Here is a 72,089-nt window from a genome sequence, read left to right as displayed (position 1 = left end):
GTGTGAATTATAGTACCATCAATAGGGTTTCAAATTCTGCTAACTTGCAGAAAAGAGAAGCAGTTGGTAAGAGTCCTAATGAAAAAAGTAGAAAACATACTCAGAAAATATGAGTCATGTAAGTAGAAAGATAGAAACTGTAAGAAAGGTTCAATAAAATATGCTAGAAATAAAAAACACTGTAACAGAAATGAAGATTGTCTTTTGTGTGTATATTAGTATACTGGAGTTGGACAAGAAAACGATCATGGAGCTTAAAGGCATGTCAATAGAAATTAAAAAAAACTAAAATGCAAATAAAAATTTAAAGTGAGAAAGAATAACTAATAACTGCAGAGAAATTTAAAAAGGTGTCAAATATATATAATTGGAATACCAGAGAAGAAAAGAGAAAAATAAAGGAGCAGAAAAATAAAAATGAAGTAATAAAGCTGAGAATTTTCCAAAATTAGTGACAAATAATAAACTGCAGATCCAGAAAGGTCATAAAATGCCAATCAGGATAAATACATTAAATATATGTACCTAAGCATATAATAACAAATTGATAAAAACTAAAGACAGGGGAAATCTTGGAAAATACAACAAGGAAAAATAAAAGCTGTTGACCTCTAGGTCAAATAAAGGAACTACATCAGATTTTTCACCAGAAATTATGCAATTATGAAGAGAGTATGGTGGAATATTTACAGTGTTGAAAGAATAAAACACACACATAAAATTCTCTATCCAGTAAAATTTTCCTCCAAATGTGAAGGACAAGTACTTTTCTCAGAAAAAGAAAAACGAAGGTAATGTATCACCAGTAAATATGCCCTGCAAGAAATGTTAAAGGAAGTCTCTCAAATAACAAGAAAATGACATAGGTCAAAACTCAGATCAATATAAAGAATATAATTGATGAATAACTAAATGAAATATAAAACATTTTTTAAATTTATGTTATAGATAACTATATGTTCAAAGTAATAAGAGTAACAAGGTATTAAGTTATTCTAATATATGAATATGTGAAATGAATGACAATAATCTTATAAAGGAAATGAGAAATAATGTAGGGAGATTCTCTTAAAAGTTAGTTGTACTACTTGTGAAGTGGCATAGTAATTGTTTAAAGCACATAGCTTAGTGAGAAATGTGTTTTATGAGCTCTTGACAATCTCCAGAATAATTTAAAATAAAATAAAACTGATATGCCAAAAGTGGAGAGAAATAAAATATAAAAGTATAAATAAAACAAGAAAATGCACAGAAGGGGGGAGATAAAAAAGAGAATGTGTGCAATTAATACAAAAATACCAGGCTACTATGAACACATTTACTTGTATAATCTAGGAAACCTAGAGGAGATGGATACATTTCTGGAAATATACAACACTCCTAGATTAAACCAGGAAGAAATAGAAACTCTCAACACACCAATAACAAGCAGCAAGATTAAAATGGTAATTAAAATATTACTAACAAAAAATGTTCACTACCAGATGGATTCGCAGATGAATTTTATCAGGCATTCAAAGAAGAATTGGTACCAATACTATGGACACTATTCCACAAGATTGAGAAAGAGGGACTCCTTTCTAAGTAATTCTATGAATCCAGTAACATAAAATAAAACTACAGAACAATATTCCTGAAGAACATATGCAAAAATCCTCAACAAATTACTAGCTAACTGAATCCAATAGCACATCAAAAAGATAATCTGCCATGATCAAGTGTGTTAGAGACCAGGAATGAAGGAATGGTTTAACATATGCAAGTCAATAAATGTGGTACACCTCACAGACAGAAGTAAAAACAAAAATCACATGATCATCTCGATAGACTCAGAAAAAGCATCTGACAAAATCCAGCATCCCTTTACGATTAAAACCCTCAGCAAAATTGGCATAGAAGGGACATACCTTAAGGTAATAAAAGCCAACTATGACAAACACACAGACGTCATTATACTGAACTGGGAAAAGTTGAAAGCATTACCCCTGAGAACTGGAGGAAGACAAAAATGCACATTTTAACCATTTCTCTTCAACATAGTACTGGAAGCCCTAGCCTGAGCAATCAGATAAGAGAATGATATAAAGGCATCCAAATCGGTAAAGAGGAAGTTAAACTGTTCCTCTTTGTTGATGACATGATCATATACCTAGAAAACCATAAAGATTATCATAAAAGCTCCTAGAAGTAATAAATGAATTCAGCAAACTTTCAGGATACAAACTTAATGTACATAAATCAGTAGCCCTGCTATACACCAATAGCAACCAAGCTGCGAATCAAATCAAAAACACAACCCCTTTTACAATAGCTGTGAAAAAATAAAATATTTGGGTATATACTTGACCTCTACAAGAGAAACTACAAAACACTGCTGAAAGAAACCACAGAGGACACAGACAAATGGAAACACATCCCATACACATGGATGGGTAGAATCAATATTGTGAAAACGATCATGCTGCCAAAAGCTATCTACAAATTCAATGCAATTCCCATCAAGATACCACCATCATTCTTCAAGAAACTAAAAAAATTCTGATATTCATATAGAACCAAAAAAGTGCCCCACATAGCTAAAGCAAAACTAAGCAAATAGAACAAATCTGGAGGCATTACGTTGACAGACTTCAAACTATTCTATAAGACCATGGTCACTGAAACAGCATGTTACTGATATAAAAACAGGTGTATAGACTAATGGAACAGAATTAATAGCCCAGAAATAAAGCCAAATACTTAGAGTCAACCAATCTTCGACAAAGCAAACAAAAACATAAAATGGGAAAAGGACACCCTATTCAACAAATGGTGCTGTAATAATTGGCAAGCCACAAGTAGACAAATGAATCTGGATCCTCATCTCTCACCATATACAAAAATCTACTCAAGATGGATCAAAGACTTAAATCTAAGACCTGAAACCATAAAAGTTTTAGTAGATAACGTTGGAAAAACCCTTCTAGACATTGGCTTAGGCCAAGGCTTCATGACCAGGAACCCAAAAGCAAACACAAGAAAAACAAATATAAATAGATGGGACTTAATTAAACTAAAAAGCTTCTGCACAGAAGAAAAAGTAAGCAGAGAAATCAGACAACCCACAGAGTGGGAGAAAATCTTCGCAATCTATATATCTGACAAAGTACTAATATCCAGAATCTACAAGGAGCTCAAATAGATAAGCAAGAAAAACACACAAACAAACAATCCCATCAAAAAGTGGACTAAGGACATGAATATACAAGTCTCTAAAGAAGATATACAAATGGCCTACAAACATGAAAAAGATGTTCAACATCACTAATGATCAGGGAACTGCAAATTAAAGCCACAATGCAATACCACTTTACTTCTGCAATAATGGCCATAATCAAAAAATTAAAAAAAAATAGATGTTGGCATGGATGTGGTGAAAAGGAAACAATTGTACACTGTTGGTGGAAATGTAAACTAGTAAAACCACTATGGAAAACAGTGTGGAGATTCCTTAAATAACTAAAACTAGGTCTGCCATTTGATCCAGCAATCCCACTCCTGGGTATCTACCCAGAGGAAAATAAGTTATTTTATGAAAAAGATACTTGCACACACATGTTTATAGCATCACCATTCACAATTACAAAAACATGGAACCACCCGGATCCAGACGCCCATCAATCAATGAGTGGATAAAGAAAATGTAAGATATACATACTCAGCCATGAAAAGGAAAAAAATAATGGCATTTGCAGCAATCTGGATGGAATTGGAGACCATTATTCTGGGTGAAGTCACTTGGAAATGGAAAACCAAACGTTGTATGTCCTCATTCAAATGTGGTAGCTAAACTATGAGGAAGCAAAGGCATAAGAATGATACAACAGACTTTGGGTACTCAGGAGAAAGGGTGAGAAGGGGATGAGGGATAAGACTGCACATTGGATACAGAGTACACTGCTTGGGTGATGAGTACACTGCTTGGGTGATGGGTACACTAAAATCTCAGAAATCACCACTAACAAACTTATCCACGCAACCAAACACCACCTGTTCCCCAAAAATCTGTGGAAATAATAATAATAATGCAAATTAAAAAAAAAAACAGCCATGGTAGACATTAATCCAAATATATCAATAATCACTTTAAATATGAAATGGTCCAAATAGATTAAATCAAAGACAGAGACTGGCAAAGTAGATGAAAATAAAAAGCAAAAAAGGACCCAACATTAAAAAGTAAAGAAATAGAGAAAGATATGTCATGCTGACAATAAGAAAGAGAGAGAAAGGGTAGCTATATTAATTTCAGAGCAAACCAGAGAAAAGAAAATTATAAAGGATAAAAACAGGTATAAATAATTATAAAAGAGTTTTTCAACAAGACATAGCAATCATTAACATGTATGCACTTAATAATAGAGAGTTAAAATGTATGTAGAAAAAAATAGTAAAATGGCAAGGAGAAATAGATGAATCCATGATTAGAGTTGGAGACTTCAACACACACAATCTTCTTTCAGTAGATAATAAATGCAGCAGGCAGAAAATTAGTAATGACATTTTCAACCTTATTATAACCATTTATTGCCTGGATCTAAATGGAACTTAAAAATATATTACAGAATGCTGCATAATATATCAGGTCAAAAATATCATTACTAATTTTCTGCCTGATGCATTTATTATCTACTATAAAAACACATGCACGCATGTGTTTATTCCAGCATTGTTCACAACAGCAAAGACTTGGAACCAATCCAAATGCCCATCAATGATAGACTGGATAAAAAAAATGTGGCACATATTCAGCATGGAATATATGCAGCCATAAAAAAGGATGAGTTCATGTCCTTTGCAGGCACATGGATGAAGCTGGAAACCATCATTCTCAGCAAACTAACATGGGAAGAGAAAACCAAATACTGCATGTTCTCACTCATAAGTGGGAGTTGAACAATGAGAACACATGAACACAGGGAGAGGAACATCACACACTGGGGCCTGTTGTGGGGGAGGTTAGGGGAGGGATAACATTAGGAGAACACCTAGTGTAGATGATGGGTTCAGGGGTGTAGCAAGCCACCATAGCATGTGTATACCTATGTAACAAACCTGCATGTTCTGCACACGTATCCCAGAAATTAAAGTTATATAAATATATATATATATATTCCAATGGAATGAGAAGACACATTTTTCTCAAGCTCACATGGAACATTTACTAAGATAAAGCACATTCTGTGCTACAAAACACGTTAACATTTTTAAAAGAACAGAAATAAAACAAGGTATGTTCTCAGACTACTGTGAAATTAATATAGAAATCAATAACAGAAAAACAGCTTTAAAATTCTCCAAGTAGGTGGAGATCTGTACACGTATCCAAATAATACATGAAGCAAAAAAAATCTAAATAAAATTTAAATATTTCAAACTAATTTAGAATGAAAATACAACTTATCAAATTGGTAGGGTGCAATAAAATCTGTGCTTAGACATCATTGAATGTATATATTAGAAAAGAACAAAGATCTAAAATCAGTAACTTAAGTTTCCTTTTAATAAAAGTAGAGAAAAAAGAGTTATTTACATATAAAGCAATTACCAAAAGTTTAAGAATTAGAACAGAAAGTAATAAAACTGAAAACAGAAAGTTGAGAAAAATAAACAAAATTAAAATCTGTTACTTTGAAAATATTAATAAAACTGATAAACGTCTATCCAAGATAATCATGATGAAAAGAGAGATTAATACCAGAAATGAGAGAGTTGTCATCACTACTGATCCCATGGACATTAAAATAATAATGAATAAGTTTAAAAACTATATGCTCAAAAATTTGATAACTTTTATGAAATGTTCCAATAAGTCGATGGACACAAACTTCCAAAAGCCTACACAAAGAAAAACAAAAAATGGTACCAAATCTCTCAATGTCTTCCGTAAAAGACTTACATATTATGTAAAATCTGCAATAACAGGAACAGGGCCAGAATGTCCCCTTTCAGAACTCATACCGGAAGTCCTCACTAAACCAATGAGACTACATTGGGACAGCTTCTAGTTTCTCAAAATTAAGTTTGATATTACATGTTGGCTTTTTGTAGATTTTCTTTATCATGTTGAGGAAGTTCCTTTTTATTTCTAGACTGCAGAGAGGTTTTAAAAAGATATATGATGAATAAGTTTTGGACTTTAAAGCAGCCTTGCATACTTGAAGGAAATCTTACTTGGACATAATATGTAATTCTTTTTAAATATTGTTTGATTAAATGTTGTAATATTTTGTTGAGAATTTTACCTCCATGTTTATAAAAGATAATTGGTCTGTAGTTTTTTTTTTTTTCATGGTATCCTTGTCTAGTTTTGGTAGCAAGACAATACTGGCCTTCTAGAACAAATTAGGAACCATTGTTTCTGCTTCTGTTTTCTGGAAGACATTGCAGAGATTTGGTACCATTGTTTTCTTAAATGCTTGGTAGAAATTACCAGTGGAAAGTATTTGGCCAAGGTGCTTTATTATGTGACATTATTAATTATGGATTTGATATATTGAATAGTGATAGGCCTATTCAGATTATTTGTTTTTCCTTTGTGTAGGCTTTTGGAAGTTTGTGTCCATCAACATATTGGAACATTTCATAAAAGTTATCGAAGATGGCTGAATAGGAACAGCTCTGGTCTGCAGCTCCTAGCATGATTGACACAGAAGATGGTGATTTCTGCATTTCCGACTGAGGTACCTGGTTCATCTCATTGGGACTGGCTGGACAGTGGGTGCAGCCCATGGAGGGAGAGCTGAAGCAAGGTGGGGCATTGCCTCACTCTGGAAGCACAAGGGGTTGGGGGATTTCCCTTACCTAGCCAAGGGAAGCCGTGACAGAAGGCACCTGAAAAATTGGGACACTCCCACCCAAATACTGCACTTTTCCAAAGGTCTTAGCAAAGGGCACACAAGGAGATTATATCCCATGCCTGACTTGAAGGGTCACACACCCATGGAGCCGTGCTCACTGCTAATGCAGCAGTCTGAGATCAACCAGCGAGGCAGCAGCCTAGCAGGGGAAGGGATGTCTGCCATTGCTGAGGCTTGAATAGGTAAACAAAGCAGCTGGGGAAGCTCAAACTGGGTGGAGCCCACCACAGCTCTGCAAGGCAGGCTGCCTCTGTAGACCCCACCTCTGGGGGCAGGGCATAGCTGAACAAAAGGCAGCAGAAACTTCTGCAGACTTAATCGTCCCTGTCTGACAGCTCTGAAGAGAGCATGGTGTATGAGCTCTGAGAACGAACAGACTGCCTCCTCAAGTGGGTTCCGGACACCCCATGTAGCCTAATTGGGAGACACCTCCCAGTAGGGGCCAACTGACACCTCATACAGGCAGGTGCCCCTCTGGGAAGAAGCTTCCAGAGGAAGGATCAGGCAGTAATATTTCCTGTTCTGCAATATTTGCTGTTCTGCAGCCTCAATTGGTGATACCCAGGCAAACAGGGTCTGGAGTGGACCTACAGCAAACTCCAACAGCCCTGCAGCTGAGGGACCTGACTGTTAGCAGCAAAACTAACAACCAGAAAGGAATAGCATCAACATCAACAAAAAGGACATACACATCAAAATGCCATCTGTAAGTCACCAGCACCAAAGACCAAAGGTAGATAAAACCACAAAGATGGGGAGAAACCAGGGCAGAAAAGCTGAAAATTCTAAAAGCCAGAGCACCACTTCTCCTCCAAAGGATCACAGCTCCTCACCAGCAACAGCACAAAGCTGGATGGAGAATGACTTTGACAAGCTGACAGAAGTAGGCTTCAGAAGGTCGGTAATAAGAAACTTCTCCCAGCTAAAGAAGGATGCAAGCAAGCTAAAAACCTTGAAAAAGACTAGACGAATGGCTAGCTAGAAAAAACAGTGTAGAGAAGACCTTAAATGACCTGATGGAGCTGAAAACCATGGCAAGAGAACTACGTGACACATGCACAAGCTTCAATAGCTGATTCGATCAAGTAGAAGAAAGGGTATCACTGATTGAAGAGCAAATTAATGAAATAAAATGAGAAGAGAAGTTTAGAGAAAAAAGAGTAAAAAGAAATGAACAAAGCCTCCAAGAAATATGGGACTATGTGAAAAGACCAAATCTACGTTTGATTGGTGACAGGGGCAGTACCTAAAAGTGAGAGGGAGAATGGAACCAAGTAGGAAAACATTCTGCAGGATATTATCCAGGAGAACTTCCCCAACCTAGAAAGTCAGGTCAACATTCAAATTCAGGAAATACAGAGAACACCACAAAGATACTCCTCAAGAAAAGCAACCCCAAGACATATAATTGTCAGATTCACCAAGTTGGAAATGAAGGAAAAAATGTTGAGGGTAGCCAGAGAGAAAGGTCGGGTTACCCACAAAAGGAAGCCCATCAGACTAACAGCAGATCTCTCGACAGAAACCCTACAAACAAGAAGAGAGTGGGGTCCAATATTCGACATTCTTAAAGAAAATAATTTTCAATCCAGAATTTCATATCCAGCCAAACTAAGCTTCATAAGTGAAGGAGAAATAAAATCCTTCACAGACAAGCAAATGCTAAGAGATACTGTCACCACCAGGCCTGCCTTACAAGAGCTCCTGAAGGAAGCACTAAACATGGAAAGGAATAACCGGTACCAGCCACTACAAAAACATGCCAAACTTAAAGACTATCAATGCTAGGAAGAAACTGCATTAACTAATGGGCAAAATAACCAGCTAACATCATAATGACAGGATCAAATTCACACATAACAATACTAACCTTAAATGTAAATGGGCTAAATGACCCAATTAAAAGACACAGACTGGCAAATTGGATAAAGAGTCAAGACCCATCAGTGTGCTGTATTCAGGAGGACCATCTCATGTGCAGAGACACACATAGGCTCAAAACAAAGGGATGGAGGAAGATCTACCAAGCAAATGGAAAGCCAAAAAAAAAAAAAAAACCAGGGTTTGCAATCCTAGTCTCTGATAAACCAGACTTTAAATCAACAAAGATCAAAAGAGACAAAAAAGGCCATTAAATAATGGTAAAAGGATCAATTCAACAAGAGCTAACTATCCTAAATAAAAATGCTCCCAATATAGAAGCACCCAGATTCATAAAGCAAGTCCTGAGTGACCTACAAAGAGACTTACATTCCCACACAATAATAATTTGAGACTTTAACACCCCACTCTCAATATTAGACAGATCAACGAGACAGAAGGTTAACAAGGATATCCAGGACTTGAACTCAGCTCTGCACCAAGTGGACCTAATATAAATCTGTAGAACTCTCCACCCCAAATCAACAGAATATAAATTCTCCTCAGCACCACATTGCACTTATTCCAAAATTGACCACATAGTTGGAAGTAAAGCACTCCTCAGCATATGTAAAAGAACAGAAATCACAACAAACTGTCTCTCAGACCACAGTGCAATCAAATTAGAAATCAGGATTAAGAAACTCACTCAAAACCGCACAACTACATGGAAACTGAGCAACCCGCTCCTGAGTGACTACTGGGTAAACAATGAAATGAAGGCAGAAATAGAGATGTTCTTTGAAACCAAAGAGAACAGACACAATGTACCAGAATCTCTGGGACACATTTAAAGCAGTGTGTAGAGGGAAATTTATAGCACTAAATGCCCACAAGAGAAAGCAGGAAAGATCTAAAATCAACACCCTAACAACACAATTAAAAGAACTAGAGAAGCAAGAGCAAACACATTCAAAAGCTAGCAGAAGGCAAGAAATAACTAAGATCAGAGCAGAACTGAAGGAGCTAGAGACACAAAATCCCTTCAAAAAAATCAATGAATCCAGGAGTGAGCTGGTTTTTTGAAAAGATCAACAAAATTGATAGACCACTAGCAAGTCTAATAAAGAAGAAAAGATAGAAAAATCAAATACATGCAATAAAAAATGATAAAGGGGATATCACCCCTGATCCCACAGAAATACAAACTACCTTCAGAGAATACTATAAACACCTCTGTGCAAATAAGCAAGAAAATCTAGAAGAAACGGACACATTCCTGGACACACACACTCTCCCAAGACTAAACCAGGAAGAAATTGAATCTCTGAATAGACCAATAACAGGCTCTGAAATTGAGGCAATAATTAATAGCTTTCCAATCAAAAAAAGTCCTGGACCAGATGGATTCACAGCAGAATTCTACCAGAGGTACAAAGAGGAGCTGGTACCATTCCTTCTGAAACTATTCCAATCAATAGAGAAAAAAAGAGAATCCTCCCTAACTCATTTTATGAGGCCAGCATCATCCTGATACCAAAACCTGGAAGAGACACAACAAAAAAAGAGAATTTTAGACCAATATCCCTGATAAACAACGATGCAAAAATCCTCAATAAAATACTGGCAAAACAATCCAGCAGCACATCAAAATGTTTATCCACCACAATCAAGTCGGCTTCATCCCTGGGATGCAAGGCTGTTTCAACATACACAAATCAACAAACATAATCCATCACAGAAACGGAACCAATGACAAAAACCACACGATTATCTCAATAGATGCAGAAAAGGCCTTTGACAAAATCCAACAGCACTTCATGCTAAAAACTGAATAAAGTAGGTATTGATGGAACGTATCTCAAAGTAATAAGAGCTATTTATGACAACTCCAAAGCCAATATCATACTGAATGGGCAAAAACTGGAAGCATTCCCTTTGAAAACTGACACAAGACAAGGATGCCCTCTCTCACCACTCCTATTCAACATAGTGTTGGAAGTTCTGGCCATGGCAATCAGGCAGGAGAAAGAACTAAAGGGTATTCAATTAGGAAAAGAGGAAGTCAAATTGTCCCTGTTTGCAGATGACATGATTGTATATTTAGAAAACGCCATCATCTCAGCCCAAAATCTCCTTAAGCTGATAAGCAACTTCAGCAAAGTCTCAGGATACAAAATCAACGTGCAAAAATCAGAAGCATTCTTATACACCAATAACAGACAAACAGAGAGCCAAACATGAGTGAACTCCCATTAACAATTAATACAAAGAGAATAAAATACCTAGGAATCCAACTTACAAGGGATGTGAAGGACCTCTTCAAGGAGAATTACAAAGTACTTCTCAACAAATTAAAAGAGGACACAAACAAATGGAAGAACATTCCCTGCTCACGGATAGGAAGAACCAATATCGTGAAAGTGACCATTCTGCCCGAGATAATTTCAATGCCATCACCATCAAGCTACCAATGACTTTCTTCACAGAATTGGAAAAAAACTACTTTAAAGTTCATATGGAACCAAAAAAGATCCCAGAATTATAAATCATGCTACTATAAAGACACAGGAATACATGTGTTTATTGTGGCACTATTCACAATAGCAAAAAGTTGGAACCAACCCAAATGTCCATCAATGATAGACTGGATTAAGAAAATGTGGCACGTATATACCATGGAATACTATGAAGGCATAAAAAAGGATGAGTTCATGTCCTTTGTAGGGACATGGATGAAGCTGGAAACCATCATTCAGAGCAAACTATCACAAGGACAAAAAACCAAACACTGTATGTTCTCACTCATAAGTGGGAATTGAACAATGAGAACATATGGACACAGGGCAGGGAACATCACACACTGGGGCCTGTCGTGGGGTGGGGGGCAGGTGGAGGGCTAGCATTACGAGAAATACCTACTGTAAATGATGAGTTAATGGATGGAGCAAACCAACATGGCACATGTATAGCTATGTAACAAACCGGCATGTTGTGCACATGTACCCTAGAACTTAAAGTATATAGAAAAAAAAGTTATCAAATTTTTGAGCATACAGTTTTTTAACTTATTCATTATTATTTTAATGTCCATGGAATCAGTAGTGATGACAACTCTCTCATTTCTGGTATTAATCTTTCTCTCTTTTTATCATGATTAGCTTGGATAGATGTTTATCAGTTTTATTAATATTTTCAAAGTAACAGATTTTATTTTTGTTGATTTTTCTCAATTTTCTGTTTTCAGTTTTATTACTTTCTGTTCTAATTCTTAAAATTTTGGTAATTGCTTTAGGTGTAAATAACCTTTTTTCTCTACTTTTATTCAAAGGAAACTTAGGTTACTGATTTTAGATTTTTGTTCTTTCCTAATATATGTATATACAGACTATATATATATATATATATATACACACACACACATATAGTCTGTATATATATATACTCTGCATATATGTATATATACATATAGTCTCTCTATATATGTTTAAATATATAAATCTGTATATATACAGATTTAAGAGAGAGAAATAAAGTTTTCTTAGTTTTAGATGGCATGATTGTTTATGGAGAACATTTAAAAAAACAGATCCAAACAAAGAAAGGAACTAAAAACTCCAGGATGTAATAAGCAATTCTACATAGTAAGGTTATTAGATATAGAGTTTACGTATAAAATTCAACTTTTTTTTTACTGCAGCAATGAACAATTAAAAGTTGAAATTATATACATGGATAAAGCTGGAAACCATTATTCTTAGCAAACTAACACAGAAATAGAAAACCAAACACCGCATGTTCTCACTCATAAGTGGAGGATGAACAATGAGAACACATGGACACAGGGAGTGGAAGGAATATCACACACCTGAGCCTGTCAGGGGGTGGGGGACAAGGAGAGAGAGAGCATTAGGACAAATACCTAATGCATGCATGGCTTAAAACCTAGATGATGGGTTGATGGGTGCAGCAAAACATGATGGCACACGTATACCTATGCAACAAACCTGCAAGTTCTGCACTTGTATTCTAGAACTTAAAGAAAAAACAAAACAAAACAAACAAAAAACCTAACCCTCAAGGAAAAAAAAAACCCACAAAATCATTTACGCTAGCAAAAAATAAAATACTTAGATTAAAAACTAACAAATTAAGCCCATTATCCACTTTTGGAAAACCAAAAAACTGATAAAATAAACAATACGTTTAATTAAATAAAGACCATTACCTTCCCATTTAGGGTACAAACTTTCACTTATGATCCCCATAAGTTTTGGGGATCTAATGTGCAACACAGTGACTATAGTTAGTTAAAAATATAATATATACCTGTAACTTGTTAAGATAGTAGATTTTAGATGTTCTCATTATTTAGAAAAGATAACTACGTGAGGTGATGAATGTTAAACCGTTGGTTTGTGGCGAGTATTTCACAATGTATATGTATACCAATAGAACACACTGTATACACTATGTATATGTTGTATATGTACCGTATATAATACATATTTATAAAATATTCAATTTTTATTTGTCAGTTAAATATGAATAAGGCTTAAAACAATTTTAAAAACATAAAATGAATTAATAAATGAATAAACAGATGTACCCTGTATTAGAAGACTAAATATTGTTGTTCATACTCTCCAATTTGATCCATATATCTAAGACAATCCTAATCCTAAAAATAGCGTGCTAATCTTTAGTATGCTCTTTTGTGAATATCAGCAAATATATTCTTAAATTTATATAGAAAGGCAAAGCAGCCAGGATCGTCAACAAAACACTGAAAAATAGCAAAGTTGGAACACTGACATGATACAACTGTAAGACTTCATAAAAAGCTACAGTGATCCAGACAGTATGGTACTGATAAAAATAATAGACACGTTATGAATGGAACTGGAGAGGCCAGAAATAGATGATAGTATGAAAACAGATGAAAATAGCCAACTGATCTCTGACAAAAAAAGCAAAGGCAATTCAATGAAGAAAAAATGTTATTCTTTCCAACAAATACTGCTAAAAATTGAATGCCGATTTGCAAAAAGTTAATCTAGACAATGATGCTACACCTTTAACAAATATTAACTAAAAATGGTTCACAGACTTAAACAGAAAACAAAATGAATACTAAACCTTCTGAGAAATAACACAAGAGAAAATCTCAATGATCTTGGATTTGGCAATGAGTTTTTAGAAGCAACACTTAAAGCATAATTCATGAAAGAAAAATGTGACATTTGACTTTATTAAAATAAAAAAACTTGTCCTCTGTGAAATAAATTATTAAGAGAATGAAAAGACTCGTAGAAAATATTAGCAAACATATATCTGATAAAAGACTTATATATAAAATATACAAAAATCTCCTAAAACAACAATAAGAAATAGCCATGTCTTTTTTAAAAAAGATTGGCAAAAATTTTAAATGGATACCTCACCAAAGTACATATACAAATGCAAATAAGCATGCGTAAAGGTGCTACTACCATATATAATTAGGGAATTGTAAATTAAAACAACAGTGAAACACCTCTACATACATATTGGAATTACTAAAATCCAAAATACTGGTTTATCAAATACTTGCACATATGTTGAGCAATATTCACATTACTGTGGATAATGTGAAATGATACAGCCACTTTGGAAGACAGTTTGGCAGTTTCTTACCATGATAAACATAGCCGCTCCATAACAATAAACAACTGTGCCTTTAAGTATTTATGTATTGAGTTAAACTTATGTCCTCACAAAATACTGCACATAAAAATTTACGGCAGCTTTACCCAGAATCACCAAAAAATTCCAGAAGTAACTAAGATTTCCTTCAACAGGCAAGTAGACAAACTGAGACACATCTATAAAATAGAATATTATTAAGAGAAAAAAAGAAGTAAATTATTAATCTATGAAAAGACATGAAGGAATCTTAGATGTACATATTTAAAGTGATAAGAGCTACACTGAAAATACTACATATTGTATAAGTCCCAACATAGGACATTCTAGAAAAGGCAAAACTATAGAAACAATAAAAAGCTCAGTTGTTGTCAAGGGTTTTACAGCAGAATAAGATATCAATAAATGAAGCACAGGGGAATTTTAACGCAATGGAAAAATTTTGTATGAAACTATAGTGGTGGATAGATGGCATTATACATTGGTCAAAATCCATGGGACACATAAAAGTGAAACTGTAAATTCTGGACTTTAGTAAATAATATTGTGTTACACACAGAAAACAATACCTAGAAATACATCTAACAAGGGAGGTCAAAATTCTCAACAAGGAGAACTACAAAACAGTGCCAAAAAAAATTGTAGATGAAATAAATAAAAAAAATTTCCATGCTCATTGACTGAAGAATCAATATTGTTAAAATGGCCATACTCCCCAAAGGAATCCATAGATTCAATGCTATTCTCACCAAAATATCAACGTTATTTTCCACAGAATTAGAAAAACAAAAACTATTCTAAACTTCATATGAAACCAAAAACAGCCCAAATTGCTGAAGCAATTGTGAGCAAAAAGAACAAGGCCGAAGGCATTACATTCGTCAACTTTAAACTATACTACAAGGCTGCAATAAGAAAAACAACATGGTACTTGTATAAAAACAGACACCAAGGCCAATGGAACAGAATAGAGAACCCAGACAGAAAGCTACACACCTACAACCAACTGATCTACAACAAAGTAAAAAAAAAAAACAATGAGGAAAACACTTTCTATAAAATAAATGGTGCTGAGATAACCGGCTATCTATATGCAGAAGGATGAAACTGGACCCTTACCTGTCACCATATAAAAATAATTAACTCACGATGAATTAAAGGAAAGTCTAAGACCTAAAACAATAGAAATTCTACAAGGAAGCCTAGGAAATACCCTTCTGAACATCAATCTTGGTGAATAATTTATGACTAAGTCCTCAAAAGCAGTTGAAACAAAAACGAAACTTGACAAATGAAACCTAAGTAAACTAAAAAGCTTCTACACAGCAAAAGAAACTACAGAGTAAACAGACAACCTACAGCATGGGAGAAAATATTCACAAACTGTGCTCTTGACAAAGTTCTAATATCCAGAATCTGTAAGAAATTTAAACAAATCAATGAGCAAAAAACAATCCTACTAAAAAGTGGGCAAAAGGTATAAACGGGCACTTCTCAAAAGAAGACATACAAGTGGCCAATAAGTGTGAAAGAATTCTAAATATCACGAATCACCAGAGAAATGCAAATCAAACCACAGTAAGATGCAACCTCACAGCAGTCAGAATAGCTATTATTAAGAAATGAAAATATAACAGATGTTTATGAGGCTGTGGAGAAAAGGGAACATTTATACACTGCTGTTGGGAATATAAATTAGTTAAGCCATTGTGGAAAGCAGTTTGGAAGTGTCTTAAAGAACTTTTTTTTTTTTTTTTATTATACTTTAGGGTTTTAGGGTACATGTGCAGAATGTGCAGGTTTGTTACATATGTATCCATGTGCCATGTTGATTTCCTGCACCCATTAACTCGTCATTTAGCATTAGGTGTATCTCCTAATGCTGTCCCTCCCCCCTCCCCCCACCCCACAACAGTCCCCGGAGTGTGATGTTCCCCTTCCTGTTTCCATGAGTTCTCATTGTTCAATTCCCACCTATGAGTGAGAACATGCGGTGTTTGGTTTTTTGTCCTTGCGATAGTTTACTGAGAATGATGTTTTCCAGTTTCATCCATGTCCCTACAAAGGACACGAACTCATCATTTTTTATGGCTGCATAGTATTCCATGGTGTATATGTGCCACATTTTCTTAATCCAGTCTATCGTTGTTGGACATTTGGGTTGGTTCCAACTCTTTGCTATTGTGAATAGTGCCGCAATAAACATACGTGTGCATGTGTCTTTATAGCAGCATGATTTATAGTCCTTTGGGTATATACCCAGTAATGGGATGGCTGGGTCAAATGGTATTTCTAGTTCTAGATCCCTGAGGAATCGCCACACTGACTTCCACAACGGTTGAACTAGTTTACAGTCCCACCAACAGTGTGAAAGTGTTCCTATTTCTCCACATCCTCTCCAGCACCTGTTGTTTCCTGCTTTTTTAATGATGGCCATTCTAACTGGTGTGAGATGGTATCTCACTGTGGTTTTGATTTGCATTTCTCTGATGGCCAGTGATGAGGAGCATTTCTTCATGTGTTTTTTGGCTGCATAAATGTCTTCTTTTGAGAAGTGTCTGTTCATGTCCTCTGCCCACTTTTTGATGGGGTTGTTTGATTTTTTCTTGTAAATCTGTTTGAGTTCATTGTAGATTCTGGATATTAGCCCTTTGTCAGATGAGTAGGTTGCAAAAATTTTCTCCCATTGTGTAGGTTGCCTGTTCACTCTGATGATAGTTTCTTTTGCTGTGCAGAAGCTCTTTAGTTTAATGAGATCCCATTTGTCGATTTTGGCTTTTGTTGCCATTGCTTTTGGTGTTTTAGACATGAAGTCCTTGCCCACGCCTATGTCCTGAATGGTATTGCCTAGGTTTTCTTGTAGGATTTTAATGGTTTTAGGTCTAACATATAAGTCTTTAATCCATCTTGAATTAATTTTTGTATAAGGTGTAAGGAAGGGATCCAGTTGCAGCTTTCTACATATGGCTAGCCAGTTTTCCCAGCACCATTTATTAAATAGGGAATCCTTTCCCCATTTCTTGTTTTTGTCAGGTTTGTCAAAGATCAGATAGTTGTAGCTATGCGGCATCATTTCTGAGGGCTCTGTTCTGTTCCATTGATCTATGTCTCTGTTGTGGTACGAGTACCATGCTGTTTTGGTTACTGTAGCCTTGTAGTATAGTTTAAAGTCAGGTAGCGTGATGCCTCCAGCTTTGTTCTTTTGGCTTAGGATTGACTTGGCAATGCGGGCTCTTTTTTGGTTCCATATGAACTTTAAAGTAGTTTTTTCCAATTCTGTGAAGAAAGTCATTGGTAGCTTGATGGGGATGGCATTGAATCTATAAATTACCTTGGGCAGTATGGCCATTTTCACGATATTGATTCTTCCAACCCATGAGCATGGAATGTTCTTCCATTTGTTTGTATCCTCTTTTATTTCATTGAGCAGTGGTTTGTAGTTCTCCTTGAAGAGGTCCTTCACATCCCTTGTAAGTTGGATTCCTAGGTATTTTATTCTCTTTGAAGCAATTGTGAATGGGAGTTCACTCATGATTTGGCTCTCTGTTTGTCTGTTATTGGTGTACAAGAATGCTTGTGATTTTTGTACATTAATTTTGTATCCTGAGACTTTGCTGAAGTTGCTAATCAGCTTAAGGAGATTTTGGGCTGAGACAATGGGGTTTTCTAGATATACAATCATGTCATCTGCAAACAGGGACAATTTGACTTCCTCTTTTCCTAATTGAATACCCTTTATTTCCTTCTCCTGCCTGATTGCTCTGGCCAGAACTTCCAGCACTATGTTGAATAGGAGCGGTGAGAGAGGGCATCCCTGTCTTGTGCCAGTTTTCAGAGGGAATGCTTCCAGTTTTTGCCCATTCAGTATGATATTGGCTGTGGGTTTGTTGTAGATAGCTCTTATTATTTTGAGATACGTCCCATCAATACCTAATTTATTGAGAGTTTTTAGCATGAAGGGTTGTCGAATTTTGTCAAAGGCCTTTTCTGCATCTATTGAGATAATTATGTGGTTTTTGTCTTTGGTTCTGTTTATATGCTGGATTACATTTATTGATTTGCGTATGTTGAACCAGCCTTGCATCCCAGGGATGAAGCCCACTTGATCATGGTGGATAAGCTTTTTGATGTGCTGCTGGATTCGGTTTGCCAGTATTTTATTGAGGATTTTTGCATCAATGTTCATCAAGGATATTGGTCTGAAATTCTCTTTTTTGGTTATGTCTCTGCCAGGTTTTGGTATCAGGACGATGCTGGCTTCGTAAAATGTGTTAGGGAGGATTCCCTCTTTTTCTATCGATTGGAATAGTTTCAGAAGGAATGCTACCATTTCCTCCTTGTACCTCTGATAGAATTCAGCTGTGAATCCATCAGGTCCTGGACTCTTTTTGGTTGGTAAGCTATTGATTATTGCCACAATTTCAGAACCTGTTATTGGTCTATTCAGAGATTCAACTTCTTCCTGGTTTAGTCTTGGGAGGGTGTATTTGTCGAGGAATTTATCCATTTCTTCTAGATTTTCTAGTTTATTTGCATAGAGGTGTTTGTAGTATTCTCTGATGGTAGATTGTATTTCTGTGGGATCGGTGGTGATATCCCCTTTTTCGTTTTTTATTGCATCTATTTGATTCTTCTCTCTTTTCTTCTTTATTAGTCTTGCTAGCGGTCCATCAATTTTGTTGATCTTTTCAAAAAACCAGCTCCTGGATTCATTAATTTTTTGAAGGGTTTTTTGTGTCTCTATTTCCTTCAGTTCTGCTCTGATTGTAGTTATTTCTAGCCTTCTGCTAGCTTTTGAATGTGTTTGCTCTTGCTTTTCTAGTTCTTTTAATTGTGATGTTAGGGTGTCAATTTTGGATCTTTCCTGCTTTCTCTTGTGGGCATTTAGTGCTATAAATTTCCCTCTACACACTGCTTTGAATGTGTCCCAGAGATTCTGGTATGTTGTGTCTTTGTTCTCGTTGGTTTCAAAGAACATCTTTATTTCTGCCTTCATTTCATTATGTACCCAATAGTCATTCAGGAGCAGGTTGTTCAGTTTCCATGTAGTTGAGCGGTTTTGACTGAGTTTCTTAATCCTGAGTTCTAGTTTGATTGCACTGTGGTCTGAGAGACAGTTTGTTATAATCTCTGTTCTTTTACACTTGCTGAGAAGAGCTTTACTTCCAACTATGTGGCCAATTTTGGAATAGGTGTGGTGTGGTGCTGAAAAAAATGTATATTCTGTTGATTTGGGGTGGAGAGTTCTGTAGATGTCTATTAGGTCCACTTTATGTAGAGCTGAGTTCAATTCCTGGATATCCTTGTTAACTTTCTGTCTCATTGATCTGTCTAATGCTGACAGTGGGGTGTTAAAATCTCCCATTATTATTGTGTGGGAGTTTAAGTCCCTTTGTAGGTCACTGAGGACTTGCTTTATGAATCTGGGTGCTCCTGTGTTGGGTGCATATATATTTAGGATAGTTAGCTCTTCTTGTTGAATTGATCCCTTTACCATTATGTAATGGCCTTCTTTGTCTCTTTTGATCTTTGTTGGTTTAAAGTCTATTTTATCAGAGAGTAGGATTGCAACCCCTGACTTTTTTTGTTTTCCAGTTGCTTGATAGATCTTCCTCCATCCCTTTATTTTGAGTCTATGTGTGTCTCTGCACGTGAGATGGGTTTCCTGAATACAGCACACTGATGGGTCCTGACTCCTTATCCAGTTTGCCAGTCTGTGTCTTTTGATTGGAGCATTTAGCCCATTTACATTTAACGTTAATATTGTTATGTGTGAATCTGATCCTGTCATTATGATGTTAGTTGGTTATTTTGCTTGTTAGTTGCTATAGTTTCTTCCTAGCCTCGATGGTCTTTACAATTTGGCATGTTTTTGCAGGGGCTGGTACCGGTTGTTCCTTTCCATGTTTAGTGCTTCCTTCAGGAGCTCTTTTAGGGCAGGCCTGGTGGTGACAAAATCACTCAGCGTTTGCTTGTCTGTAAAGTATTTTATTTCTCCTTCACTTATGAAGCTTAGTTTGGCGGGATAGGAAATTCTGGGTTGAAAATTCTTTTCTTTAAGAATGTTGAATATCGGCCCCCACTCTCTTCTGGCTTGTAGAGTTTCTGCTGAGAGATCAGCTGTTAGTCTGATGGGCTTCCCTTTGTGGGTAACCCGACCTTTCTCTCTGGCTGCCCTTAATATTTTTTCCTTCATTTCAACTTTGGTGAATCTAACAATTATGTGTCTTGGAGTTGTCCTTCTCGAGGAGTATCTTTGTGGCGTTCTCTGTATTTCCTGAATTTGAATGCTGGCCTGCCTTGCTAGATTGGGGAAGTTCTCCTGGATAATATCTTGCAGAGTGTTTTCCAACTTGGTTCCATTCTCCCCATCATTTTCAGGTACACCAATCAGACGTAGGTTTGGTCTTTTCACATAGTCCCAAATTTCTTGGAGGCTTTGTTCATTTCTTTTTATTCTTTTTTCTCTAAACTTCCCTTCTCTCTTCATTTCATTCATTTCATCTTCTATCAGCGATACCCTTTCTTCCAGTTGATCGCATCTGCTACTGAGGCTTCTGCATTCTTCACATAGTTCTCGAAACTTGGCTTTCAGCTCCATCATCTCCTTTAAGCCCTTCTCTCCATTGGTTATTCTAGTTATCCATTCTTCTAATTTTTTTTCAAAGTTTTTAACTTCTTTTCTACTGTTTCGAATTTCCTCTCGTAGCTCAGAGTAGTTTGATCGTCTGAAGCCTTCTTCTCTCAACTCATCAAAGTCATCCTCCATCCAGCTATGTTCCGTTGCTGGTGAGGAACTGCGTTCCTTTGGAGGAGGAGAGGTGTTCTGCTTTTTAGAGTTTCCAGTTTTTTTGGTCTGTTTTTTCCCCATCTTTGTGGTTTTGTCTACTTTTTGTCTTCGATGATGGTGATGTACAGATGGGTTTTTGGTGTGGTTGTCCTTTCTGTTTGTTAATTTTCCTTCTACCAGACAAGACCCTCAGCTGCAGGTCTGTTGGAGTTTACTAGACGTCCACTCCAGACCCTGTTTAGCTGGGTGTCAGCACCGGTGGCTGCAGAACAGTGGATTTTCGTGAGACCACAAATTCAGCTGTCTGATAGTTCCTCTGAAAGTTTTGTCTCAGAGGAGTACCCGGTTGAATGAGGTGTCAGTCTGTCCCTACTGGGGGGGTGCCTCCCAGTTAGGCTGCTCAGGGGTGAGGGACCCACTTTAGGAGGCAGTCTGTCCGTTCTCAGATCTCCAGCTGCGTGCTGGGAGAACCACTACTCTCTTCAAAGCTGTCAGTCAGACAGGGGCATTTAAGGCTGTGGAGGTTCTCGCTGAGTTTTTGTTTGTCTGTGCCCTGCCCCCAGAGGTGGAGCCTACAGAGGCAGGCAGGCCTCCTTGAGCTGTGGTGGGCTCCACCCAGTTCGAGCTTCCTGGCTGCTTTGTTTACCTAAGCAAGCCTGGGCAATGGCGGGCGCCCCTCCCCTAGCCTCGTTGCCGCCTTGCAGCGTGATCTCAGACTGCTGTGCTAGCAATCAGCAAGACTCTGTGGGCATAGGACCCTCCGAGCCAGGTGCCGTTTTCCAGACCCATTGGAAAAGCGCAGTATTAGGACGGGACTGACCCGATATTCCAGGTGCCGTCTGTTTCCCCTTTCTTTGACTAGGAAAGGGAACTCCCTGACCCCTTGCGCTTCCCGAGTGAGGCAATGCCTCGCCCTGCTTCGGCTCGCACACAGTGCGCTTCACCGACTGTCCTGAACCCACTGTTAGGCACTCCCTAGTGAGATGAAACCGGTACCTCAAGCAGAAATGCAGAAATCACCCGTCTTCTGTGTCGCTGGGGCTGGGAGCTGGAGACCAGAGCTGTTCCTATTCGGCCATCTTGGCTCCACCCTCTGTTATCAAAGAACTTAAAACAGAACTACAATTTGACCAAGCAACCCCATTATTAGGTATATACCCAAAGGAAAACAAATCATTCTACCAAAAAGACACATGCACTCAGGTTTATTGCAGCGCTATTTACAATAGTAAAGACATGGAATTACCCAGGATTCCCAGAAGTGGTGGACTAGATTTAGAAAATGTGGTACATGTACACCGTGAAATGCTATGCAGCCATAAAAGAACAGAATCATGTTCTTTGCAGCAACACTGATGCAGCTGGAGGCTATTATTCTAAGAAAATTAACACAGAAACAGAAAAACAAATATTATCACATGTAAGTGGAAGCTAACCATTGAGTACACATGAATGTAAACATGCTAACAAAAGACACTGGAGACTACTGGAGAAGGGAGGGTGTCGGGGGCAAGGGGCAAGAGTACCTATTGGCTAATATGTTCACTACCTGGGTGACGGGTTGAATTATACTCAAAACCTCAGCATCACACAATAAACTCTTGTAACTAATCTGTGCATGTACCTCCTAGATTTAAAATAGAAGCTATGATTTAAAATTATTATTAATAATAATATTGTGTCATTATTGGTTAATTAATTATGACTAATGTATCACTAATGCAAGATTTTGACAATAGGAAAAACTGTGTACACAGAGGGGTACATATGAGAATTTTTTGTACTATTTGTCAATTGTATTGTATATCTAAAAGTGTTCTAAAATATGAAGACTTTTAATTAAAATTAAAGCACACCAAAAACAGGCAAAGAATATGAATAGAAGTTTCTTCAAAGAAGGCATATAGTTGGGCAATAAGCATATTAAAATATTTTCAAAATCATTAGCTATTAGGAGAATGTTATTCAACACAATTGGATACCATATTACACTTATTACCATGGCTAAAAGACAGGTAATAACAAAAGTTGGCAAGGATGTGGAAGAATTATAACCTTTATAATGGCTACTGTGAGTACAAAATGGTGCATCCACACAGCAAAATATTTTCTCAGTTTCTCAAAAAAGTAAATGTAGATTCACCATATAACCTAGCAATTCTACTCAGGTTTGGGTCATAATCCCAAAAAACACCATCTCAAACACCATAATCACAAATGTTGAAATTCTTAAAGATTAAAATCCTTAAAGTCTAAAATTACAAAAATTACAATTCCAAAAGGTCAAAATGCTGAAAAAATATATATATATATATATATTTTTTTTTTCTTTTTTTTTATTATACTTTAGGGTTTTAGGGTACATGTGCACAATGTGCAGTTTTGTTACATATGTATCCATGTGCCATGTTGATTTCCTGCACCCATTAACTCGTCATTTAGCATTAGGTGTATCTCCTAATGCTGTCCCTCCCCCCTCCCCCCACCCCACAACAGTCCCCGGAGTGTGATGTTCCCCTTCCTGTGTCCATGAGTTCTCATTGTTCAATTCCCACCTATGAGTGAGAACATGCGGTGTTTGGTTTTTTGTCCTTGCGATAGTTTACTGAGAATGATGTTTTCCAGTTTCATCCATGTCCCTACAAAGGACACGAACTCATCATTTTTTATGGCTGCATAGTATTCCATGGTGTATATGTGCCACATTTTCTTAATCCAGTCTATCGTTGTTGGACATCTGGGTTGGTTCCAACTCTTTGCTATTGTGAATAGTGCCGCAATAAACATACGTGTGCATGTGTCTTTATAGCAGCATGATTTATAGTCCTTTGGGTATATACCCAGTAATGGGATGGCTGGGTCAAATGGTATTTCTAGTTCGAGATCCCTGAGGAATCGCCACACTGACTTCCACAATGGTTGAGCTAGTTTACAGTCCCACCAACAGTGTAAAAGTGTTCCTATTTCTCCACATCCTCTCCAGCACCTGTTGTTTCCTGATTTTTTAATGATGGCCATTCTAACTGGTGTGAGATGGTATCTCACTGTAGTTTTGATTTGCATTTCTCTGATGGCCAGTGATGAGGAGCATTTCTTCATGTGTTTTTTGGCTGCATAAATGTCTTCTTTTGAGAAGTGTCTGTTCATGTCCTCTGCCCACTTTTTGATGGGGTTGTTTGTTTTTAAAAAAGTATTTAAAAGACATTAATTCACATTTTTAATATGAGATTCATTTGAGAAACATATTAAAAACATGACCAAACACTTCATAAACCGCTTTATAAAGTCAGCAAAAATAATACACATATTTTTGCAAATATAAACACTTAGGTATGCTAATGATACCTGCATAAGAGTTGTGAACAGATAAATCATATTCACAAAGAAATAAGTCACAAACAGAATGTATAAATGCTTATCACTATGGTTAGTAATTGTGTGCACCCAGCTTTATAACTACAATTATCTGAAGCACTGTGACAGACAACCTGTCTTTTGACAAGATGGATCAAAAACTCTGATAGTTAACTATCACATATTCAGTTGCTCAAAGATATCTTAATAAGTTTTATCTATCACAAAAGCAAATGTACAAAATGACTATCTATTTATTGAGAATGTTTCAATGTTTTTATGCATATGCACGTTTACATACAAAATCAACATTATAATAATGCACTTTCATGAAGTTGAATTTCTGATATCTAAGGCAGCAGGGGAAATGGCTCTTACAGCTATGAAAGAGAGACTCCTGCATTTGATATCTCCGGGTCTCTGTCTGATTAGACAGTGCTTGCCAACTGTATTAGTCCATTCTTACACTGCTATAAAGATACTACTCGAGACTGGGTAATTTATAAACAAACGATGTTTAATTGACTCACATTTCCGCATGGCTGGGGAGGCCTCAGGAAACTTACAATCATGGCAGAAGGGGAAGCAGGCACTTTCTTCACAAGGTGGCAGGAGAGAGTGTGAGCAAAGGAGGAAATTGCCAAACACTTATAAAACCATCAGATCTCATGAGAACTCACTCACTATCATGAGTACAGTGTGGGTGAAACTGCCCCCATGATGCAATCACCTCCCACCAGATTCTTTCCTCAACACCTGGGGATTACAATTCAAGATGAGATTTGGGTGGGGACACAAAGCCTAACCATGTCACCAACATTGAGGCAGATTTTCTCTACCTAGTCCACTCCGATTCACAAACTAATCTCTGGAAACTCTCACATCCACACTCAAAATAATGTTTTACCAGGTTTCAAGATATTTCTTAATCCAGTTAAATTGACACCTAAAATCAAACCCACAAGTCCAGCCTTTGTCAACTTGGGACCCAGACACATCTCCTTAAACCATACATAATTTCTAAAAAGACAATAAGCAGGTAATAGTTTCACCTAGCATGATGCAACTAATGTGATAGAACACTCCTGTATGAAATTAAAGACACACTAATCCCTTTCCCAGAATTTGCTTTCAGGATTGTAACATTCAGGATTTTAATCTTTTGGAATTGCGATTTTGTAGGAATTTTAAATGTTAGGCATTTTAGACTTTAGGATTTTGACTTATTTTGTTCTTCAGGGATTTCAACATTTGGGATTATGGTGTTTGAAGTTCGGTCTTTTGGGATTAATAATCTGCAGCTATTTTACTGTTACATATATGCCCCCCAAAAGGAAACATATGTTCACAAAAACATACACATAAATGTTTATAGCAGCATTATTCATAATGGCCAAAAAGCAAAAAGAACCCAAATGCCCATGAATTAATAAATGAATAAACAAAATGTAGTATATCCATAAAATAACATATTACTCAGTCATAAACTGTAATCGAGTACTGGTACATGATACAACAAGGATAATCCTTGAAACCATTTTGCTAATTTAAAAAGTGAGTTGCAAAGGACTACATAGTATATGATCCCATTCCTATCAAATGTCTATAATAGGTAAATTAATAGAAACAGAAAGTAGCATAATGGCTGCCTGGGGATGAAGAAATTTTGAGATAAAATGGAGGATGAATGTTAAGACATATGGAGTTTCTTTTTGGAGTGAGGGAAATGTTCTAAAATTTGTTACAGTTACATAGGTCTGTGGATATACTAAAAACATTAAATTGTTCACTTTAAATGAGTGAATTGTATGGTGTGTGAACTATATCTACATAAAAGTTTTATATTAAAATTCTAATTTAATTTTTCATCTAAAGAAAATAAAAGAAGAACACAGATTCCACAGGCAAAGCAAAATAGCCAAAGAGAAGCCTGCTCTGATCAACCTCCTCACGGGAACACTAAATTTGACAACTATCTATACACATCAAAACATATTCATAAAAAACAAAAATCATATGAATGATCACATTACCTAGTTTTAACTGCATATAACTAAATGAGGCACTGAAAAGAGTAGGAAAAACAATCTCATTTTGCTGATCCCACCCCTTTCCAACCCTTCAGCAGCAGCCACTTGGCACAGAGAGAAAACCTGTGATCATGGTAGAGGGATAGCTCAGTGATTGTGGAATTTTACATTAAAACTCAGTGATTCCAACACCATGCAGAATTCATCTGATGCCCATGGAGGGAACATTTAGCCCAGCCCTAACAAGAGAGGAGTCACCAATCCTAGTGATCAGAACTTGCATTTCAGCAAGCCTTGCCATCATTGGCTAAAGTGCCATGGGGTACTACATGAATGCAAAAGGGTATCTAGGCACACAGACTGCAAGTCCTAGGCAAGCCTTAGTGGTATCCTGGGCTCAGAACTAGTGGACTTGGGGGCATCTGACCTAGTGACACACCAAATATGTTGGATAAGGGAGTGCTTGTGTCATCCCTATCCCAACCCCAGGCAGTGCAGCTCACAACTTCAAAATAAGCCCTTCCTTCTATTTGAGGAGAGGAGAGGGAAGAGAAAAGGGATTTTATCTTGCGTTTTGGATACCTTCTTAGCCAAAGTAAGACAGGGTAATGGGAAGAGTCATGAGGCACCCATTACAGGCTATAGCTCCCATAAAACATTTCTAAACAAACCACGAGCCAGAAGGGAACCTGCTGCCTTGAAGAGAAGGACCGAGTCCTGGCAGGATTTATCACCTGCTCACTAAAGAGCCTAGGGACCCTGAATAATAAGAAGTGGTTATATCAGGTAGTGCAGGTCATGGGTGTTGGATGAGACTCTGAGACATGTTAGCTTCAGGTGTGACCTAGCATATTCACAGATGTGGTGGCTATGAGGAGAGATCCCTTCTGCTTGAGAAAAGGAGAGGAAAGAATAAAGGGGATTTTGACTTGCACCTTAGGTATCAGCTCAGTCATAGTAAGGAAGAACACCAAGATTGCTCTTAGGGTCCCCAGTTCCAGGCCTTGGCTCTTGGATGCCTTTTTTGAACTTACCCTGGGGCAGAGAGGGGCTCACTTCTCTGAAGTGTGAGTTCCAGGCTTGGCAGCATTCACAACAAGGTGAATAAAGAGCCTCTGGGCCTTAAGGAAACATCAGTTGTACCCTGGCAGTACTCCCCATGGCCTGTGGTGGTAGTGAACATGGGGAGAGACTCCTCTGCCTGGTGAAAGGAGAGAAAAGAGTGGGAAGAATTTGTCTTGTGGTTTTGATGCCATCTTAGCTGCAGTAGAATAGAGCACCAGGTAGATTTCTAAGGTTACTGACTCCAGGCCCTGGCTCCCAGACAGTATCTCTGAATGTGCCTGGGGCTTGTGTAACTTGCTGCCCCAAAGATAAAGACACAAGACTGGTGGAATTCATCACCTGCTGTCTGTAGAGCCATAAGACCTCCAGCAAACATAGGCAGCAGTCAGGTAGTAGTTACAGCAGGGCTTGGGCAAGAACTAGTGCTGTGTTGGCTTCAAGTTTGACCTAGCAAATTTCTAGTGGCTATGGCCAAAGCGGTACTTGTGTCACTACTCCCCCAGCTCCAGGCAGCTCAGCAAAGAGAGAGACAGTGTGTGTTAACTTTTTGGGAGAAGAAAGTAAGGGGAGAGAACAAATGTCTCTGCCTTGTAATTCAGAGAATTCTTACAGATTTTACCTAAGACCACTAAGGCAATACCTTTATGAGTCTGCAAGAACTACAGCACCACTGGACTTAGGGTGCCCCAAATGCAGATATGGGTGCAGTGACCATAATTGTAGATCACAACATACAAGTCCCTTTGAATATCTGGAACACTTTATCAAAAATGAGGGGTACAAACAAGCCCAGACTGCAAAGATTGCAATGCTCAAACACTGACAAACATCCACAAGCATCAAGACCATACAGGAACACACGATCTCACCAAACAAACTAAATAAGGCACCAGGTCCCAATTCTGGAGAGATAGAGGTAGGTTACTTTTCAGACAGACCCTTCAAAATAGCTGTATTGAAAAAAAACTCAAAGTCAAATAGCTTATGAGTAATATGCTATTTTATGGATATACTACATTTTGTTTATTCATTTATTAATTCATGGACGTGTGGGTTCTTTTAACTTTTTGGTCATTATGAATAAAGCTGCTATAAACATTTATGTGCATGTTTTTGTGAACATATGTTTCCTTTTGGCAGGGGGTGTATATGTAACAGTAGAATAGCTGCAGTTTATCAATCCCAAAAGACACAGAGAACTAATTCATAACTTTATCAGATAAATTTTAAAATGAAATAGAAACAATTGAAAATAATTAAGCAGAAATCCTAGAGTTGAAAAATGCAATTGATACACTGAAGAATGCAACAGAGTCTCTTAATAGCAGAATTGACCAAGCAGAAGAAAAGATTCATGAGCTTGAGGACAGGCTATTTGAAAATACACACTCAGAGAAGACAAAAAATAATAGAGAATATAGCACAGCAACAAGAACTAAAAAATAGCTTCAAACAGGGAAATCTAAGAGTTATTTGTTGTAAAGAGGAGGTATAGAAAGTGATACATGTAGAAAGACTATTCAAAAATAGCAATAAAGAACTTCTAAAACATAAAGAAAAATATCAATATTCAGGTACAAATAGGTTAAAGAACACCAAGTATTTAACCAAAAGAAGACTACCTCAAGGTATTTAATAAACAAACTTGCAAAGGTAAGGGGTGAAGAAAGGATCTTCAAAGCAACAAATTAAAAGAAACAAATAACATACAATGGAGCTCCAATACTTCTTTGCAGCAGACTTCTCAGTAGAAATCTTACAGGCTAGGAGAGAGTGGTGTAACATATTTAAAGTGCTGAAGAAAAAAACCTTTACCCTAGAAGAGTATGTACGGTGAAAATATCTTTCAAACACAAAGGAGAAATAAAGACCTTCCCATTCAAACAAAAGCTGAGAAATTTCATTAACACCAGACCAGTCCTCCAAGAAATGCTAAAAGGACTTCTTAAATCAGAAACAAAAGGATGTTAATGAGCAATAATAAATCATTTGAAAGTACAAAACACACTGATAATAATAAGTACACAGAAAAACACAACATATTATAACACTGTAAGTTTGGTGGGTAAACTACTCATATCTTAAGTAGAAAGACATAATGATGACCCAATCAAAACTATTAATAAAAACATTTTCAATACATAGTACAATGAGACGTTACTGGAAGCAACAAAAAATTAAAAATCAGAAAGACAAAGTTACAGTATAGAAACTTATTAGTTTTGTTTTTGCTTGTTAGATTGTTTATACAGTCAGTGTGAAGTTGTCATTGTTTTAAAATAATGGAACATAATATATGATTTTCAAGCTTCATGGTAAATCAAACCTAAAAACATGCAATGGAGTCACATAAAATAAAGTACAGGAAATTAAATTATTCCCCAGAGAAAATCACCTCTACTAAAAGCAAGACAGGAGTAATGTAGGCCACAAAACAACCAGGAAAAATGTAGGCCACAGAACAACCAGAAAACAAATAACAAGATGTCAGGAGTAAGTCCTAATTATCAACAATAACATGGAATATAAATGGACAAAACTCTCCAATCAAAACATATAGAATGGCTGAATGAATAAAAAACCAAGACCCAATTACCTATTCCCTACACAAAAATACACTTCACATATAAAGACACACATAGATTAGAAATGAAAGTATGGAAAAAGATGTTCCATGAGAATGGAAACCAAGTGGAGCAGAAGAATCTATACTTATATCAGTTAAAATAGATTTCAAGACAAAGACCATAATAAAGATAAAGAAGGTCATTTTATAATAATAAAAAGGTCAATACAGCAAGATGATCTAACAAGTGTAAATATACATGCACCAAACACTGAACCACCCATATATAGAAACCAAATATTGTTAGAGCTACACAGAGAGATAGACTCTAATAAAATAATAATGTGTGTACACTTCAACACTCCCATTTCAACATTTCACAGATAATGTAGAGAAAAAATAAATGAAGAAGTGTCAGATGTATGCTGCACTATAGACCAAATGGACTGGATAGATATTTACACGACATTTTATCTAATGGCTGCAGAATACATTCTTTATTCTTTCCCTCAACACATGGATTAATCTTAAGGGTAGACTACGTGTTATGCAATAAAGTAAGTCTTAAAAAATTGAAAAAAGTTGAAATAATATCAAGAATCTTCTCAGACGACAGTGGCAAAAAAAAAAAAAAAAGAGAAAAAGCAGAAATCAACAAAGAAGAAATTTGGAAGCTATACGAACACATGGAAATTAAGCAATAAGCTCCTGAATGACCAGTGAGTCAATGAAGTGATTTAGAAGTAAATTAAAATATTTTTTGAAAAAAATGAGAATGGAAACATGATATGCCAAAACTTGTGGCATACAGCAAAAGCAGTACTAACAGGGAAATTTATAGCTACAAGTATGTACATACAAAAAGAAGAAAGACTTCAAATAAACAACATAAGAATGCATATTAAAGAACTTCAAAAGCAAGAGAAAACCAAACCTAAATTTAAAAGAAGAAAATAAATAATAAAGATGAGAGCCAAAAGTAAAATAAATTGAAATGAACAGAATTTTAAGAATCAATGACATAAAAAGTTGATTTTTTGGAAAGATAAACTGAATTTATAAACCTTTAGCCAGACTAAATAAGAAAAAAAAGAGGGAAGAAACAAATAATCAGAAATACAAAAGGAGACATTTTTATAAATATTGCATAAATTAAAGGATCGTTAGAGGTTACTGTCAGCAGCTACATACCAATAAATTTGAAAACCTAGAAAAGTGGATAAATTCCTAGACATATGTAACCAACCAAGATTGAATCTTGATTCAATCCAAAACCTGAAAAGACCAGTAACAAGTAATAATGTCTAAGCCATAATAAAATAGTCTCCCAGCAAAGAATAGCCAAAGAATCAATGTCTTCACTGCTGAATTCTACAAAACATTTAAAGAATAAAAAAATACCAATCCTACTCAGACTACTCCAAACAAATAGAGGTGAGTGAAGTAATTCCAAAGTCATTCTATGAGGCCCATATTACCCTGATATCAAAAGCAAAGATGCAGCAAAAAAACAATACTACAGGCCAATATCCCTGATGAAAACTTATGCAAAAATTTTCAGTTAAAAACTAACAAACTGAATTCAATAACACATTAAAAAGGTCATTCATCATGACCAAGTGAGATTTATCCATGTGATGCAAGAATGGTTTAAAATATGCAAAACTATCAATGTGATACATTATAACAGCAGAATGAAGGATAAAAAAACCACATGATTATCTCAATTGATGCTAAAAGAATTTGATAAAAGTCAACATCGCTTTATAATAAAAAACCTCAAAAATTGTGTATAGATTAATATTTTGAAACTAAGTCTATGTTTTATTTCAATTTCATTAAATGCTGCTTATTTGCAAAAAAAAAAATTGAGTATAGAAGGAATATACCTCAGCATAATAAAAGCTATGTACAACAGAGCCACAGCTAGTATCATGCTGAAAAGGGAAAAACTGAAAGCCTTTCCTTGAAGATGTGCAACAAGACAAGGATGAGCACTTTCACCACTATTAATTAACATAGTACTGGAAGTTCTAGCTAGAGAAATCAGACAAGAGAAAGAAATAAAAGGCATCTAAGTCGGAAACAAAGATGTCAAATTCTCTTTGTTTGCAGATGATATAATCTTATATTTGGAAAAATCTAATGACTCCACCAAAAACTGTTAGAATTGATTAACAAATTCAGTAAAGTTGCAAGATAGAAAATCAACGTACCAAAAATCAGTAGTATGCCAACAGCAAACAATCTGAAAAAGAAATCAAGAAAGTTATCTTATTTACAAAAATTACAAATGAAATAAAAAGGCTAGGAGTTAAATTAATCAAGTAAGTAAAAGATTTTTACAATGAAAACTGTAAAACACTGATAAAATATATTGAATAGGACAGGAAAAAAATAGAAAAATATTTCACGTTCATGGGTTGGCAGCATCAATATTGTTAAAATGACCATACTACCCAAAGCAATCTACAGATTCGATGCAATCCCTATCAAAATGCCAATGGCGTTCTTCACAGAGATAGAATAAATAATCCCCAAATTTATATGGAACTGCAAAAGACCCAGAACAGCCAAAGCTATTCTAAGTCAAAAGAACAAAACTGGAGTACTAACATTACCCGAATCCCAATTTATACTCCAGAGCTATAATAACCAAAACAGGATAGTACTGACATAAAAACAGACACATACAACAGTGGAACAGAATAGAGAATCCAGAAATAAGTCTACACACCTACAGTGAACAAATTTTTGAGAAAGTTGCCAAGACCATTCATTGAGGAATGGACAATTGCTTCCGTAAATGGTGCTAGGAAAACTGAATATCCATATGCAGAAGAAGGAAACTAGACCCCTATTTCTTGTCATATCCAACAAACAAATCAAAATAGATTAAAGACAAACTTAAGACCCCAAAATATGAAACTACTAGAAGAAAACTTTGAGAAGACACTCCAAGACAATGAACTGTGCACAGATTTCTTGAGTAGTACCCCATAAACACAGGCAACCAAAGCAAAAATGAACAACTGAGACTACATCAAGTTCAAACTCTCCTGAACAGTGAATGAAGCAATCACAAAAGTAAAGAGACAACCCACAGAACGGAAGAAAAAATGTGCTAACTATCAGTCTGATATGGATTAATAACTAGAATATATAAGGAACTCAAACAATGCAATGGGAAAAAATCTAATAATCTAATACAAAAATGGGCAAAATATCTGAATAGATGTTTCTCCACAGAGGACATACAAATAGCAAGCAGGTGTCTGAAGACGTGCTCAACAGAATTATTAATCAGCGAAATTCAAATCAGAACTACAATGAAATATCATCTCACACCAGTTTAAATGGGAATGTAAATTAGTACAACCCCTATGGAGGTTGTAATGTAAATTAGTATAACCCCTATGGTGGGAATGTAAATTAGTATAACCCCTATGGAGAACAGTTTGGAGGTTCCTCAAAAAGCTATAAAATAGAGCTAGTATATAATGTGGCAATCCCACTGCTATAAATATACCGAAAAGAAAGAATACTAATGCATCAAAGAGATATTTGCACTCTCATGTTTATTGCAGCATGATTCACATTAGCCAAGATTTGAAGCAACCTAAGTAAGTGTCCACCACCAGATGAATGGATGAAGAATATGTGGTGCTTTTACATAATGGAATACTATTCGGCCATAAAAGAATCAGATCCTGTTATTTGCAACAACATACATGAAAATGGAGAGCATCATGTTAATGAAATAAGCCAGGCACAGAAAGACAAAGTTTATATGTTGCTATTTATTTGTTGGAGCTAAAAATTAAAACAATTGAACTCATGGAGACAGAGTAGAATGATGGTTACCAAAGACTGGGAATGATGGGTTGGGGGAGAGGTAAGAATGGTTAATGAGCACAAAATTATAGTTGGATAGATTTTATAAGATCCAATATTGGATAGCACAACAGGGTGACTATAGTCAACAATAAATTACTGCACATATTAAAATAACTAAGAGTATTGTTTCTAACATAAAGAAAGATAAATCCTTTAGTTGATGGATGTCTCATTTACCCTGTTGTCACTATTATGCATTGTATGCTTGTATCATATCATATACCCTATAAATACATATACCTACTATGTAGCCATAAAAATTAAAAGAAAGTTAGAAACGTCTAGCAAGAATGACAAAAAGAAATAGCAAAAATTAATAATATAAGGAATGAAATATAATACACCACTACAGACCCTGTAAACATCATGAGGATAAGAAATGAACAACTTCAGATTGTAAATTTGACAACTGAGATAAAATCATCAATTTTCTTTAAGCCTAAAATCTACCACAGTTCATTCAACATAAAATAGATCATTTTAATAGTCCCATATCAATTAAATACAAATATTTTGTAACTTATAACCCCCCTGCCCCCCATATAAGACATCTTAAGGTCCAGAAGATTTTACTGGAGAATCCTAGCAAATACTGAATCTGTTATTTCCAATTTTCCACAAACTTTCTGAGAAAATATAAAAGGAAGAATACTTTAAAAATTACTTTATCACTTTCTTCTTTAATTTCGATAACTGATATCTCATTGTGGTTTTAACTTTGATTTATTCGTGGATAATGTTGAAATATCAATACACACCTATTCGAACAGCTAAACTTTTTAAAGAAACTAGTAATAATACCAAATGCTGGTGCAACTTCAGGGAAATTAGATAAATAATATACTACTTTTTAGGAAGTAAAATGCTATAGTCATTCTGAAAATTGTTTTGCAGATTTTTAAAAATAAAACCAAACATGCAATTACACTAAGAACCAGTAAACTTGGCCATTTGCCCCCCAAAAAATGAAAGTTTATGATCCCCAAAATATATATAGATGGATTTCACAGTAGTTTTATTTTTAATTACCCTGTACTGGAAGCAAACAAAATGTTTCTCAAGTGGAAAATGGTTAATCTGTGATACATCTATGAAATACTATTAGCAATAAAATGGAATCAATTATTGATATATACAAAAACACAAAAATATGGCTTTACCTCAAAGGGCATTTTGCTGAGTATAAAGCAACTGTCAAAAAGTCACCTACTCCATGATTCCACTTATATAACATTTTCAAAATAACAAATGTATAAGGATGGAGACTAGATTAGGGATTGATATGGTTTAGGGATGGTGATGGGGGAGGTAGATAAGTGTGACTATAAAGGGATAGCACAATGAAACTTTTCGGTGTGATGAAATAATTATTTTGCAATATTCACTATGGTGGTGGTTACATAAATCTATACACACAGACTTTGCACCAAAATTTATTTCCTGGTTTTGATATTGTATTATAGTTATGTAAGATATAATAATTGGTGGGAATTGGATGAATGATACCTATCTGTACTATTTTGGCAACTTCTTCTGAATCTATAATTATTTTAAAATAAAAGCTTAGAAAACCGCTAAAGAGGAATAACAGATCACCTACAAATAATTATAAAACTAAAGGCAGACTTAAACAGTGGAAATCGAAACAACAAAAAACATGCAGTAACCATTTCAAAATAATAAGAATAAATGTTCACTGAGAGACCTATAGCAGAATAGATGATCTTCAAGAAAGTAGAATAAAGATAAAGTTATATTAACAAATACTAAAAGTGTTTGCTACAAACAAATCTTCACTAAAGAAACTTCTAAGTGATATAATTCAAGTAAGAAATGACTTCACAGGCCGGGCACGGTGGCTCACGCCTGTAATCCCAGCACTTTGGGAGGCCGAGACAGGCGGATCACGAGGTCAGGAGATTGAGACCATCCTGGCTAACACGGTGAAACCCCGTCTCTACTAAAAATACAAAAAATTAGCCGGGCGTGGTGGCGGGCGCCTGTAGTCCCAGCTACTCAGGAGGCTGAGGCAGGAGAATGGCGTGAATCCAGGAGGCGGAGCTTGAAGTGAGCCGAGATTGCGCCACTGCACTCCAGCCTGAGGGACAGAGCGAGACTCTGTCTCAAAAAAAAAAAAAAAAAAGAAATGACCTCACAAAGAAGAGCTGAGATGATAAAAGCCATGGTGAATAAAGAGATAGGTAAACATAAACATTGTAGGTGTAGGTGCAAAATAATTACAATTTGTTATTGGGGTGAAAAACATTGTGTAGCAATAGCATACAAGTCAAGCAGAATTGTTCTGAATTCAAGTATCCTGGAGTCTTTCTATGAAAAAAGAATTGATATAATTCTAACAGAAATCCCAGCAGTGTGTTTTGAAGGAATTTGACCAATGGTTTCAAGTAGTGATGCTCAGAGTACCACACATATAAGGAAATTTGAGAAGAGGTAGGGATGGCATTATAGACTATCAGAGATAAGGAGACACTTAATAAAATGTGCTGATGATATATTTTCGTATTTAAAAAATAAATTGGATTCTTATATGCCTTACAGAAAAATCAGCCCCCAATGGGTTAAAAACTAAAATATGAAAGGCAAACATATAAATCTTTTAAGAAACAATATCAGAATCTAATTTTATGACATTATGGTAGTGAAAGAATTTTTAATCCCTCAATATGCCAATCATATGAGAAAAAATGGTAAGTATGGCTACATTTAAATCAAGAAATTTTCTTCCTCAAATTACTCTTTGAATAAATATAAAAAATAAATACATATTAAACTGGGAGAAGATATTAGCTACATATCTAACTGGCAAAACAAAATTTCAAAAATGCACAAAGAACTCCCACAAGTCAATAAGAAAAAGTAAACAGTTCCACAAATATGGGCAAAGTACATGAACAAACATTCACAGAAATATTGGCACACATATAAGTTAAAAGATTCTCTACTTGGGAGGTTGAGGCAGAAGGACTGCTTGAACCCAGTAAGGCTGGAACTGCAGTGAACTCTGATTGTGCCATTGCATTCCAGCCTGAGCAACAGAATGAGACTGTTTCCAAAAAAAAAAAAAAATCAACCTCATTCACATTTAGAGCTATGCAAACTAAGATGGCAACAACTTCATTCACATTTAGAGATATGCAAACTAAGATGGCAATGAGATACTTTTTTACCCACTGGATGAAAAACAAATAAGTTTTTCAATAAGAAGGACAGATGAGAATATGGGTAAAATGAAAGTGGAACTTATACATTGCTGGCTGGTAAAGTCTCTTCAGGAAACAATTTACCATTATCACATGGATTTGAAGATACAAAGACAATTTATGAACCAGACATTCTTTTAATGGGATTATATGCTGGAGTGGTGGTTTTCAAAACATGAGCATGCAGCAGTGTCAAATAGAGGGTGTATTAGTCTGTTCTAATGCTGGCATGAGGAAATACCTGAGACTGGATAATTTATAAACGAAAGGGGTTTAACTGACTCACAGTTTTGCAGTGCTGGGGAGGCCTCAGAAATCTTACAAGCATGACAGAAACGGAAGCAAACCCGTCCATTTTCACATGGCGGCTGCAAAGAGAAGTGCCGAGCAAAAAGGTGGAAAAGCCCCTTATAAAACCATCAGATCTCGTGAGAACTAACTTACTATCACAAGAACAGGATGGGGAAAACTGCCCCCAGGATTCAATTATCTTCCACTGGGTCCCTCCCATGACATATGGGGATTATAGGAACTACAATTCAAAATGAGATTTGGGTGGGGATACAGCCAAACAATATCAGAGGGCTTGTTAAACACAAATTTCTGGATCTCACACCTAGAGTATGTGATTCAGAAGGTCAGAGGTGGAGCCCCAAATTGTGCATTTATAACAAGCTTCCAGGTGATGTTGATGCTGTCTGTCTAGGGACCACACTTTTAGAACCACTGTACTAAAAAAGCATGTTGCACTAATTTACCAAAATAAATATATAAATATCTTCATGGAGACATTGTTTATAAAAGGCAACATTTGGAAACAAGCTTAATATTCACTGACAAAAAAATGGATGAATAATGTCTCCTGTATTTCCCATGATGAAATATGAAACAGTGGTGAAAATGAATAGCCTTAAATAATGAACAACTTTTTTATTATTCATAACACCATATTTTATGTAAACAAGTTGTAGAAGACAGCTTGCAATATAGTGCTATTTTTATAATGCTTAAAAATAAGCCATGATAAACAATACATGACATGTCAAACTGATAAAACAAACCATCCAACAGTACATAGGCTACATGCTGAACCAATGGTTAGAACATCCTGAAGCAAGAAGGTGAAAGAGCAGAAGGGAAAATCCCCAAATTTTTGCAAGTACAAAAACTCATGATTAGTGTCCTTGGGCAGACCTATGCTCATTAATAGTAAAAAAACACATCTCTGGGTGAAGATTTAAGATGCTAATGAGATGGTATGTATGTACTAGCATGTGCAATTGCAGCACATGCACTGCCAGAAAACCACCCATAACATACTTAACAGCAACACCCCTTCCCACCATTTCATGAATAATCATGTAGAACTCTCATAAAGGGAGTTTCTCCAGTGTCAGTTGGTGCTGTCTCACCTTTGATTAACCCACTCTGATCAGATGTGAGAGTGTACTTTTCCTTTGCAATAAACTCTCTTCCTTACTTTTACTTTAACTCACTTTCAAATTCTTTTGTGCAGTGAACCTGAACTAGGCAACTGGCAACAGGAAGTGGTGATAGCGGCAGGACTGGCAAGAAAATTGAAGCTGGTCACCAGCTAAGGCAAGCCTCACTGGAGGCTCTTCTACCTTCCTTGAATCTATTTTTTCATCCCTTCGTAATGCCCTCTTCATATCCTTGCTTAGCTTCAATAGCTGCTAACAACTGTTACTTTTGTACTTTAATCCCTTATTGGTGGGGCAATAAATTTTGTTCTTTGATCTCCTGATTGGCTTCTCCAGTAAGCTCTGACAAATGTATTGTCTGTCAGGACCATATTAGATTACATAAAAACCCCTATCACTACCAAATTAAAGAACCTAATGTTGGAGATTTCAACCTTTTTGTGTCCCTAATTAGATGCCTTTGTCACGTTTTAAAGATAAGTTTGAACAAATAGAAAAGGTCTTCATCAAAATAGGCCATGACTGAATAGAGAAAAAAAAATAGTTTTAGTTTCTGATTACTGGAGGCAGAGGAAATAAGTTTTTAAACCTGGCAATTATCCCAGTATAGTGAGTTATACTACTGTTCGAGTCTTGCAAATAATCTTTGAGAGGGGAAAATAGGACATTAAAAGATCATGGTATCATAAGCATATGAAGTCAAGGGCAATCCACCTTGGAATTGGCCCCCTCTTTATGGGTGTATTAGTCCGTTTTCATGCTGCAGATAAAGACATACCTGAGACTGGGAAGAAAAAGAGGTTTAATGAACTTACAGTTCCACATGGCTGGGGAGGCCTCACAATCATGGCAGAAGGCAAGGAGAAGCAAGTCACATCTTACATGGATGGTGGCAGGCAAAAAGAGAGAGCTTGTGCAGGAGAACTCCCATTTTAAAACCATCAGATCTCATGACACTTATTCACAATCATGAGAACAGCAAGGGAAAGACCTGCCACCGTGATTCAATTGTCTCCCACTGGTCCCTCCAATAACGTGGGAATTACAGGAGCTACAAGATGAGATTTGGGTGAATATACAGAGCCAAACCATATCATTCCATGTCTGGCCCCTCCCAAATCTCATGTCTTCATATTTCAAAACCAATCATGCCTTCCCAACAGTCCCCAAGTCTTAAACCATTCCAGCATTAACTCAAAAGTTCATGGTCCAAAGTCTCATCTGAGACAAGGCAATTCCCTTCCACCTATGAGCCTGTAAAATCAAAAGCAAGTTAGTTACTTCCTAGATACAATGAGGGTACAGACATTGAGTAAATGCAGCCATTCCAAATGGGAGAGATTGGCCAAAACAAAGGGGCTACAGGCTTCATGCAATTCCAAAATCCAGTGGGGCAGTCAAATCTTAAAGCTCCAAAATAATCCCCTTTTACTTCATGTCTCGCATCCAGGTCACGCTGATGCAAGAGGTGTGTTTCCATGGTCTTGGGCAGCTCTGCTCTTGTGGCTTTGCAGGGTAGAGCCTCCCTTCCAGCTGCATTCACAGGATGGGATTGAGTGACTGCAGCTTTTCCAGGCACATGGTGAAAACTGTTAGTAGATCTACCATTCTGGAGTCTGGAGGATAGTGGCCCCCTTCTCACAGCTTCACTAGATGGTGCCCCAGTAGGGACTCTGTGTGGGGGCGCTGACTCCACATTTCCCTTCTACACTGCCCTAGCAGAGTTTCTCCATATGGGCACAGCCCCTGCAGCAAACTTCTACCTGGGCATCCAGGAGTTTCCATACATCTTCTGAAATATAGGCAGAGGTTGCCAAACCCCAGTTCTTGACTTCTGTGCACTTGAAGGCTCAACACCATGTGTAAGCTGCCAAGGCTTAGGGCTTCCACCCACTGAAGCAACAGTCCAAACTGTACCTTGGTATCTTTTAGTCATGGTTGGAGAAGCTGGGACACAGGGAACCAAGTCCCTAGACTGCACACAGCATGGGGACCCTAGGCCCAGCCTATGAAAACACTTTTTCCTCTGGAGCTTCCATGCCTGTGACAGGCTGCCGTGAACACCTCTGACATAACCTGGAGACATTTTCCCTATTGTCTTAATGATTAACATTCAGCTCCTCATTGCTTATGCAAATTTATGCAGCCAGCTTGAATTTCTCCTCAGAAAATGGGATTTTCTTTTTTACTGCATTGTCTGGCTGCAAATTTTCTGAACTTTTATGCTTTGCTTCCCTTATAAAACTGAATGCTTTTAACAGCACCTGAGTCACCTCTTGAATGCTTTGCTGCTTAGAAATTTCTTCTGCCAGATACCTTAAATCATCTCTCTCAAATTCGAAGTTCCACAAATATCTAGGGCAGAGAAAAAATGCCACCAGCCTCTTTGCTAAAACATAAGAAGAGTCACTTTTGCTCAAGTTCCTAATGAGTTCCTCATTTTCATCTGAGACCATCTCAACGTGGACTTTATTGTCCATACCACTATCAGCATTTTGGGCAAAGGCATTTAACAAGCCTCTAGGGAGTTCCAAACTTTTGCACATTTTCCTGTCTTCTTCTGAGCCCTCCAAACTGTTCCAACCTCTACCTGTTACCCAGTTCCAAAGTTGCTTCCAGATTTTCAGGTATCTTTTCAGCAGCACCCCACTCTACTGGTACCAGTTTACTGTATTAGTCAGTTTTCACGCTGCTGATAAAGACATACCCGAGACAGGGAAGAAAAAGAGGTTTAATGGACTTACAGTTTCACATGGCTGGGGAGTCCTCACAATCATGGCAGAGGGCAAGAAGAAGCAAGTCACTTCTTACATGGATGGTGGTAGGCAAAAAGAGCTTGTGCGGGGAAACTCCCATTTTTTAAACCCTCAGATATCATGAGACCCATTCACTATCACAAAAACAGCATGAGAAAGACCCACCCTCATGATTCAATTATCTCTCACCTAGTTCCTACCATAACATATGGAAATTATGGGAGCTACAAGATGAGATTTGTATGGGGACACAGAGCCAAACCATATTAATGTGGCATCAAGTATACAAGAGTAAACTGTCAAAACCTCATCAGAAAGGGAAGTTCCGTAGCTTAGATGATGAGGATTAATTTATACATTTGACCCCTGAATGGTCCCTCACTCAGGAATGGAGGAAACAAATAAAGATACTGTTAGCCGATCATGGAGGTATGTTTGACACCATAGATGCCTGGATCTAGAGAAGCACAAGAGACAGCAGGGGATATCCATACTAGAGTCTTGATGCTCTAGTCTTTTGGGGATGATTATGGATGGGACATTTAAATCATGTACTAGCATCTTGCTCAAGAAAAAAGGAAATGAATTAGAGTCACACCCAGTAACTAATCTTTCTTTTGTTTTCATGGTGTAAGACAGTCCAATAACAACCACCAGGATAGGAAAATAGAACTCTATCCTTGATAACTCCCCTCTAGGATATATTCGCCAGAATTGGGCTTATTTTAAATTAAATAAGTTAAAAAGAAACTCATATTTCTTTGCAACACAGCATGGCCCAGAACAAAACTATCTTGTAATTATGGTTGGAAATTCCCCAAGGTCTCACAGAAATGTGACATTATTCCTCCCCCAATAAAATGGCTCTACACTCAGATAATTCTCTTTAAGACCAATGCCGAATATGTTGTGCCCATGTTTATAAAAAGGGTTTGGGGAACCTAACATAATTAATGACTCTGTATTAGGAAATGTGCCTCCCACCAACAGCTATCCTTTCTTAAAATCTAGTTCAAGGATTATCTCTAAAACCTCTCATGCTTATATTTTTCCTAGTGATCTTTCCTCATCAGACTTAACAGTCTTCTACTACCCCCCCCGACTCAAATTTCAACTTGAATTGTGTCTCACAGGTTTGGAAACCTCCACCTAGATTTCAGAAGATGTATAGAAATGCCTGGATGCCCAGGTAGAAGTTTGCTGCAGGGGCTGTGCCTATATGGAGAAACTCTGCTAGGGCAGTGTGGAAGGGAAATGTGGGGTCAATGCCCCCACACAGAGTCCCTACTTGGGCACCGTCTAGTGGAGCTGTGAGAAGAGGCCCACAGTCCTCCAGACCCCAGAATAGTAGATCCACTTACAGCTTGCACCATGTGCCTGGAAAAGCCACAGACACTCAATGCCAGCCTGTGACAGCAGCCAGGAAGGGGGCTATGCCCTGAAAAGCCACAGGGGTGGAGCTGCCCAAGACTATGGGAACCTTAAAGCGTGACCTGGATGTGAGACTTGGAGCCAAAGGAGATCATTTTGAAGCTTTAAAATTTACTGCCTCACTGTATTTCAGACTGCATGGGCTCTGTAACCCCTTTGTTTTGGCCAATCCCATTTGGAATGGCTGTATTTACCCAATATCTGTACCTCCATTGTATCTAGTTAGTAACTAGCTTGCTTTTGATTTTACAGGCTCATAGGCAGAAGGGAGTTGCCTTGTCTCAGATGAGACTTTGGACTGTGGACTTTGGGTTCATGCTGACATAAGACTTTGAGGGACTTTTGGGAAGACATGATGATTGGTTTTGAAATGTGAGAACATGAGATGTGGAGGGGCCAGGGAAGAATAATATGACTTGGCTGTGCTGCCAGCCAAATCTCAACTTGAATTGTATCTCCCAGAATTCTCCTATGTTGTGGGAGGAGCCCAGGGGGAGGTAACTGAATCATGGGGGCCAGTCTTTCCCATGTTATTCTTGTGGTAGTGAATAAGTCTCATGAGATCTGATCAATTTATGAGAGGTTTACACTTTTGCTTCTTCCTCATTTTCCTTGCCACCACCATGCAAGAAGTGCCTTTTGCCTCCCACAGCCTCTCCAGCCATGTGGAACTTTGGGTCCAATTAAACCTCTTCTTTCTGCCAGTATCAGGTATATCTTTATGAGCACCATGAAAACAGACTAATTCACCTTCCATATCAACCTGTCTGTTTTCCACTTCGTGAGGAGCACAATCTTATTGGGACAACTTGAAGTGAAGCATCATATCACCCACTTGAAATGACAGACTATACTTCTCCTCAGGGAAGTAGCCAATGAAGAGGTGAGATAATTCAAATCCACATCCCTTTCACATTTCAAATTTATCTCAATGCAAACAAAGGCTAAGAGAATTCTCTGAGGACCCCCCAAGGCATATGGAGGAATTCCAGGCCTTGTCTATGTCTTTTAAAGTGACCTGGGGAAACATAGCCACGGTCTTATAAAATTACAAAAGCTGACCATGGGTACCCATATCCCCACACATAACCTGCTAAATGTAGCTTTTGTGTTCTTCAATAACTGAGACAGGGAAAAAGAGGCACATAGGAACCAAAGAAAGGCAGAGAGAGACTAAAGAGAGGGCCAATTTTTGGCCCTTGCTATGGGAGAAAAACTCCCACCTCCAGCTCATCCTGGGAGAAACCCCAAGGACCTTGCTGTACCTGTGGAAAGTCAAGACACTGGAGTCTAGAATGCCAAGTGAGCAACAAGGGCCTACAGGCTTGCAATCCCTCTGGGTCCTGTCATCAATGTGGCAAAAAAAAAAAAAGGGCAATGGAGAAAGATCTGTCGGAGGATGGGACTCCTAATGCCTTGCTGCCCCCGGCAAAAGACTGAAGGGGCCCAAGGCAGACAATGGCTCTGATGAGGCAATCAGTCCCAATCATAGCAACAGAGTCTTAGTTAAATCTGGATGTGTCAGGTAAATATATTGATTTCCTTGTAGACACAGGGTCTGGACTGCCAGTTCTCACTTTCTGTCCTGGATCCCTGTCTGCCAAATGCTGCATTATCATTGGTGTTGATGGCAAACGGCAAACTAGGATTTTTCACTCTACTCCTAAGTTGTGAATTTAGGGCTAGTACAAAAGCTCTCCCAGCATCAAACTCTGAGGGGGAAATATTCCCTCAGAGTAAAAGCAGAAAGCATCATCTATCAAGTAAAAGCAAAAAAAAAAAAAAAAAAGAAACACATGGTCTGTCTTAAGACATAAAAGAAGAGTTCCTCAAGTAATCCATTGCAACCTAAATTAAGTAGTACATATCAGGTGCTCCTGAGTAAAACAACTGCAGTAAAACTTAGAGGTATGGGACCTTGGGTGCACTTATCAAGAACAAAGAAATTGTTCCATTTGAGTCTTCACAGAAACACTTGATGCAGACTCCAAGCTATTTATATGAAGCACTGGAGGATTTAAAGCTTCCAGGCAACCAGGACCGAAAGCATCAGAGTAAAACAGCTTTCTTTGTTCTTTATCTGTGAATCTTTTATTTTGGTACAATTATGTTACACTTTGTTTTGCTCATAGTTTTTTCCACAAGAAAACTGGGTGGAATAGGCCAACCCAGATGGGGAAGAAACACTTTGCTCAATATATTGTGTCACTATTAATCTTTGGGACTTACTTGTTTAACCCCCTTGTAAACTTTGTGTCTTTTAGGTTGCAGCAGTTCCACATCAAAATGATGGTTATGCAGGAACTCCAGCCTATTCTATTGGAGGATATGACCAATAATGTCTAAATCAGATAGAAAGAGACTTTCAGGCCCTGGCTCAGCAGGGACACTGCTGTCTCTCAGCATGAAGCTGCTCTAGAAGAAGTGACCTAGCCCTTCAACAACCCATGAGAATATGGGGGCAAAGACTCTGAAAGGGAAAATAAGGTAGATTAGATAGGGTGGTCATAGCCTTCCTAGACAGGAAACAAAAGAACTTGTCAAATGGATGGAAAGAACAAACTATCCAAACAATGCACAGATCATATCCTGAGCTCATGGTTAGAACATTCTTCAGCAAGAAAGTAAAAGAGCAGAAGGGAAAATCCCCCAATTTGCAAAAGTGAAAAACCCACTATTAGTGTCCTCGAGTTGACTTACACTCATTATAAAGTAAAAGACACACCACTGGGGGAAGATTTAAGATAATAATGAGACATACAGTGTATTGTATTGTATGCATTATATGTCTCGTTAGCATCTTAAATCTTGCACATGCGCTTACAGAAAACAACCCATAACATACGTGAGAGCAACACCCCTTCCACCCCTTCATGAATAATTATGTAAGACTCCCATGAAACGAGTTTCTCCAGTGTCGGTGCTGTTTCACCTGTGAGCAGACTACTCTGATCAGCTGGCAGAGTGTACTTTTGCTTTGCAATAAAGTATCTTGCTTACTTTTACTTTAGGCTCTCTCTCAAGATTTTTTGTGTGGTGAAGTCAAGAACCTGAATGGGCCCACCAGCAACAATGGGACATATACATGTATAATAAAGTGTATTAAAAGGGTAGAGATAATAAATGCAAGATTGATGGCAGTGGTTATGGCCTGGCAGTGAATGTGGAGGGTAGATGCAAGACAATGGAATAGGAAAAGAGCATACAGATAGATGCAACAATATTGGTAATGTCTTAGTCCTTTTATTGGTTGGTGGATTGGGAGATGTTTGTATAATTATTATTCTTTACAATGTATATATATTTTGTTCAAATCAGGTATTACATAAAAAAACTTAAAAATTGTTAGAGGCTACAAACAAGTATTTTCCTGGCCCTCAAGCTGAACCACCAAATGCAATTAAAAGGTAGATTCTTCATTGCTTTACCAAATAATGTTTAATGGCAAATACTGCTTCAGTTTTGGTCAGAGTTTGATTCATGTTGTGTATATACTTTTTGCCTGAAGCCACAGAAATTATCCGGTCATATTTATTGAATGTGTAATTTCTTCTAAAATGATAAAATTGCATTTTGTTCATCCAATATTTGTCTTATATACTGTGGTGACACGAAACAGAAAAACTATTAAAAGTGTTAGTTCGCCCAATTTGAAAGTCCTATATTGAGCAAATGGAGAACAATATGTGAATTTCATGAGCCCAAACCCTTTTGGCATATGTGTTAGTTCTAGCAAAGCCTGTTTTATTGTGGCTATTATAATAGTTTAGAAGTAAGAGAGGGCAGTAAATAACAGCCCAGTTGGGGTGCCTGTACAACTTTCCAGACTTAGAGGATATGGTGTTAGCAAAAAACAACTTAGGGATAATGCAGTCAAGATGATCAAATATTGCATGGCTATATTTTTGTTATTTCTGCCAGATCCTGGGGTATTAATAGCATGTTGTCTTAGTTTTGAATGTGTAAAAATAAAAATTATGAACAAGAAAAGACAGATATAATTCTAAGGACAATCTGATTTTGTTCTCTTATGCACTCTTTTGAAGACATTGCAATTTATTGATTTTAAAAAGTAGCATTAAAGTGGAACATATAAACCAAATCCTAGAAATTTAGAATATTCAAAATACATTCTGCTCAAAAATGTTAAAAGAAATTATTTTAAACCTTTTCTGAAATCTTGAATTTTAAAAGAAATATTGTAAAGTTTTGTAAGATGTTATAAAAAGTATGGGTATTAGAAAATTGGAATCTATCTTTAAAGTAAAGATAAAAAACATGGAAGCCAAAAATTAAGGAAAACAGACAATGAGCTTAAACATATAATAGCTCTGTATTCTAAAACATCACATTAATTGAATTGCATCATAATTTAGAATTTTGAAGAGTATTTCAAAATCTTTAAAATCTGACTTAAGTGGGGAAAATAAGACTCTTGGTTTAAGGAGTTTGTCTGAGAAAGTAATGATAAAAAGTGATAAAAGTAATGGCAGTGTTGTTTTCAAGATGAAATGAAAAAATAGTACACATAAGTGTTTCCTCTAAAATGGGGAGAAAGAAAGAAACTGGGTGAGGATTTTTCTGATGGGAAAGGTAATACAAGATACAAAGCAGTATAGAAGATATCATCACAATTTCAATATATTAAGAAGATGCTTTATAAATATATAGCCTTTTCTCCACCAAAAAAATTACGACTTTAGAATTAATGTAAGGCAAAGTATGTATACATACATATATATCATGTACACACGATAAGAAACTAAAGCAGAAACTGAGAAAATGAACAAACAAAGTCAATGAATATTGGAGCTGTCATATATGGTTGTAAGAAGCACCAAAGGAATGCTTCAACTAGAAAAATAGCGAAAAAATCTCAGAGAAGAGTTAGCTTAGAGAATAGTGTACTTGATGTTGCAATGACTTTTGAGGCTTTTTACTAGGTGTTGCAGGTGTTGACAAAAACATTTCTGTTCTTTAACTTCAGCCACAATGAAAAACATTGTGAAATATGACTGGCTTTAGGTGTCTTCAGGTCTTATAACTTGCCCAAATGGCCCCAAATTTTCTGTTTCTAGGATCTCCCCTCATCCAGCTCCAGAGAAATAAATGCCATAAGAGAAGGAGGCAGTGTTCCTTATTCAGAGATGCCTAAGTTGCCCTAGGACACATAAGACTAAGCCTAGCTTAACACTCAGAAAGCAGAACAGAAGGTCTTGGATATCCCCTCAAAACCTGCTATCTAAATGAAGTTTATAACTCATTCAACACAGATCTCTCAGCCCCTAGAACAGTGGTCCCCAACCATTTTGGCCCCAGAGACTGGTTTTGTGGAAGACAATTTTTCCACAGGCAGGTGGTGTGGGGGTGAGGGGTGGGGAGGGATTCAGGATGATTTAAGTGAATTACATTTACTGTGCTCTTTATTTCTTTATTATTACATTGTAATACATAATGAAATAATTATACAACTCACCATAACATAGAATAAGTGAGAGCCCTGAGCTTATTTTCTTGCAACTACATGGTCCCACCTGGGGGTGACAGGAGACACTGACAGATCATCAGGCAAAGGAGTGTGCAACCTAGCTCCCTCACATGAGCAGTTCACAATAGGGTTCATGCTCCTATGAGAATATAATGCTGCCACTGATCTGACAGCAGGCAGAGCACAAGTAGTAAGTCCAGTAACGGGGAGTAGCTGTAAATACAAATGAAGCTTTGCTTCTTTGCCTGCCACCTACCTCCTGCTTTGCAGCCCAGTCCCTAAGAGGCCAGATACCGCTACAGATCTGTTGCCCGGGGATTGGGGACCCCTGCACTAAAGGACCCCTGTTGCATACTTAATAGTGAATAATGTAGCATGAGTGACTTTGTCTCACTTCCAAAGATTTTATTTCAGATATTGTTAAAGAAACACAAACATGACTTATGTCTAAAGATCTTCAACTTAACAGAATCCACAGCATCTCTACAGCAAGGGCTCCTCAGCTGATTTTCACCACTCCTACAACTTTTTGTACCACCACCAAGAAAATCAGTGGTTTTATCTCCAAAACCATGCCCATGGGTCCACAGCCATTCCCATCTATGATAGCTGTAATTACTCTAACACTCACTATTTTTTCTCTGCCAGTTTACTCAATCAACCTTTAAATAATACATATTATTTTATGTCTGATATTTCAGCAGTGCATACTTTTCACCTTTACTATGTAAGAAAATGCTCCCCATAAAAGACATGTCCCGACTTAGACATCTTCAATACCACAGGTGTTGTTATTAGATGTCTGGTGGCCCATCACCACATCAATCAGGCTTAATCCAACTTACCTAGGCTCAGTTTGTCATTCTGGAATAATCTTGATTAAAATCAAATACAAATAGTTACACCAAACCTACTACTGTGCTTCTCTGGATTCTGACCACATAGTAAAACTTATTTTTATTTTTTTCTTTGAATTTCATCCCTTCCCTAAAACCCACAAGAGAAATTTCCCTTCTCCACACACTATCACTCTTTTCCCTCCTTTCCACGTAAATTGCTCATGACAAAAGATATTCACATATGTCCATTACTTTCCATGGATATCAACAAAATATAATTTTCTAAGGAATGACATAGTTTAGTAGTTAATATTTTAAGTGCTACAGCAAAACTTCCTGAGTTCAAAGTTTGAGTCTAAAGCTATTTAACTGGTTTAATCTTCAATCTCCTTACATGTAACATGTAATATAATAATATTATGTACATACGTGAATATAATTTTATGTACATCATAGGATTGTTGTGAGGGTAAAATAATATAGACCATATAACGTGGTTAGCTTAATGTCTGGCACAGTATTAGCTCTCAAATTTTAACTGTAGTTATTGTTATCAATATCTACAGGATCACTTTCATTATAATCATTATTAAACCTTCTGGAGCTTCTGATCATCCAGTCTCCCTCTCACTCTCTGCCTATTTGAGAAGGATTATTCCCATGGTTTGCTTTCAATTTGTATTACCAATGTCAACATTTAAAATAAATTGCATATATATATATATACACATATATATATACACACACACACATATATATATATATATATACACACATACATAAATACATTTGAGGCTAGCTTTACTATAGATATTGCAAATAAAGTGAGGCTTTTAATAGAACTAACTTATAGGAAAGATGGTCGAGTTTGGAATCAGACCAAATCAGAGCAAATTTATTTTAAAGCCTGGGTCTATTACTTCTTACTGTGAAGATGGACAATTTTCTTAACATTTTTCTGCTTTCGGTTTCTGTAAATTAAAACTTTAAAAGATTGGTTCAAGGATGAAGAGGGTAACACATGTAAACTACTTTGCATAATAATAAACACTAAATAGCTGTGTTTCTGCCTTTTGTATATAAAAGGGTATACAAATTATACTAAATTATAAAAGAGTACAATTTATACTCCTTTGAGTATAAATTATGCTTTAAATATCTTAACTGTGCCTTAAACAGGCCAAGTAATGAAGATGTTTATAGCACTGTTTGGCTGATTGTTGATTAAATCATATTTTATGTGAGTAACCACATTCCATATAAATCTGGCTCTTTCTCCAAATTACCTCTACTAGTTGCTCTCTGCAGTTTTATATCCACAAGTGTACTTGGTTACTTTAAGACAAAAGGAGCTTGTTTGGCAGTAGTATCTGAGACAGTATGAATAACCCCATTTACCTGTTGACTTTCAACTCCATTCTCAGTCTTTATTCTTCCTTGAGTCACAGGAGTCTAGAAACCAGAAAATGAAATCCTATACACTCTTGAAAGCTGTTTTTCAGTTACAGTCCGTAAATGGGTAGCACTAGCAGTGAATTTGAAGGCTGGAGAAAAACAGTTTCATAATTTTCTCCTTCTTCTGTTAATATTTTGCGGTAGCATTAGCAATTAGTGACCGAAGGACTGCATATATATTAGAACGCTGGGTTTCTAGCAGTACTGGTGGTAATTTCAGCAGCATCTACAGTAGGGCAATCTCAGCAATAGTGCAGTTTCAGTAGAAGCAATGGCACTTGTAGCACCACCGGAAGATCAATAGCAATGTGGGCTCATGGGTTTGAGCCTATGGGTTGTAGTTGCTTCTTAATCTCTAGGTAATACCTCCTCTTATTGGTTTCTCAAGCACATCATTTTCCTCCTCTATCCATTTCAACTATTTTGTAATCAATTTCTGGCACAAAGCCCTCTGTATTTAAAAAATCTAGAGTAGTTTTCTTTCCTAATTGAACAATGACTAATACACCTCCCTTAACAATTAAATTATAAAACATGAATTAATACAACTTTGTACTCCAGAGATGTTATTTATATGACTATACTTAAGCTGAATATTTACTGATAAATTACAATGTTCAAGATATAATGCAGGCAAGGGAGACAGTGTTTAAATATTAATAGGCTGGTGCATTAAAATAAACTATACAACTTACAAATAATTTTAATAAATATAGAATATGATAAATCAATGAAAAAAGATAACGTTGAAGAGTTACAAGTTTCCAGAAGATCACCTATTTGTATTAGGAAATAGAGAAGACTTCATGAACCATGTTTACAATACAGATAAAAAAACTAAAGGAAGTGGCCAGGTAGGCTATGGGAAAGAGCACTTACTTGGGAATGATAATCCTGCCATATTGTATGTGTGTGGACCTCTGGGTAATACATTTTTACATTTTTAGCTTCAGTTTTCTCTTCAACACACTCTCTGAATTATTCTCACCAGGATGCATGTGGGTGGTGGGGAGGAGGATGATGCTAGAATCTATTTCAGAGGATACCATGTATAATTTGGACAGGACATCTAGGGAAATATATATATTCTCTATCCATTCCCCACTTCCTTGCAGCCATTTAAGAATGAATGCTAGATTTCTAACATTTATTCCTGTACTGAAATTCTAAAAGTATACCAAAACATGTTAGAAATGATTACAAAATGCATGATATACATATATATGTGTCTTAGAATCAAATATGTAAAATATTCTTATTAAAAAATAGTAAGAATAGAAACAATAAGACAGGTGAAATTATTCCTACTCTTGCCCTCAAATTTGTTGAGAGACAATATCTGCTAAAATTCATAAGCTACTTACAGCAATCTCTATAGTACATTTACATTACATGTATTTTTTACAGGTAGAAGGAAAGCAGGCATAAATTCTACCTAAAGTTTATCATTGGTGGCTAATTTCATTCAATTATGGATATTGTGACGGCAGGTAACAGAATGTTCAAAGTAGATTTATGTACATTATTCTTGTATTTCAAACTCTATTGTGAAGTTCTTGAAGACAGAGACCCTGACTAACACTTCTACATAACCTCCGTTGTGATGGGGTAATGTGTCAAGCATAATAGTGTCAACACATAATAGTGTGTCAAGCATAAAAGCATAATAAAGTAAACCAATATTTATTCTATCTATGTTACATGACATGGGAACATTTCATTGCAGAATTTGTAGAAACTCAGATACTATTAAACCTAAATTTCTAGGATCCTGAGGTGGTAAAGTGGAAAAAAAATAATTATCAAGCCGGCACCCAAGACAAGCACTTTACTGCATAAACTAATGCAATCCTCGTGGTAGCCCAGTAATGTATGAATGTTGGTCCCCAAATACAAATGAAAAAAATAAGTTTAGAGAATTAATTTTCCTGGGTCATCCAGGAAAAAATTATCCTAGGATGATTGAATAACAAATATGTGATATATATACACAATGGAATATCTCTCAGTCTTTAAAAAGTAGAAAATCTTTTCATATGAGAACACATGAATACATATTTAGGACATTATGCTAAGTGTAACAATCCAGTCACATAATTAAAAATACTGCATAATTCCACTTATATGAAGTATCTAAAATAGTCAAACTCAGAGAAACAGAATATAGGATGGTAGTACCAAGAGCTGGTGAAAGGGGAAATAGGGACTTGCTTTTCAAGGGGTATAAAGTTTAACTTATAAAACATGAATAAATTCTAGAGACCTGCTGCATAACATTGTACCTATAGTAGACAATATTTGCATAATTTAATAAGTTTGTTACGAGGGTAGATCTCAAGTTAAGTGTTTTTGCCACAATAAATGTGTTAAATGCTGATAACATACTAAATAAATAAAATTATAGATTTAAGATAATTTTTCCTCAGTAATTTTAAGGCAATACTTCATTACCTTCTAATAGCAGGATTTCTACTGAGAAGTCTGATTTCATTGTTTCCTTATTTATGACCTTATCCATGACCTCTTCTCCATTGCTTTTAGAATTCTTTACCTTCAGTATTTACAATGATTTTATTTTTTCATTTTTACTTTTACATAAAAGGTTATTTCCAAAATTCTAATAACGTTTGGTTATTTATTCAAAACTAAGAGAGCCACTGTGTTAGTCCGTTCTTATGCTGCTAATAAAGACATCCCCAAGATTGGGTGATTTATAAAGGAAAGAGGTTTAATTGACTCACAGTTCAGCATGTCTGGCAGGGGGCTCTGGAAACTTACAATCATGTTAGATGGGGAAGCAAACACGTCCTTCTTCACGGGGTGGCAGGACTGGAAGTGACAAGAAAAAGGAGGAAAAACCCCTTACAAAACCATCAGATCTCGTGAGATTTCACTCACTAACATGAGAACAGCATAAGAGCAACTGCCCCAATGATTAAATTACCTCCCACCAGGTCCCTCCCACAACACTTGGGAAATATGGGATCTATAATTCCAGATGAGATTTGGGTGGGCACACAGACAAACCATATCACACACTAAAAGGTGAACACTGAGGGATGGTTGAGTCTAATATTCTAGATTCTTCAGGCAGAATAGTCATTTTGTTAGGCAACTCTTATTTATCATTGTATTTATGTATTTTAGGCTGGTCAGTGGAAACCATGAAGAAATGTAGAATGTTGCCTATAGATGTAAACCTAAATTCCAGTGATCTAAGAAACCGAAATAGAAAGAAATTCTGAGTTCTCCCTGATCTAGGACCCCAGAATTGAAAGAGGTTTTGAGTTCTCTCTGTTCTTCAGCAGATTTTTTACTCAATCTGTCTTTCTGAGTTTTTCCCTCTCATTTATAGACTTTGATGATCGTTTTGGTTTTCAGATCCATTCCCATTCATATTTGTATAAATACAGTTAGCCTCTAATTAATTAGCCTTTCAGGAATTACACCATGTAGATTGAGTTAATTTTTTTTTTCTCTCATCCATCATCAGGGACATTTAGTCTTCAGCTTTTTTTATCTGACAATTAAGTTATCACTTATTTATCAACTTTGAACTTAAAATTATTTGACAATTCTGATCTTCTGTCTTCTTCTCTCAATATTATTTGATATATGACTAAAAATGCCTTAATAATCATGTGAATGGAATGTCATGATATATCACAGATAAATGTGTATGCATAGTTTACCACATTTAACCAGAAATCTAAGTGATGTATTTATAATCACCTTTCTAGGGGGTATTGATTTGTTTGTTTTCTTTTTTTGAAAATTTTTATAGGTACATATTAGATGGATATATTATGGGGTACTCTTTGTTTTCTATTTCTTCTTGAATCTGCTTTTATAATTTATGCTTTATTATGTTGTCATCAATTTATTCTAAAATTTCAAATTAATTACTATAGAGATGTTCATAATAGACTGTTGTGGTTTTTATTTCCTTTCCATATCAAATATCATATTTTTTGTTTCTTTTTAAAAATCAGACCTTTAAGATTTACTTATTGTATTACTCATCCTAAATAATTAGTTTTTAGTTTCATATACTTTTTTTTTCACTCTTCTCTCTTCTGATATTAAATTTAACTTTAAATCCCTGTTTCTACTTTCTTTCTATTTTTTCTGTTTTTGCTTTACAAATTTCTAAAGAGGTGGATACTGAGTCCATTTATTTTGGGGGTTAAAAAAATAAAACTATTCAAAGCTAGAAGTTTTCCTTGTAATAGTTGTTTTCCACGAGGATTGAAGTCCATGTTCATTTTTCTGTACCACCAGTTTCTTCTTTGATCCAGAAGACTTTATGAGTGTTAATTTGTAAAAGCTATCTAATTCAAATTACACTGGATCATGATAAGAGAATATGTTACATCCCTCTGTTTTGCTTTGTTTCAGGTGTATTTTGTGGCTAAATATATACATACTTTCTTTAAATTAAGGACATAAAAACTATAAATATTTATAGAATATGAAGTTTTCTGCATTTCAAATAGACCTTATTGGTTGTAGATGTTTACTTCTTATTTACTTCTTGGATCCTTGATCTGTTAAGTTCTGAAAAAAGAGAAAAATATTTTTAATACAAATGAAGCGTTTTACATTTTGATACAAAATTGTACATTTCACCATTAATCTAACAAATGATATGTTATTTTATTCCTTACATATTATCTCATATTAACTATTGACCATTTTTTGATTCTCTTCCTTTAATTTTTGCTGGTTTTCTCAAGTTTCTAATATTCTCTGGTGTGTTGGAAGTTTTACTATGTAAAGCATTCTAAAGTTTTTGTTCTATTTTAGGGAATACGTATGTAGATAATGATAAATTCTACATAGTTTCCAAAAAAGCTTACAAATTGGGGCTAAAAATTTAGAAGTAACCTGTGAAAGATTAGAAATAGAATGTAGAACTTTCAGTAATCTGAAAACTTTGAGAGGCGAGGTGGGTAGATCACTTGAGGCTAGCAGTTAGAGACCAGCCTGCCAAAATGGTGAGACCCTCTCTACTAAAAATGCAAAAAAATTAGCCAGGCTTGGTGGCATGGGACTGTAATCCCAGCTACTATGGAGGCTGAGGCAGAAGAATTGCTTGAACCCAAGAGGCAGAGGTTGCAGTGAGTCATGATCGTGCCACTGCACAATCAAAAAAAAAGAATGTACCACTTTCAAAAAAATGAGAGTAGTCAGAAAACATTCTATTAAACAAATGCTTGAAATAAACATAGGCATAACACGGTAAACAGAAAACCAGAAATATAGAGAGTTAAATACACCAAACGTATCAAAAATTATAATAAGTTGAACTGACTAAATTTATCTGTTAACTAAGAGAGATTCGAATTTGGTTGAAAAAGAAACCTAATGTACATTTATAAGAGGCAGATTTAGATTTAAAAAGTTCTGGAAACTTGCAAATGAAAGGGGGCAGAAAGTTATTCCTAGAAAAGTCTAAAACAGATAGATAACATAGCATATAGTATATTGTGTTAGTCAATTCTCACATTGCTATAAAGAAATACCTGAGACTGGGTAATTTATAAAGAAAAGAGGTTTAATGCACTCATGGTTCTGCAGGCTGTACAGGAAGTATGGTGGCATCAGCTTCTGAGGAGGCCTCAGGGAACTTCCAATCATCTTGGAAACTGAAGGGAAAATAAGACACTTCACAAAGCCAGAGAAGGAGGAAAAGAGAGAGAGGAGAGGTGCCGCACATTTTTACACGACCAGATCTAACAAGAACTCACTCACTATCGCGACCAAGGGAAATAGTGCTAAATCATTCATGAGAAACCCCTCCCATGATCCAGTCACCTCCCACCAGGACCTACCTCCAACATTGGGGATTACAACTCGACATGAGATTTGGTGGGGGCACAGATCCAAAACGTATCATATATGACAATATAGAATTTAGAAAGAAAAATTCTAAAATGAAAACACTTTTATTTTAGTAAAAAGTATCACTGAAAATGCATAATATGTATGCATCTCATGTATCTAACAATATAACTTAAAATCTAAAAAATGTAAAGAACAAATATATATGTAACTATTATATATGAAACTGTTATCATTAGAATAATGAAGAAATAGAAAAATCACAATTATTATGGGGAAATTCAATGAAATTTTTTTTTTAAATTTTTAATCACAAACTCAGTGGGTTTTTAAAAATTATTTTAGATTCAGGAGGTAAATGTGCATGTTTGTTTTTTACATGGAAATACTGTGCAATGGTGAGGCTTGGGCTTGTAGTGTACCCATCACCCAAATAGTGAGCAATGTACTTGATGTGGTTTGGTTCTGTGTACCCACTAAATCTCATGTTGAATTGTCAATAACAATGCTGAAGACGTGGCCTGGTGGAAGGTGATTGGATCATAGGGGTGGTCCTTCATAAATGGTTTAGCACCATTCCTTTGGTGCTGTCTGTCTTATGATAGCGTTCTCATGAGATCTGGGTGTTTAAAAGTGTGTGGGTCTTCTCCCTTCTCTCTCTCCCTCCTGCTCTGTTCATGTGAGGTGTTGGTCTTGCTTCGCTTTCTGCCATGATAGTAAGTTTCCTGAAGTCTCCCCAGAAGCAGGCCAGATGTTGCCATGCTTCCTGTACAGCCTGTAAAACTGAGCTGATAAACCTCATTGTTTAAATAAATTACCGACTCTCAAGTATTTTTTTAAAGCAACGTGAGAATGGACTAATATAATACACAGTAAGTACTTTTTTAATACTCACCCCTCCACCATTCTTGTTTGTGTCATCCCAATGTCTATTATTTTCATTTTAATGTTCATGTGTACCCATTGTTTAACTTCCACTAATAAGTGAGAACATGTGGTATTTAATTTTATTTTTCTGGGTTATTTCACTAAGGATAATGTTCTCCAGCTCCATTGATGTTACTTCAAAAGATATAATTTTATTCTTTTTTATGACTGCATAGATTTCCATGGTGCATATAAACACATATATGTATAAATATATAATATATACCTACATATATGTATAATATACACATACATGCACATATTTCATATATGTAATATGTATTATACACTATATGTTTCTTAACTTTTTAATAAATATATTTTATATATGTGTAAATTATATATGTATACATACATATGTATATATAAACACATGTATTCCACAGGGTGTATGTGTGTATATGTGTGTGTGTGCTTGTATATATATACAATGAGTGTATGTGTATATGTATATATATTCATATTTTTCTTTATGTAATTATCTGTTCATGGACACTTAGGTTAATTCTATGACTTTGCTATTGTGAAAGATGCTGCAATAAAAATGCAAGTGCAACTGTTCTTTTTATATAAAGATTTATTTTTCTTTGAGTAGATGCTCAGTAGTGGGATTGATTATTGGATTGAGTGGTAGTTCTAGTTCTTTGAGAAATCTCCATATTGTTTTCCAATGAGGTTGTATTAATTTACCTTCTCATCAACAGTGTATGGGCATTCTCTTTTCTCTGAATCCACATTAACATATGTGGTTTTTTTGACTTTTTAATAATAACTATTCTGATCAGTGTAAGATGGTATCTCATTGTGGTATGGATTTGCATTTATCTGATGGCTTGTGGTGTGGAGCATTTTTTCATGTTTATTGGCCACTTTTATGTCTTATTTTGGAAAGTGTCTGTTCCTGTCCTTTGCTCACTTTTTAATGTTTTTTTTCCTATTACATTGTTTGAGTTATTTGTAGATTCTGGATATTCATTCTTTATCAAAGGCATAATTTGCAAATATTTTCTCCTATTCTGTATGTTGTCAGTTTATAATGTTGAAATTTTCTTTCTGTACAGAAGCTGTTTACTTTAAGTCCCATTTGTCTATTTTCACTTTTCTTGCATTTGCTTTTGAGGTCTTAATCATAACTTCTTTGCCTAGGCCAATGCCCAGAAAAGGTTTTCCTAGATTTTCATCTGGAATTTTTATAAGTCTATGGTCTCACATTTAAGTTTTTAATTGACCTTGAGTTAATTTTTGTATATGGTGAAAGATTGGGGCCCATTTTGATTTTTCTGCATATGGCTAGCCAGTGTTTTCAGAACCATTTATTAAATAGGATGTCCTTTTCACATTACTTTTGTCAAATTTTTCAAAGATCAGTTGATTGTAGATATTTGACTTTTATTTCTGGGTTCTCTATTCTGTTTCATTTATTTAGATGTCTATTTTGTACCAGTATTATTCTATTTTGGTTACTAGAGCCTATATATGATGTCCACTTTCAGTCTTCTGCATATCATTAGCCAATTATCCCAGCATCATTTATCGGATAAGGATTCACTTCCCCATTGCTTTTTTGCTCAACTTTGTCAAATATCACGTAGTTGCAGGTTTACAGCATTATTTATGTGCTCTCTATTCTGTTTCATTGGTCTACATGTCTGTTTTTGTGCCACTGCCATGCTGTTTTGGTTACTGTAGCCTTATAATATGGTTTGAAGTTGAGTAACATGCCTCCAGCTTCATTCATTTTGTTTAAAATTGCCTTGGCCATTTAAACTCTTTTTGCTTCTGTATTAAATTTAATTTTTTTTTTTACTAATTCTGTGAAAAATATCATTGGTAGTTTCATATAAATGAATCTGTAAATTGCTTTGGGTAGTATGGCCATTTTAACAATATTGTTTATTCTTGTCAATGAGAATGGAATAAATTTTCATTTGTTTTTATCAATTCCGATTTCTTTGAGCAGTGTTTTGTAATTCTTATCATAGAGATCTTTCACCTCCCTAGTTAGCTTTATTGCTGGGTATTTTATTCTTTTTGTGGCTATTGTGAATGGGATTGTTTTCTTGATTTGCCTCTGAGCTTAGACATTGTTGATGTATAGAAAGGTTACTGATTTTTTTTTTTTTTGAGACGGAGTCTCTCTCTGTTGCCCAGGCTGGAGTGCAGTGGCGCAGTCTCGGCTCACTGCAAGCTCCGCCTCCCCTCTCGTGTTCACGCCATTCTCCTGCTTCAGCCTCCCGAGTAGCTGGGACTACAGGCGCCTGCCACCATGCTCGTCTAATTTTTTATGTTTTTAGTAGAGACGGGGTTTCATTATGTTAGCCAGGATGGCCTCGATCTCCTGACCTCGTGATCTGCCCGTCTCGGCCTCCCAAAGTGCTGGGATTACAGGTGTGAGCCACCACACCCGGTGGAAAGGTTACTAATTTTTGTACATTGATTTCATATCCTGAAATTTTTTTAAAGTTGTCTATCAGATGAAGGAACCTTTGGGCAGACACTCTGGGTTTCTTTAAGTATAGGATTACCTTGTCTGCAAACTGAGATAGTTTGACTTCCTCTCTTCCTAGTTAGATACATTTTATTTCTTTCTTTTACTTGATTTCTCTGGCTATACATTCCATTTCTAAGAAAAACAGGAGTAGTGAGAATGGGCCTTTTTTTTTTTTCTTGTTCCAGTTCTCAAGGGCAGTGCTTGCACCATTTGTCCATTCAGAATAATATTGACTGTGGGTTTGTCATAGATGGCTCTTACTATTTTGACATAGATTCCTCCAATACCTCTTTTGTTGAGGACTTTTAACATAAAGCAATGTTAAATTTTATTGAAAGCCTTTTCTGCATCTATTGATATAATCATGTCATTTTTCTTTCTAGTTTTCTTAAAGTGGTGAATTACATTTATTGATATGTACGTTAAAGCAAACTTGCATCCCAGGGATAAAACCTACTTGATTGTGGTGAATTAGCATTTTGATATGCTGCTGGGTTTGGTTTGCTAGTATTCTGCTGAGAATGTTTGCTTCTATGTTCATCAAGGATATTGACCTGAAGTTTGTGTATGTGTATATGTGTCTCTGCCAGATTTTGGTATCAGGATGATGATGGCTTCATAGAATGAGTTACAGATGACTGCTTATTCCTCAATTTTTTTGCAGTAATTTTAGCAGGAATAGTATCTGCTCTTCTTTATACACGTAGTAGAATTTGGCTTTGAATTTGTCTGCTCCTGGACTTTTCCTGGTTGGTAGGTTTATTACTGATTCAATTTCAGTACTCATGATGAGTGTGTTCAGGGATTTAATTTCTTCTTGCTTCAATCTTGGAGGGTTGTACGTTTCTAGGAATTTATCTATTTCCTCTAGATTTTCTAATTTGTGTGCATAGAAGTGTTCATAGTAGTTTATTAGAGTTCTTTTTTCCCTCCCTTCACCCTTAGAGTTTTTGTTTTGTTTTTGTGTGTAAGTCATTGGTAATGTCCCCTTGGTCATTTCCTGATTGTGTTTATTTAGATCTTTTTTTGTTCGTTATTCTTTATTACTCCGCCCAGCAACCTATTATTTTTTTCTTTCAAAGAAACAATTCCTGGATTCGTTGATCTTTTGTATAGTTGCTCACACCTCAGTTTCCTTCAATTCAGCTCTGATTTGGTTATTTTTGACTTCGGCTAGCCTTTAGGTGAGTTCACTCTTGTTTCTTTAGTTCTTCTAGGTGTGATGTTAATTGTTAATGAGATTTTTGTAACTTATTGATTTTGATGGTTAGTGCTATAAACTTCCCTCTTAACACTTCTTAGCTTCATCCCAGAGATTCTACTATGTTGTATATTTATTAACATTAGCTTCAAGGAATTACTTGATTTCTGCCTTAATATCATTATTTACTCAAAAGTAATTCAGGAGCAAGTTTTTAAATTTCCATGTAATTGTTTTTGAGCAATTTTCTTAGTATTGATTTATATTTTTATTGTGCTATGGTCTGAGAGTGTGTTTAATATAATTTTAATATTTTGAATTTGCTGAGGATTTTCTTATAAATGATTGTGTGGCCGATTTTATAGTATGTGCCATGTGCATATGAGAGCAATGTATACTTTATTTTCTTTGTTTGTTTGTTTTTATGGTGGAGAGTTCTCAAGATGTCTGTTTGGCACATTTGGTCCAATGTCTAGTTCAGGACCCAAATATTTGTGTTAGTTTTCTGCCTCAATGATTTGTCTAGTATAGTCAGTGGAGTGTTAGTGACACCTACTCTTATTGTGTGGTTATCCAAATCTCTTTGTAGCTCTCTAAGAACTTATTTTATGAATCTAGGTGCTCCTGTGATGGGTGCATATATATTTAGGATTGTTAGGTCTTCTTGTTGAATTGAACCCTTTACCTCTATGTCATATTTTTCATTTTACTTTTTTAATCATTCTTGATTTAAAATAGTTTTTTTTTCCCAGAAATTAGCATCTCCTGCTTTCTTTTGTTTTCCATTTGATTGGTAATTTTTTCTCCATCACTTTATTTTGAGCCGTTACTTTGGGTGTCATTGCATGTAAAATGAGTCTTTTGTTGACATCATACAGTTGGATCTTACTTCTTTTTCCAGCTTGCCACTCTGTGCCTTTTAATTGGGAAATTCAGCCTTCCTACATTCAAGGTTACTATTGATATGCGCAGGTTTGATCCTGTCATTGTGTTGTTAGCTGGTTATTATGCACACTTGATTGTGTGTTTGTATTATCGTGTAAATAATTTATGTATGTAAGTATGTTTTTGTGGTGGCTGGCAGTGGTCTTTACTGTCTGTATTGAGCGCTTCTTCCATGACTTCTTTTAAGGCAGGTTTGGTGGTAGCAAATTCTCTTAGCATTTATTGTCTGAAAAGAATCATTTTTCTCCTATGCTTATGAAGCTTACTTTGCCTGATTATGAAATTCTTTTCTTTAAAAATGTTAAATATAGCCCTCTGTATTAGTCTGTTCTCATGCTGTTAATAAAGACCTACAAAAGACTGGGTGATTTATAAACGAATGAGTTTTAATGGACTCACAGTTCCCCATGGCTGGGCAGGCCTCACAATCATGGCAGGAGGCAAACAAGAAGCAAAGACATATGTTACATGGCAGCAGGCAAGACAGCTTTTGCAGAAAAACTCCGGTTTATAAAACCATCAGGTGTTGTGAGACTTACTCACTATCATGGGAACAGCATGGGAAATACCTGCCCTAATGATTCAATTACCTCCCACCGGGTCCCTCCCATGACACGTGGGGATTATCACAATTCAAGGTGAGATTTGGATGACTAGACTATGAGTTTATCTTACAGTAAGTGATTGAAGCTTGTCAATTACTTATTGATCTTTTATTGATTAAGAAAGTGAATCAAAGAGAAGTGTCCTCCATAAGGACCTAAAAGAAAAATGGAAAAATTCAGCACCACTCTATGTTCTTTTGTTTTTATAGTCTTCATAATCCTTTAGATGTCATGCTTACCTTCCATAACTATGGACTTTGATTTCCTGTTATCAAGATGTTTTAATGCAATGTTATTGTATTAGTAAAATAATATGACAACATAATTTTAATTAAAATGTTAATGGTTAATGACTGTGGATGTTAATTCTTCCAGGAATACTCAGAATTTAATGAAGAGCTCTGGAAGGCCACAAAAGTTTAAGAGTCATTGAAAGCTATAACAACAATCAATTTTTTTCTTCAAGAATGTTCCACCAACTTGTCAAGTTCTATTGAAGGCCTTGTCAAAATCCAAAATTTTATAAATTTTTTTTCATGAAAAAGACCCTTTTTGGGGTAATTATAGGTTGAATAGTTGACCAAAATCCTTTTTGTATTTGCCTCAAAAACTTTTGTAGCCAACTAATATTAACCTACAATATTCATAAAAACAGTGACTGAGCAGTTGTATTAATCAGGGTTCTCTAGAGGGACAGGACTAATAGGATAGATATATATACGAAAGAGAGTTAATTAAAGAGTATTGACTCCCACAGTCATAAGGTGAAGTCCCACAATAGATTGTCTGCAAGCTGAGAAGGAAGCCAGTACAAATCCCAAAACCTCAAAAGTAAAGAAGTCAACAGTGCAGCCTTCAGTTTGTGGCTGATGGCCCGAGAGCCCCTGACAAACCACTGGTGTAAGCCCAAGAGTCCATAAGATGAAGAACTTGGAGTCCGATGTTTGAAGGCAGGAAGAATCCAGTACAGAAGAAAGACAGAGGCCAGAAGACAGCCAGGCTAGTTCTTCCATGTTCCTCTGCCTGCATTTATCCTAGGCATGCTGGCAGCTGATTAAATGGTGTCCACCCGGATTGAGGGTGGGTCTGCCTCTCCCAGTCCACTGACTCAAATATTAATCTCTTTTGATTTCAAATGTGAAATCTGGAAAACTAACGTGGAAGAATGACACTGGGTTTCATTTTCAATTTTGTCATTGTTAGTTTAACCATGAGAAAGACACTTTCCCTCTGGTGGCTTCTGTCTCCTTTTGTAAAATAAGAAAGTTAGGTAAAAATAATCTCCAACATTCTTTCATATAGACATCTTATGTTTCTTTCAATCTGCAGTGGTTTCACAGGTTTAGAAAAACATAGACTGCATTTGGAGAGGGGCAATTTTTTTTTTTTTTTAAATCTCAGCAGGTATAAAGAAGCTGGTCACTTAACCCCAAATTTTAATCCAAATCTGTTTATCTGATATTTGAAGTTTTAACTCTTCAATTTAACATCTTTTATTTGCATCCAGAGCTAGGTGCTGGATTCTAGGTTTTTTTTTTTTTTTTTTTTCCTTAGGCTGATTTCCTCTATTTTGATTGTAGTCAACCTATTTGGACTTTTACCTTCTGAAAAATGTAGGAATTCTATGTTGATGGGGCCAGCAACATAAGGGGCTAAGGGACTAACCACTAGAGGGCAATGAATGTTCTTCCTTATTGATTGAATCTGTCAACATCATAAATTTAAGATAATTGTATGGTCATATGAACCCTATTTTTTATGTTTCTTTTCAATGGGGATTTAGTTGTCCTATTCTAATGCAGTTACAGATAGAAAAAGATTAAACTTTAAACATTTGGCAGGGATATCTGCTAGTAAGAGGCAAATAAGTATATTAAAGCCAAATGTCTTTACATGTAATGCTACTGTTGCATGGCAAAAATTGACAACATTAAGTCTGAGTAAAATATAAAAATAATCTTTCTACATACACACAAAGAAAATTTTCAGGAATATTTGTTTGTTTCAAGAGATGCTGAAGTTCTGTTTTGAAAAGAAAATTTATTATTACAGAGTTTCAATACTATTATTTTCTTCATCATCACAGGGGAAGCTTTTTATCATTGCAAGCAGCTGTTCTTTAAGCAGCTTCTGGTCATTTTTATGAACACATCACCAATAAATCCATATTAATTTATTAATAGCATTTTGAAAAAAACATATTGAAAAGAGCAAGAAGAATTTTAAAGCATCAGAAATTCTTTTTTAAACATTGCAGATTTAGGTAATATGTCAGCATAGGCACAAGAAAACAATATGTAAGTTATCAAACCTTAACTTGTAAATTTTGTGCAGAGGAAAGCCTCATAAATCCTAAGTCTAAATCACATCACCATGAAACATGGTTTGAGGCCCAAGGCTACTCAAATACATATGGTAGTGTGGTCTATTAGAAAGCACAATGGACTAGGAGTTAGAAAGCTTAGGTTGTACTGTTAATTCTATCACAGGGTTGACACACATTATAACCCATAATGTGAGCCTCAACTTTTTCTATATAATGGGGGTAATAATGTCAGACTTTCATGTTCCACAGGTTTAAGAATACTGAATTAGATAAATATGTTATAAAACATTCTTTGAGTTTATCCTACTTAGAGTGCATTAAGCTTCTTGAATTTTTGAATTAATGTGTTTCATCAAGTTTTGGTTATTATTTTTTCAAATATTTTCTTCTCCCTCTTTCTATCCTCTTTTTCCGGAACTTCTATTATGTGTACGATGGTTCTCTTGAGTTGATGATGGTCTCTGAGGCTCTATCATTTTTCTTTATTTTCTCTTCTTTTTGTTCTAGGATTACATCATCTCAATTGGCCAATTGTTAAGTTTGATGACTGCTTCTTCTGTCTCCTCAAATATGCTGTTAAATTCTTCTCTTTAATTTTTCATTTTAATTATATTAGCTTACAACTTTAGAATTTCATTTGATTATTTTGTTGACTTCTATTTCTTTATGGATATTCTCTATTTGGCGGAAGGTTGTTTTTATATTTTCCTGAAGTTCTTCAGATATGCTTTCCTTTACTTATTTTAAACTATTTAAGGAGTTAGGCAAGATGGCTGTCTAGACACAGCCAAGAGAAACATCTGCCACTGAGGGACCAGGACACTGGGAAGACTTGCACACTCTAAGAAAATCTTCAGAAGAAAGGCATTGCGAGTGGACAGAGGAAGGAGATAGATGTTGGGCTGAAGGGGGAGGAACCTGGGATGCCTGCCTGGGCTATGACATATCAGCACTCATGCTTGCCCCCAGTGACTCCAGGGGAAAATGTGAGTTGAGCAGGCAAGGATCAACCCACCCTTGCCATAGCCCTTTGGAATTCTGACAGTAGGAGAACCCTTGATGCCCACAGACATGTGAGCTGGCAGGGAAAGCTGTTCAGAGAGGTAATAGGGGAAGAACTCTAGCCAATGTGGAATCTGGAGAGTTTGTTGTGAAAGCATCTACAGTGGAACATACCCAGGGATGGCCATTTCACCTTGCTTCCCTAAGAAACTTTAGCCTATGGATAACTGTCAGACCTAAAGAGAACAGGGTAATCATGCCCATGAGATGGGGCTGGTTCAACGTGAGTTTTTCCCTGTCTGCTGGTTTTTCCCAGGGCTACAGCCTGGTCATGCCTGCTTGCAGTTCAGCCTAGGATGCCCAGCCAGGGTGCCTCCTAGGGGCCAGTATCATAGGTTCTTCACTGGCTGACCACATCTGACCACCAGAGAGCTCCAGCAGAGTGGCCCCCACTGAAGTGCAGCAGTCCTCCCATGCACTGTCCTTACCAGAGCCTCACCCATGCCACTTTGCTGGCACACACTCATCCATGGCCACCCCACACATTGTTTTGCCAGTGCATGCACATGGGCAAACTTCATATTCCCTTCCCCGCTGCTGGTGTGTGTGCATGCATGTGCACCCCACTGTGCCACTGCTGCTGGCATGTGAGCACCCTATACTTCCTACTGTGCCACCATTGCCAGGGCAAATGCATGCACAGAAGCCAGTGACCCCACATCCCACCCTGTGCCACCACTGCCACCAGTGTGAATGCATGTACAGAAGGGCCAGACTTGTGCCCTCCAGTGCCCCACATCCATGCTGACACCAGCTCTGACATAAACATGTATAAAAATGGCAGCAATCATGCACCCCACACCCCATGTGTCTCACTGCCACCGTTGCAACTGCAAATGGCTACATGGGGGCTGGCACCATCATGCCTGACAACGATGCACCAGAGCAGACGAGCATGAAGCCCACCTCACTGCCACTGTTGCTGTCACATACAAATGAGCACAGATCTCACTGCCACCTTCCAGTGAAATGCTTGGGCTCTTACCATCTATTGGAATGTTGTGACTAACAGTCTGCAAACACTTTGGCCCCTCAAGCAAAGCAGGTTCCCAACCTAGAGGGACCAGAAAGCAAAGCTAGTGGCTGGATACCAATCCCTCCCCCAGAGTTAGAGCATGCAACTCAGGAGTCCTGAGATGAAACTTGGTCCCCTATAATCCTTCAGAAAGGAAGTCAGTTGACTGAGCCTACCTAATACCACAACCAAACAACTCAGGGTATCAAAGAACATAAAAGAAAAATCTATCCATCCAAAAGACAGCAACTTCAAAGATTGAGGGATCATCAGCTGACAAAGACTAGAAAGAGCCAGTGCAAGAACTCTGGCAATTCAAAAACCAGAGTGTCTTTCTACCTCCAAATGACCACACTATTTCCACAACAATAGTCCTTAATCAGACTGAAATAGCTGAAATATCAGAAAACAAATTAAGAATTTGGATAAAAATAAAAATCATCAAGATTCAGTCAAAACTCAATCTAAGGCTTCAAAGGAATACAAAAAATGATAGAGAAGATGAAAAACAAAATGATCATTTTAATAAAGAACCAAACTGATCTGATAGAGTTGAAAAACCCACTGTAAGAATTTCAGATTACAATTGCAAGTATTGATACCAGAATCAACTAAGCTGAAGAAAGAATTTGAGTGCTCAAAGACCAGCTCTCCAAAATAGCAGTCAGATAAAAATAAAGCAAAACAAGAAGAATAAACACAAACAAAAAATATCGTATTATGAAAAGAGACAATATCTGTGACTCATTGGCATTATTAAAAGAGAGGAAGAGAAAGCAAGAAACTTGCAACACATATTTATTTCAGGATATTGTTCCTGAAAATTTCCCCAACCTCTCTAGAGAGGTCAACATTCAAATTCAGGAAATGCAGAGAACCCCTATGAAATACTACACAAGGAGACCATCCCTAAGACACACAGATCCTCCAAAGGCAAAATGAAGGAAAAAATGTTAAAGGCATATAGAAAGAAGGGGGAAGATCACCTACAAAGAGAACTCCATCAGGCTAGCAGAAACACTACAAGCCAGAAGAGATCAGGGCTTATATTCTGCATTTTTAATGAAAAGCGATTCCAACCAAGAATTTTACATCTAGCCAAATGAGGTTTCTAAAGAAAAGGAGAAAAAATAATACTTTTTAAACAAGCAAATGCCAAGAGAATTTATTACCAACAAAACTTGCCTTACAATAAATAATGAAGAGAGTGCTAAATATGGGCAGAAAAGACCCTTGCCAGCCACTACAAAACCAAACTTAAGTACATAGACCAATGACATCATAAAGCAACCACAGAAACAAGTCTGCATAACAACCTGTTAACATGATGATAGGATCAAATCCACAGATATCAATACTATGCATGGGCTGAATGACCCAATTAAAAGGCACAGACTGGCCAGTTAGATAAAGAAGCAAGACCCAGTGCTATGCTGTTTTCCAGAGATTCACTTCATATGCAATGACACCCATATGCTCAAATTAAAGAGATGAAGAAAAACCTACCAAGAAAATGGAAAACAGACAAAAACAGAGGTTGCTATTGTAATTTCAGACAGAACAGACTTTAAACTCACAAAGTTTTTTTTAAAGACAAAGAAGAACATCACATAATGCTAAGGGTTCAACTCAACAAGAACACCTAACTCTCCTAAATAAATCCACACCCAAAACAGGAACAACCAGATTTATAGACCAAGTCCTTACAGACATACAAAGAGATTAGAAAACCACACAATAATAATGGGAGACATCAACACTCTACTGACTGTCCATTGCATTAGACTCTCCACTGAGGCAGAAAACTAAGAAAAATATTTCTGACCTGAACTCAATACTTGACCAAATATACCTAAAAGACATCTACAGAACTCTCAAACTCAAAACAACAGAACTTCTCATCTTCACATGGCATGTAGTCTAAAATCAACCACATAATCAGACATAAAAAAAGTCCTCAACAAATAAAAAAGTAAAACCCAAATCCTACCAACCACATTTTTGGACCACAGCAAAATAAAAGTAAAAATCCATACTAAGAAAATCACTCAAAACCAAACAATTATATAAAAATAAAACAACCTGCTCCTGAATCACTTCTAGGTAATTAATGAAATTAAGGTACATGTCAATAAATTATTTGAAGCTAATGATAACAAAGACACAACATACCAATAAAAGAGAAAACCAACCACAAAGCTATAGGAAGACAAGAAATAAACATATCATGGGTGACATGAAGGAAATTGAGATATGGAAACAATACAAAGGATCAATCAATTCAGGAGTTCTTTGAAAGAATTAATAAGACAAATATACTACTACCTAGAACTATAAACAAAAAAAGAGAGAAGATTCAAATAAACACAATCAGAAATGACAAAGGAGATGTTACCACGGACTCCGCATAAATACAGAAAACCCTCAATGACTACTATAAACACCTGTATGCATACAAACTAGATAACCTAGAAATCATGGAAAAATTCCTGGAAACATACAACCTTCCAAGATTCAACCAAAAGCAATTGAATACCTGAACAGACTAATAATGAGTACTGAAATTGAATCAGTATTAAAAGTCCTACCAACCAGAAAGAACACAGGACCAGACAGATTCACAGACAAATTTTACCAGATGTATAAAGATAATATGGTACTATTCCTTTTGAAATGACTGCAAAAAATTGAAGAGAAAGAAAACTTCTCTAACTCATTCTGTCAGTCCAGCACCATCTTGATAACAAAAACTGGCAGACACAACAAAAAAGAGAAAACCTCAGGCCAACATCCTTGATGAACACAGATGCAAAATATTTAACAAAATACTAACAAACCAAGTCTAGCAGTATATCAAAAAACCTAATCCATCACGATTAAGTAGGCTTTATCCCTGCCTGGGATGGAAGGTTGGGTCAACATAGGCAAATGAAGACATGTGATTCATCACATAAACAGAACTAAAACCAAAAACTACATGAGTATCTCAATAGATGCAAAAAAAGGAGCCAGGAGTGGTGTCTCACACCTGTAATCCCAGCACTTTGGGAGGCTGAGGCAGGTGGATCACTTGAGGTGAGGAGATCAAGACCAGCACGGCCAACATGGCAAACCCGTCTCTACTAAAAATACAAAAATTAGCTGGGCGTGGTGGTGGGCACCTGTAATCCCAGCTACACAGGAGGCTGAGGCAGGAGAATCACTTGAACCTGGGAGGCAGAGGTTGCAGTAAGGCAAGATTGCACCACTGCACTCCAGCCTGAGCAACAGAGCGAGACTCTGTGTCAAAATAAATAAATAAATAAAAAGGATTTATATAAAATTCAACATTCCTTCATGTTAATAATTCTGAAGCAACTAGGCATTGAAGAAACATAATTCAAAATAATTAGAGCCATCTATTACAAGCCCACAACTAGCATCATACTGAATTGGCAAAAAATAGAAGCCTTCTCTTTGAAAACTGGAACAAGGCAGGATGCCCTCTTTCATCAGTCTTATTTAACTATTTTATTGGAAGTCCTGGCAAGAGTAATCTGGCAAGAGGCAGGAATAAAATGCATGCAAATAGGAAGAGAGAAAGTCAAAATATCCCTGTTTGCAGAAAATATGATCCTATACCTAGAAAACCCCATAGTCTTTGCCCCAAAACACGTTGATCTTCTAAGCAACTTCAGCAAAGTTATAGGATACAAAATCAATGTACAAAAATTAGCAGCATTCCTGTACACTAACAACATCCAAGCAGAGAGGCAAATCAAGGATGCAATTCTGTTTACAATTGTCACAAATAGTATAAAATACCTAGGAATACAGCTAACTGGGGAGGTGAAAGATCTCTACAATGAGAATTTCAAAACACTGATGAAACAAATCAGACAGGAAACAAATCAGACAGAAAACAAATAAATGCAAAAAAATTCCATGCTCATGGATTGGAAGAATCAATATTGTAAAAATGGCTGTACTGCCCAAAGCAATTTACAGATTCAATGACATTCCTATCAAACTAACAACAACACTCTTCACAGAATTAGAAAATAATGACTGTAAATTTTATATGGATCCAAAAAAAGAGCTTGAATAGCTAAGGCAATACTAAGCAAAAAGGACAGAGCTGGAGGCATCACATTACCTGATTTCAAACTATGCTACAAGGTTACAGTAACTGAAACAGCATGGAACTGGTACAAAAACCAACACATAGACCAATGGAACAGAACAAAGAGCCCAGAAATAATGCCACACACATGCAACCTTCTAATCTTTGTCAAAGTCAACAAAAACAAGCAATGGGGAAAGGACTCCCTCTTCAATAAGTGGTGCTAGAGTAATTGGTTAGCCATATGCAGAAGATTGAAACTGAACTCCTTTCTTACATCATATACAAAAAATTAACTCGCAATAGATTAAAGACTTAAATATGAAACTTGAAACTATAACAACCCTGGAAGATAACCTAAGAAATTCCATTTTGAATAAAACCAGGCAAATATTTCATGACAAAGATGCCAAAGGTAATTGCACCAAAAACAAAAATTGATAAATAGGACCTAACTAAACTAAAAAGCTTCTGCACAGCAAAATAAACTATCCACAAACTAAACAATCAGTCTACAGAATGGGAGAAAATATTTTTAAACTATGCATCTGACAAAGGTATCCAGAATCTATAAGGAACTTAAACTAATTCATAAGCAAAAAAAAAACCAAACTCATTAAAAAGTGGTCAAAGGATATAAATAGACACCATTCAAAAGAAGACATACATGTGAGCAACAAGCATATGAAAAAATGCTTAATGTCACTAATCACTGGAAAAATGCAAATCAAAACTACAATGAAATACAATCTTACACCAATTAGAATGGCATTATTAAAATGCCAAAAAATAA

The sequence above is a fragment of the Symphalangus syndactylus genome, chromosome X, assembly GCF_028878055.3.
Source record: "Symphalangus syndactylus isolate Jambi chromosome X, NHGRI_mSymSyn1-v2.1_pri, whole genome shotgun sequence".
Taxonomy (NCBI): Eukaryota; Metazoa; Chordata; class Mammalia; order Primates; family Hylobatidae; genus Symphalangus; species Symphalangus syndactylus.
Note: the sequence above shows the minus strand (reverse complement) of the source record.